This window comes from Paramormyrops kingsleyae, chromosome 9 (assembly GCF_048594095.1).
Source record: "Paramormyrops kingsleyae isolate MSU_618 chromosome 9, PKINGS_0.4, whole genome shotgun sequence".
In the NCBI taxonomy this organism is placed as follows: domain Eukaryota; kingdom Metazoa; phylum Chordata; class Actinopteri; order Osteoglossiformes; family Mormyridae; genus Paramormyrops; species Paramormyrops kingsleyae.
Genome location: NC_132805.1, coordinates 22,028,083 through 22,100,171, shown reverse-complemented (window position 1 = coordinate 22,100,171; position 72,089 = coordinate 22,028,083). Strand labels below are relative to the sequence as shown.

Genomic DNA, 72,089 nt, shown 5'->3' with positions numbered 1-72,089 from the left:
CTCGTGCAAATTGTAGCCTCTTTTTCCTATTTGTAGTGGAGATGAGTGGTACCCGGTGGGGTCTTCTGCTGTTGTGGCCCATCCGCCTCAAGGTTGTGCGTGTTGTGGCTTCACAAATGCTTTGCTGCATACCTCGGTTGTAACGAGTTGTTATTTCAGTCAAAGTTGCTCTTCTATCAGCTTGAATCAGTCGGCCCATTCTCCTCTGACCTCTAGCATCAACAAGGCATTTTCACCTACAGGACTGCCACATACTGGATGTTTTTCCCTTTGCACACCATTCTTGAGAAGGGTCCAGCTGCAGACGCCTGTAGAGTGGAGCTCCACCGGAAATACGTCACCTCCACAGGAAATACGTGATTTTAAGGGGCGTAAAGTGGAGCTCTACAGGAAACATGTGACATGGAATTATTTTTACATGCCTGTGTTGACCAGCGGGGCCTCCGGGTTAATGCTGTCTGTTATGAGAAAGAGTAAATTACTGGCACATGAGTGTGTTGATTGATTTTTTTTTAAATTTCATTCTGTTTGTTGTTGCTGTCTAAATAAATTTAGCAGTTGATTGAATATAATTGTTACATGTTGATCATCATTTATACAACACATACAGGGCTGCATATAACTGGTACGCAAGTACACATTCACCTTTAAAAGCGATACGTGCGGCAATCGATTGCTGTGACAGTGTAAATGCGTACGTATTTTATGTGCATTTGCGCTGATATGACAAGAAAATACCGTGCATTTCAACCTATATACCGCAAATGAAGTACGAATTAGCATATACAGATTAAAATGCACAATAATTTCTTGTCATATCAGTGCAAATGCACATAAAATACGTACGCATTTGCGCTGTTCCAGCAATCGTATATAGTATATGTTTATAAAAGTTAAGGCAAGACCAATATATATATTAGTAATGCGTATGGAAAGTAACATAATAACAATTGCGTATGTATGGCATGTTTATAACTGCTCATCTTATGACCAATATATATATTCCACAAACTAGATCAGACCATATATATATATATATTATTTCTCTAGCGTATAAATGAGAATTTTTTTGAGAATTTTTTAACTGAAATTCCGCTGTAACACACAGTTTGGTCACGTGTTTCCTGTGGAGCTCCACTTTACGCCCCTTAAAATCACGTATTTCCTGTGGAGGTGACGTATTTCCGGTGGAGCTCCACTCTACAGGCGTCTGCAGCTGGACACTCTTGCCATTCTTTGTAAACCCTAGAAATGGTTGTGCGTGAAAATCCCAGTAACTGAGCAGATTGTGAAATACTCAGACCGGCCCGTCTGGCACCAACAACCATGCCACACTCAAAATTGCTTAAATCACCTTTCTTTCCCATTCTGACATTCAGTTTGGAGTTCAGGGGATTGTCTTGACCAGGACCACACCCCTAAATGCATTGAAGCAACTGCCATGTGATTGGTTGATTAGATAATTGCATTAATGAGAAATTGAACAGGTGTTCCTAATAATCCTTTAGGTGAGTGTATACACACACACACACACACACACACACACAGCGGGGAAAATAAGTATTGGACGCGTCAACATTTTTCTCAGTAAATATATTTCTAAAGGATCTATTGACATGAAATTTACACCAGAAGTCGGTAACAACCCAAGTAATCCACACATACAAAGAAATCAAAACAAATAAGTACATAAATTAAGTTATGTGAAATAAAGTGAAATGATACAGGGAATAAGTATTGAACGCATGAAGAACAGGAGGTGCAAAAAGGCACGGAAAGCCAAGAAACCAGCTGAAATCTGTCAGTATTTAGAAAGAAATCCTGCCCCCTATTAGTGCAAATTAATATCAGCTGGTTTAGTCTTAATTGATGGCTTATAAAAAGGTTTCTCATTACCAAGGTGTCACACAAGAAGCATTTCACGATGCATAAAAGCAAAGAGCTCAGTCAAGATCTTCGCAACCTGATTGCTGCAAAACATACCAATGGCATCGGTCACAGAAGTATTTCTAAACTTCTGAATGTTCCAGTGAGCACCGTTGGGGCCATAATCCGGAAGTGGAAAGAACATCAATTTACCATTAACCGGCTACGACCAGGTGCTCCTCGCAAGATTTCTGACAGAGGAGTCAAAAGAATAATCAGAAGAGCCAAGGACCACTCGCAGAGAGCTTCAGAAAGACCTGGAATTTGCAGGTGCAGTTGTTTCAAAGAAAACAATAAGTAATGCACTCACCTGCCATGGCCTCTATGCACGCTCACCGTGCAAGACTCCACTGCTGAAGAAAAAGCATATTGAAGCTTGTTTAAAGTTTGCCGCACAACATCTGGACGAACCAACGAAATGCTGGGAGAATATAGTCCGGTCAGATGAGACAAAATTAAACTCTTTGTATGTTATAGCACACACCATGTTTGAAGGAGAAATGTCACTGCACATCACCCCAAAAACACCATCCCAACAGTGAAGTTTGGGGGTGGGAACATCATGGTGTGGGGCTGTTTTTCAGCATATGGTACAAGTAGACTTCATTTAATTGAAGGAAAGATGAATGGAGAAATGTAGCGAGACATTCAGGGTCCCGAAGATGAAACAAGGGTGGACATTTCAGCAAGGCAATGATCCCAAACACGCAGCCAAGGAAGCTCTCAATCGGTTTCAGAGAAAGAAAATAAAGCTGCTAGAATGGCCCAGTCAATCACAAGACTGGAATCCAGTTGAAAATCTATGGAAAGAACTAAATATCAGAGTTCATAGGAGAGGCCCTATAAACATCAAGATCTGAAGACAGTTTGTGTGGAAGAATAGGCCAAAATCACACCTAAGCAATGCATGCGACTAGTTTCTCTATACAGGAGGCATCTTAAAGCTGTCATTACCAACAAAGGCTTTTCTACTAAGTATTAAATAAATTTAAGTAGGCGTGTTCAATACTTATTCCCTGTGTCATTTCACTTTATTTCACATAACTTAATCTATCTATGTACTTATTTGTTTTGATTTCTTTGTATGTGTGGATTACTTGAGTTGCTACCGACATCTGGGGGCTGTTCCACGAAGCGAGCTAACCTCAAAATCCAGGCTTATTTCAACAATCCCGGCTTAATTTTTCCAAATTCGGTTCCACGAATGAGGCTAACCTGAAGCTCAGCTTAGTTACTATGTCAACATATGCTCTTGGACAAGCCTGCTCCGTGGCAGGTTAGCTGTGAAGCTTAGCTTAGCTTGATGAATATGATTGGACAAGCCATGTGATGTCACAGCACGACATTCTGCGGGCTGGGATTATTCTGCTGCTGTTCTCTCCCTCTTTCGCACACATCAACCCTCCAATATAAAATTATTACAGATTACATGAAGGCGATTCCAATTACTCAGAAAGTATAAAATGACAAGGAGTGCATTGAAGGCTTTTACATGAATAACCATGGCGTGCCCATTTATTCATAATCCAGTTGATGAGGGAGCGAGGCTCATTCGTAGAGCTTTAAGGCAACAGGTTCCACAATTACTCCGGCCCATGATAGATCCGTTGCATTTTCCGGATGATTATTTATACGAGCGCTATAGATTTAGTAGACACAGTATTGCATATTTGTGTCAGTTATTGGAACCTTACATTTCTAAAAACACACGTCGCTCTAAAGCCCTTACGGTTGCACAGTCTTTGTGTATCACTTTGCGTTATTTTGCCAGTGGTTCATTTCTGTACAGTGTGGGGGATGCTGAACATTTAAGCAAAGCTACAGTGTGCCGTGAAATCAGGAAGGTTTACGTTGCATTAAAGTCCTTTTTAAATATATTCATTACCTTTCCTGGCCACCAAGGAATTCTTGCCATTAAGGAAACTTTCTTTGGAATTAATGGTGCTTAATCTTTAAACATCTACTCATTTACAACACATAAATCATTACCTGATAAGTAACTGAATTTAATTTGTCAGGCTTTCCTAACGTCATTGGAGCCATTGACTGTACACACGTGAGGATAAAGGCTCCAGCAGGTCCAACAGAGCCTGATTACATAAACCGCAAATCATATCACAGTATTAATGTACAGGTAAGTACTGATAATACCTGACATTTATATATGAGAGGTGAAAGTATAGTCGTCCAACATTAGCAATGTATGTCATTACCATTTCCTAAAATGTTTCAGATGGTATGCACTGCTGAACATCTAATTTCAAACATTGTGGCAAAATGGCCAGGATCAGTACATGATGCCAGAATTTTTCGAGAGTCTTCACTGGCTCAAAGCCTCAGACAAGGCAAGTCAACTAAAATTCACAAATATACTATAGTTTATTATACTACAGTCTAATGTGTCTACTTTCTATTATAGGAATTTTTCCTGGTGTGCTGCTTGGTGACAGAGGATACCCATGTCTACCGTTTCTTCTCACACCATATACAGATCCTGCAACACAAGCAGAGAGACATTTCAACCATGCCCATTGTAAGACAAGGGCATGCATTGAAATGACATTTGGACAGTTAAAATCCAGGTTTAACTGCCTGCGGCATCTCAGAGTTACACCAGACAGAGCGTGTGACATTGTAGTAGCCTGTGCAGTTTTGCATAATGTGGCAATACTGCAGCAGGAGCGTATGCCAATATTGATGCAGGATGAGCAATGGGAAGAGGGCCTAGCAGTGGAAGACCACATGGATGGTAGAGCTGTGAGAGATGTGTACGCAAACACATATTTTGGTTGATTCTGTTGCAAATTTCATTTATTTTTTCCCCCAACAAAAAACAATTAGAGAAATTTCTTCATTTTTATTTAATATTTCATATCCTGTTGAGGGAAAGGGGAAGCATTTACAACAGTGAACACTAAATGTAGACAATAAAGTGATGTTAACCACTTACATCTCTCTCCAATTTTTTAATTTCAAGCTTCAGTTTTTTTATTTTCAGTTGTCTATATTCGAGGTCTGCTTTTCGGACTTCTATTTCCTGGATCAAATACCTCTTGTAAATAGCACGGATATCTGTCTCATTAGAAGGAAAAAATAATTCATTCATTCATTCTTATTAATTACATTAAACAGTTTATTACTTACCTTCTTCCTTAGACGGTCTTTGAGTACATGTGGGCTGTGCTGATGAGGGCTGAGAGCATTGGCCACCTGGGTCTTCAGACTCCTGTACACAGCAAATACTGCATGGGTTTATAAGGAAGAGACAAATGTTATTCGCTGCAAAATAGTTTCAAGTTCATACGGCTAGCATTCCTGAGCAAACAGAAACAGTTTCCTCATCCTCCTGTGTCATGGATGGCCCCGTGATCTGCAAAAAGGGAACATTTGTTGTTTATATTTACCATGGCCACAATGCAATCAAATTCAACTTTTGTCACATACAAAGTACAACATGCAGTGGTATGCTTATTGCTGTACAATGCCTGACTACAAGTATTAACAGTACAAGTAAAGCTATTTCCATTAGAAGCGGGACATAACTTACAGAATTAACTTAAGTGAACAAAAACCACAATACATGACAGAATTAGCAGCAGATAAAGGCATTTGATTGGAACATTAAATATAAAACCCACAGTTATTGCAGTGTATTAAAGCATATGATTAAATACAATACTCACAACAGATTCTAATGACTGTTGTTATCAGGATCCAAGAGGGTCAAGACACCATCCACTACTGTAATGCATTAGAATATTTGTTTAAGACATTTAACAGAAAGCAAGGCAGAGGGGAGAAACAGAGTAAAAACCTACCATACCTTTAACATACGATTGCACATTACTAGAAGGAACAACATCTGAGGATGTTCCTCCCTCAATCCCCTCAATAATAGGCCGTGCACGGTTCTGTGCAAGGGCCATCACCTCGGCTAGGGTACAGGCTGTTGGTGGTGGGCCCCCACCAGTTGCAGCAGCCACAGCTCTCTTTTTGGTGGCTAAATTATACAATGCAAAAGTGGCCTTTAAAAACGTAGTTCTAATTAGATTTACTTTTTACCATTCTGAAGAATATTTTTGTATTTAATCTTCACTTGCTGCCAGGACCTTTTCGTTCCACTCATGTTGCTCCTGAAACCAAGTATTATTAATAGTGCTGTCAAATGATAAAATTTTTTAATCAGATTAATCACAGGGTTGCTGTGGATTAATTTTGATTAATCACGATTAAATATCATTCATTTTTAATCTATATTAATTACATTTCATACTGCATGAGCAAACAGACTCAAGAAAAAAGGGAATATTCGCGCATTCCATTTGCCTCGGGATCCGATTTTCAGATTCCGATATTACCTCACATCTGCTAAAAACTCGGGAAAACCCGAGTTGGATGCGTTCCATTTGCCACAGAAGTAGCAATAAAATGGACCCATATGAAAAATCTAGATTTTTTGCTTAGCCGGACAACTTGTCGGATTTAACATACCTCAGTTTAAATGGCCTTTATCTTTGTTCACTTACAATTAGCCCGAACTACCGTAAATCCGACAAATAATCAGACTAATCATGAAATCCAATTCTAGCCCGGTTAATTGGTAGCCATTGTTAGCAATATCACTTGATAACACATTACACGCGGTGCTTTACGTATAAAACTCCATAGCAACAAGTTCACAGATAAGATGAACGGTATAGTGTGTGCGACCGATTTAATGAGCCACAAATGAGAAGTAGTGCTTAAACGGTATAAAACTACAACTTTCCCTTCTGTTGATAAAAAATGGCACAGCCATCTTGAATTCTGAACTCGGGATCCTCTTTGCTGCTCCGAGAATTCTCGGATCTCTGAGAAACGGGAGCATGCACGTCGTTACTTCCGGCTTCAAAAACACGGAATCCGACTCGGAATACAAGTTCCGAGGGCAAATGGAACGCACCAAAACTGCCCGAAATGGGTTAAAGACATTTCAGGGATTTTGAGTCATTCTGCGCTGCAGATGGGTTAATTGCGTTAAAGATTTTAATCAGATTAATCATAATGATGGATTAATCCGCGTTAACCCGTTAATTTTGACAGCCCTAATTATTAATAATTACAATTATATATCACTTTTTATCCAAGATGGACCCATATAATTAACATGCTGTCCTGTTTATCAATGTGTTAAAATAACCTTAAAGTACCTTACAACTGGTAACAAAATGCATATGTAAAAGGAAATTTTAATGACTATACATTTTGAAGGCTTGACACTGTTCTAATTTAGTTGTTAAATAGTTTGACATCCTTAACACAAAGATTACTTAAATCATATTCTTACGCATTTAACCTGTCAGCTATTTTCTGCCATGCAGCCTCACGAGCTTTGATAATACAGCTCGTGTTCCCCTTTCTAGTTATTATATCTTTGTAGTCCTCATAGGCTTGTAATAATAATTCTTGCTCTGCCTGGGAAAAAAACGCAGCTCTTTCCTTAGTTTCCATTCTTACTTATCCAGCATCGATTAACAAGGCTGCCTTTTATATCGCGTGGACGCGCACAAGCCTCGCTTATCAAGCTTGGCTTGAATTAGCGGAGATTAAATACACCTGAATTTTGTTAGTGGAACTCAATGAGCCTGAAGTGAACTGTTAGGCTAACTCAAGCGAGGCTATTACAAATAATCCTCGATTTTATAAGCTCGCTCTGTGGAACAGCCCCCTGGTGTAAATTCCATGTCAATAGATCCTCTAGAACAGTGGTTCCCAACCTTTTTTAACTCACGGCCCACACAGCCAAAACACATATGTTTCAGCGGCCCACTGCAAAAGAATTTAAACGATCCCGCTTTTTGTGTCGGGTTAACTAAGTACTCGGAAGCAAGGCTGTTAATTGTCTTTATTGAATAAACTGGTAATGTATTGAATAAACAGAAAATATACATAACGGATCAGCAAGCCCCCACAGGCTCGGGTTGACATTTCGAAAACGGGAAAACGAAATCCAGGCAGAGGTCGGCAGCGGGTAGAACGTCAGCGAGCCGAAGAGCCGTCAGAGGGAACAGGCAGAGCTGGGTTGAAACGAGCAGTCAAAACCGGCAGAGAAATGGAGCACTGGACAAAGCAAGACTTGAGTCAGACTCGAGTGACAAGCGCAAATCGAGAGCAGGCAAAAAAAAATCTTCGTTTAGGTTTATTTTGAGGCTTTTCAGTGTCAGGCTTACTTGTTGCTGAAGAAACGTCTGTATTTTTTCTTTTCAGCGATCCTGTTGTCAACCATTTATCCATTTTTAAATCTGCTTCAGCATGTATGAATCAAAACTATTTTAGATAGTCTAAGTTGGCGGGTTGTTATTAAACCAATCAGCGAGCTCGAATAGTGAACGCATAGTAACAGTTTATTATTTAATTTCTCATTATTTAATTATATATCAAATTATGATTTATTTGATTTTGACTAGACATTTTTTATTATATTAACAATATTACAATTTCTATTAATAATAATTGGCGGCCCCACTGCAATACCGTCGCGGCCCACTAGGGGGCCGCGGCCCACAGGTTGAAAACCACTGCTCTAGAAATATATTTACTGAGAATAATGTTGACGCGTTCAATACTTATTTTCCCTCCTGTGTGTGTGTGTGTGTCTATATATATATATATACCATACCATATATATATATATACCATGGAACACCATACTAATACGGTGCTTGACCCCCTTTCACCTTCTGAACTGCTTTAATTCTACGTGGCATTGATTCAACAAGGTGCTAAAAGCATTCTTTAGAAATGTTGGCCCATATTGATAGGATAGCATCTTGCAGTTGATGGAGATTTGTGGGATGCACATCCAGGGCACGAAGCTCCCGTTCCACCACATCCCAAAGATGCTCTATTGGGTAGAGATCTGGTGACTGTGGGGGCCATTTTAGTACAGTGAACTCATTGTCATGTTCAAGAAACCAATTTGAAATGATTCGAGCTTTGTGACATGGTGCATTATCCTGCTGGAAGTAGCCATCAGATTCGCCAAATTCTGACTCTACCATTTGAATGTCTCAACAGAAATCGAGACTCATCAGACCAAGAAACATTTTTCCAGTCTTCAACTGTCCAATTTTGGTGAGCTCGTGCAAATTGTAGCCTCTTTTTCCTATTTGTAGTGGAGATGAGTGGTACCCGGTGGGGTCTTCTGCTGTTGTAGCCCATCCACCTCAAGGTTGTGCGTGTTGTGGCTTCACAAATGCTTTGCTGCATACCTCGGTTGTAACGAGTGGTTATTTCAGTCAAAGTTGCTCTTCTATCAGCTTGAATCAGTCGGCCCATTCTCCTCTGACCTCTAGCATCAACAAGGCATTTTCGCCCACAGGACTGCATACTGGATGTTTTTCCCTTTGCACACCATTCTTTGTAAACCCTAGAAATGGTTGTGCGTGATAATCCCAGTAACTGAGCAGATTGTGAAATACTCAGACCGGCCCGTCTGGCACCAACAACCATGCCACGCTCAAAATTGCTTAAATCACCTTTCTTTCCCATTCTGACATTCAGTTTGGAGTTCAGGAGATTGTCTTGACCAGGACCACACCCCTAAATGCATTGAAGCAACTGCCATGTGATTGGTTGATTAGATAATTGCATTAATGAGAAATTGAACAGATGTTCCTAATAATCCTTTAGGTGAGTGTGTATATATATATAATCAAAGTCCCGTTTCCCTCGCCCGGACTAGGGTCACCGGGGCCCCACCCTGGAGCCAGGCCTGGGGGAGGGGCCCGATGGCGAGCGCCTGGTGGCCGGGCCTTGGCCCGTGGGGCCCGGCCGGGCACAGCCCGAAAGAGGCACGCGGGACTGTCCCCAGGTGGGCCCACCACCCGCAAGGGGAATGTCAGGGGTTCGGTGCATTGTGGATTGGGTGGCGGCCAAGGGAGGCCCTGGCGGTCCGATCCCCGGCTGACAAAACTGGCTTTCGGGACATGGAATGTCACCTCTCTGGTGGGGAAGGAGCCTGAGCTTGTGCGTGAGGTTGAGAGGTTTCGACTAGATATAGTTGGGCTCACCTCAACACATAGCTTGGGTTCTGGAACCAATCTCCTGGAGAGGGGCTGGACGCTCTTTTACTCTGGAGTTGCGGCGGGTGAGCGACGCCGGGCTGGGGTAGGGCTATTGGTGGCCCCACAGCTCGGTGCATTAACATCGGAGTTTACCCCGGTGAACGAGAGGGCTGTTTCCCTGCGCCTTCGGGTCGGGGATAGGTCTCTGACTGTCATCTGCGCTTATGCGCCGAATGTCAGTTCGGAGTACCCGGCCTTCTTGGATTCCCTTAGCGGTATGCTATTTGGTGTGCCGCGGGGGGATTCCATCGTTTTGCTGGGGGACTTCAACGCTCACGTGGGCAATGACAGTGTGACCTGGAAGGGGGTGATTGGGAGGAACGGCCTCCCTGATCTGAATCCGAGTGGTGTTCAGTTATTGGACTTCTGTGCAATGCATGGTTTGTCCATAACGAACACCATGTTCGAGCATAAGGGTGTCCATAAGTGGACATGGTACGAACATGCCCGGGGCTACAGGTCGATGATCGATTTTATAATCGTATCAACTGATCTGCGGCCCTCTGTCTTGGACACTCGGGTAAAGAGAGGGGCAGAGCTGTCAACTGATCACCACCTGGTGATGAGTTGGCTCAGGTGGTGGGGGAGGAAGCCGGTCAGACCTGGTAGGCCCAAGCGTATAGTGAGGGTCTGCTGGGAACGTCTGGCAGAGGCTCCTGTTCGCTGGAGCTTTAACTCGTGCCTCCGGCAGAATTCCAACTGCATGCCGGGGGAGGTAGGGGACATTGAGTCCGAATGGACACTGTTCCGGACCTCCATTGTGGAAGCGGCCGTACGGAGCTGTGGCTGCAGGGTGGTCGGTGCCTGTCGTGGCGGTAACCCCCGTACCCGATGGTGGACACCAGAGGTGAGGGAGGCCGTGAAGCTGAAGAAGGAGGCTTACCGGGAATTATTAGCCCGGGGGTCTCTGGAGGCAGCTGACGGGTACCGGCGGGCCAGGCGGAACGCGGCTCGGGCGGTCACAGAAGCAAAAACCCGGGCGTGGGAGGAGTTCGGTGAGGCCATGGAAAGTGACTTTCGGTCGGCCTCAAAAAGATTCTGGCAAACCATACGGAGTATCAGGAGGGGGAAGCAGCTCCTGGTTCCTACTATTTATAGTGGGGGGGGGGGGCTGTTGACCTCATCTGGGGACATCATCCGGAGGTGGAAGGAATACTTTGAGGACCTCCTCAACCCTGCCTCCGATACATCTACGCATACTGCCTTTGAGACATCTGAGGGCGTAGAGCCCGAGGGTGCTGGGGGGGGCTTGCCCATCACTGAGGCTGAGGTGGCCGCGGCGGTTAAACAACTCCGTGGTGGCCGGGCCCCGGGGGTGGACGAGATCCGCCCGGAGTACCTGAAGGCTCTAGATGTTGTGGGGCTGTCGTGGCTGACACGCCTTCTCAACAGTGCGTGGAGGTCAGGGACAGTGCCGCTGGATTGGCAGACCGGGGTGGTGGTCCCCTTATTTAAGAAAGGGGACCGGAGGGTGTGTTCCAACTATAGGGGGATCACACTTCTCAGCCTCCCTGGGAAGGTCTATTCCAGGGTACTGGAGAGGAGGGTGAGATCGATAGTCGAATCTCGGATTCAGGAGGAACAATGCGGTTTTCGTCCTGGTCGTGGAACACTGGACCAGCTTTATACCCTTGCAGGGGTACTGGAGGGGGCCTGGGAGTTTGCCTATCCAGTCTACATGTGTTTTGTGGATTTGGAAAAGGCTTACGACCGGGTTCCCCGAGGTGCTCTGTGGGGGGTGCTTCGCGAGTATGGGGTCCGGGGTCCACTGTTGTGGGCGATCCGGTCCCTGTACGAACGGAGCAGAAGCTTGGTCCGCATTGCCGGCAATAAGTCGGACGTGTTCCGGGTGCGTGTTGGGCTCCGCCAGGGCTGCCCTTTGTCATCGGTCCTGTTTATCATATTTATGGACAGGATTTCTAGGCGCAGCCAAGGCGTTGAGGGTGTCCAGTTTGGTGACCTCAGGATTGCCTCGCTGCTTTTTGCAGACGATGTCGTCCTGTTGGCTTCATCTGCTGGGGATCTCCAGCAGGCACTGGGGCGGTTCGCAGCCGAGTGCGAAGCGGCAGGGATGAGGATTAGCACCTCCAAGTCCGAGACCATGGTTCTCAGCCGGAAACGGGTGGTTTGCCCTCTTCGGGTTGGGGAAGACGTACTGCCTCAAGTGGAGGAGTTTAAGTATCTCGGGGTCTTGTTCACGAGTGAGGGTAGGTGGGATCGGGAGTTGGATAGATGGATCGGAGCGGCGTCTGCAGTTCTGCAGGCGCTTAACCGGTCCGTCGTGGCTAAGAAAGAACTGAGCCAAAAAGCCAAACTCTCGATCTATTGGTCCATCTTTGTCCCTACCCTCACCTATGGTCATGAGCTATGGGTAATGACCGAAAGAACGAGATCGCGAATACAAGCGGCCGAAATGAGGTTTCTCCGCAGGGTGTCTGGGTTCTCCCTTAGGGATACGGTGAGAAGTTCGGATATCCGGGAGGGCCTCGGAGTAGAACCGCTGCTTCTTCACGTCGAAAGGAGCCAGTTGAGGTGGTTTGGACATCTGGTGCGGATGCCTCCTGGGCGGCTACCCGGAGAGGTTTTCCGTGCCTGTCCTACAGGGAGGAGGCCCCGAGGCAGGCCCAGGACTCGCTGGAGGGATTATATCTCTCAGCTGGCCTGGGAACGCCTCGGTGTCCCCCCCGAGGAGCTGGTGGGGTTAGCTGGGGAGAGGGAGGCCTGGGTGCCTCTACTGAAGCTGCTACCCCCGCGACCCGAACCCCGGACAAGCGGAAGATGATGGATGGATGGATATATATATATATGTAACCCTGCTTCTCTCCCTCAACATACACTGCTGCGGCTAGAGGACTCTGCGTTGTGTTAGGATTATCTGGAAACTCACAGGGGTGCAGCCGGAAGGAGGGAGGCGACGGTCACAGAATGAGATGAGAGAAGAAGAGACTCGAAGACTCGGTACAATGGCAGCGGGACCATTTATTGACTCCACAACCGAAGGCTAGATACATCCAACTCAGACCTGTAGGGTCGGTATATCCAACTGGGTTAACATTTTAAAGACACAAATAAAAGTACAACACCACAAAATACAGGTTAACCCATCTCAATATAACATCTCCATGTCCTAGCATCGCATTAGCAGGCATTTTCTAACTCGTTTTCTAACCAAAAATATAAGTGTACGAAACACAAAAACAGGAAAATAGTCCATTACCAATTCTCTAATACTTTCAGTAACGTATAGCTTAGGAAAGCCAACCCAAAAGTACCAACATTTTAGAGAAATTTACATTTTAACTCCCAACGCAAATACGTGGCTTACCTGTAGGGTCGGTATATCCAACTGGGAAAAAAAAACAGGTTGCACTTGGTAACCCGTGCCGACCCTACGGAATCACAGAGGGACCAAAAAACGCCAGAAAATCACAAACCTGGAACATAGTGTGGTGCAATAGTGCCACCTCCTGGCATAACACATCTGCTGCCTTACACCCACCCCCACTTTAGTTGATGGCGTCCCAGCCAGCTAACTTACTCCACCCTGGGTACAGCATATTGTGGGCGATTTAAACCAATAAACATGTGGTGAATGACTGTGGCGTGTTAAGTGTGTGTTGACTTGCTTCTAACCAGGTGTATGCACTGTGGCCCTATATGTGCCCAGCTGCCCTCCTGGCTTTGACCTCTTGCCACAACTTCCTTCCTCTTTCTATCTTCCGCTGGTCACTTTCCAGTTCCATGCTTCGGGTCCATATGACAGCCTTGCGGGAGTGCTGGCTCCTTCTCGGGTGTCTCCTCGGAGTGAAAGTGGGTACACCACTTTCTTCCGCCCCTGTGTCGGTCCGCTCTCCACTGGGGTGTTCCTCTCCATTCACCTTTCCAGTCATAACCCCATCTTCCATTTCCTCCATACCATCATCTTCTGTCCCTTCCTTAGCATCCAGCTCCATGCCCATCTCACACAATTTGACATCCGACTGGCCCTCTTCCATGCTCCTTTGGTGGTCTCTCTCCACAGGAAGAAACATGCACTGGGTCAGGAGGTTCCGGTGAATCACCCTCTCTGATCCTCCCTCCTCCGGTCGCACTACATACACAGGTATGTTGGGCTGCTTTTTCGTAACTATATATGGCCGTGGGCCCCAACGGTCTCCAAGCTTCTGTGTTCCCTCCACATGACAAACTCTGACCAAGACTCTATCCCCAGCGCTAAAATCTTCACTCTTGGCTTTCTGGTTGTAATACCGTTTTTGCTGCTCTTTAGCATGCCGAGATGTTTGATTAACCAGGGCATATGCATGCATCAAAGAATCATGTAGGGTCTGAACGTACTCACTGTATTCGCAAGGCTGACTAACAGCAGAGGACCCGAAGACCAGATCGACTGGGAGCCTCGGGTGTCTACCAATCATCAGGTAGTACGGGCTGTAACCTGTGGAGTCATGCCGAGAGCAATTGTATGCATGCGTCAAGGCATCTACATGTTCATGCCATTGCGGCTTCAAGTGTGGTTCTAAAGCTCCCAGCATATTCATAAGGGTGCGGTTGAACCTCTCCGTGCTACTGTTGCCCTGGGGGTGGTAAGGCGTCGTGTGAGTTTTAGTAATGCCTGTACACTTCCACAACTTCTTTACAATGGCACTTTCAAAATTGTGCCCCTGGTCTGCATGCAATTTCACCGGAAAACCAAAGCGACAGAAGAAATTCTTCCAGAGCACCCTGGCCACTGTGCCTGCCTTTTGGTCCCTGGTGGGGTAGGCCTGTGTGTATCGAGAAAAGTGGTCCGTGATTATAAGCACATTCTCAATACCACCTTTAGACTTCTCCAGTGTCAAAAAGTCCATACAGACCATCTCCATGGGGGCACTGGTGTGAATACTGACTAAAGGAGCCCTGACGGTGGCTGTGGGAGTTTTCCTCAGGCAACACCGCTCACACTTTTCACACCAGGCTTTGATCTCTTGAAACATCCTTGGCCAATAGAATCTCTCTCGAATCGTCTGCAACGTCCTCTCAAATCCTAGATGCCCAGCATCGTCATGCAGAGCGGTTTTGACCGCTTGATGTAGCCTCTCCGGCAGTAGTAGCTGCTCCACCTCTCCTCTGTGGCAGTCCCGGACACAACGGTACATGACACCGTTTATGACACGTGTGTTATGCTAGTTATCTGGGAGCCAGAGTCAATAAGGGCCCTGCACTGCATGCCATTGACCTCAACTTCTCCTTCATTCCTGGGTCCGACTAAGTGGGTTTCCACTTTTCCAGCGCTAGTCGGTCTTGTTGGTGGGTGAGATCCTTGTTGCATGCCCGTGGTTTCCCCAGCTGCCACGGGCCTTAGTAGTTTAACGGCTGAGCTGCTTGAGGTGGCTGCCCCTCCCCAGGGACATTGCGTTGGGGAGCTCCAGTCGAACTCAGAGGTGGCAGCACTGCTTCGGGCGGTGTGGCCCGGCTTCCCACACCGATAACAGAGGAAGTTTGTGCCCTGGACTCCCTTCCCATGCGACGGCTGGACTGCTGGTAGGGGGGTGGGGGGCAGCGAGGCTATTCTCTTCTCAAGGTTGGACAACTGGGCCATTTGATGCTCCTGAGCAAGAGCTAACCTTTTTACCATCTCTGTCAGCTCAGACAATTCAGAGGGACGGTTTGCTTTCTCAGGTCTCGCACTTCCACCTCCTTCTGACATGACATGCACCTGAGTAACCGTCTTCTTCAGTTTGTTTTGGGGTTTAAACTTTTTGGTTTCTCTGGCCAGGTTACGGAGCTCCGTCTGCAACTCCCGAAAACTCAGCAACCTGGGTGCCATGGGTGCTATTCTGATGTACACCTCATCGGTTACTTATGCATGACAATGGTCCATCACATGCTGCCTGACAGACAGAGCAGTACTTGATGAAACTGAGCTTCGCAAATTGCCATTTGATGGAGCAGCCAGAATCTTCACCCAAACTGAATCCCATTAAGAGCAAATGAAGCATCATCAAGCAACAAATTAATGGTTTCAGACACAAGTTTTCTGCAAATGATAAACTGTGGGGTACAATTTAAACATCAGCAAGAACCATTCCATGCGCAGAAATTTAGAATCTAAGTCAATGGACCATAGACTCATTTTGGTCATGAGTAAATTCTCTCTTTAGCTTGGGATACTGCAATACAGGAATCAATATAACAGCTTCATTATCCATCCATCCATCATCCATCCATACATCCATCCATTTTATGTAACCACTTATCCTATTCAGGGTTGTGGGGGGTCCAGAGTCTATCCCAGAGGCTACGGGTGAAAGGCAGGGAACAACCCAGGATGGGGCACCAACCCATTGCAGGACACACCTTAGTTGTCCATTGTACATAAATGTTACCTCCCTCCTGACATGTGAAACTCCTGTGTTTCTGTGACAAGGATTGCATAATAGCACGGCACAGTGGAAGAAGTACATATTTTGTAAATCATGAATATTTCTCCAAATATTGCATAACATCCGGTATGATTTTGACCACTTATTTGTACATAATGAAAAGTTGGTGCCATTGTTTGAGATATCAGTAATTCATTTTTTGAGCGTGATCGGGTAATGGGCCTGTCGTCGAGGCAGAGCGGGGGTACCTCCCTCGAAGTCCCTGAGCCTGGCTGTCTTGCTGTGTGGACTGGGGTGGTGTATGGGTCAGCATAGGGTGAATACATGGAGGGCGAGGGGAGATACCGTTGCAATGGTGGCAGTACATCACTGGGTACAGGCACAGCTGGAGGTTGGAGACTGAATGTCGCCGTGGGCGAGGGCTGCAACTGAAATGCATCTGTAGGATTCTGTGTCATGGTGTTATGTAGGATATGTGAAAAGCAGCTGAAATCTCGGCGTAAGAATGTAATGTGTGTTTTTGGAGTGTATGCAAATTGGTGTTTCCTTACCAAATATAATGTGTGTGATTTTTTTTTTTTTTCGGTTTAAAGTGTGTGTGCTTCAATGCTATCAGTGTAACTTCATATATTTCTTTTGGACAGTAATCTAATACAAAGGCTTATCAACTAAAACATTTTAACAGTACCCACCTCAGTGTTCAGCTCAATATTGCACTAAAGATCAATTAGCTAAATACAAAACAGTTTTAAACAACACAAAACCTTCACAGTATCAGAATACTTCTTAACCATCACTCACCTGCACTTTAAATCACAGTAGAATTTTCACATGAAAACAGCACAGCAATTCAGATTCACAACAGTCTTTAAAGGATATAGGCCAGGGGTCTCCAACTCCGGTCCTAGAGAGCTACCGTCCAGTAGGTTTTCTATCCTACCCGGCTTCTGATGAGCCACACCTGTTCTCAGGTAAATACCAGGAACAGGTGTGGCTCATCAGAAGCCAAGTGGGACAGAAAACCTACTGGATAGTAGCTCTCCAGGACCGGAGTTGGAGACCCCTGATATAGGCTAATGGCCACGAAGCTGACGGGCCTCCCAAAATAGCGGATTGAGCAGGAATCGTCAGTTCGCTCCAGTGAGCCATTTGCAGTTCAATAACCATGTACCAGCCTGGTCGTACAGTCTCTCTTCAGTCACAAAGCACCACCATCCGGGTCACGGCACCAAAGTTGTAACCCTGCTTCTCTCCCTCAACATACACCGCTGCGGCTAGAGGACTCTGCGTTGTGTTAGGATTATCTGGAAACTCGCAGGAGTGCAGCCGGAAGGAGGGAGGCGACGTTCACAGAATGAGATGAGAGAAGAAGAGACTCGAAGACTCGGTACAATGGCAGCGGGACCATTTATTGACTCCACAACCGAAGGCTAGATACATCCAACTCAGACCTGTAGGGTCGGTATATCCAACTGGGTTAACATTTTAAAGACACAAATAAAAGTACAACACCACAAAATACAGGTTAACCCATCTCAATATAACATCTCCATGTCCTAGCATCGCATTAGCAGGCATTTTCTAACTCGTTTTCTAACCAAAAATATTGTGTACGAAACACAAAAACAGGAAAATAGTCCATTACCAATTCTCTAATACTTTCAGTAACGCATAGCTTAGGAAAGCCAACCCAAATGTACCAACATTTTAGAGAAATTTACATTTTAACTCCCAACGCAAATACGTGGCTTACCTGTAGGGTCGGTATATCCAACTGGGAAAAAAAAACAGTTTGCACTTGGCAACCTGTGCCGACCCTATGGAGTCACAGAGGGACCAAAAAACACCAGAAAATCACAAACCTGGAAAATAGTGTGGTGCAATAGTGCCACCTCCTGGCATAACACATCTGCTGCCTTACATATATATATAACTACTATGGTGTGTGTCATAATGTTTATATTTATTATTGATGTTACACTATACTACGGGGTAATACAATAGAAAACATTGAAAAAAATTATGAAATTACATGCATTTGTTAGGAAATGGCACCATCGCTTAGTGCAGCAGAGATACAGCGCTGGTACAGGGCAAAGCGTGATGCAGACCCAGAAAGGAGAGCCAGGTACCTGCAGAAAGAAAGAGAAATGCCAGCGGGATGTGGACACAGGGAAAAAAATAAGAATTGCAGACCTTACTGAGCGAGATAAGCGTGTCCAGAGAAAAAAGTGGATACTCGCAATAATCTTGATACATCAACAGGCCCTTCACCTACAGAATATTCAAGGTTTGAATTCCTGTTCATTATTTGTTAGAGTAGGTTCAATTATCTCATTCATAGAACATGGGAATATGATTGCATATTAACTATGTGTCTTCATTGTTTCTGTTTTAGGCAAAGAAAGTTAGGTCAACGTCAGGAAAGAAGAAATAAAAAAGGCTGGAAAGAGAAATTGAAAAGCTTACGGCTCTCCTGGCAAAAGAAAAAACAAAAATGGCAAAATACAGAAAGAGGTGGCAACGAAGTCAGGCAAAGACCCATCCCCAATCCCCTAGGGCAAAACTTGATGGGATGCTTGAACGTTCTGTCCTTCTGAGCGTACACAGGAAACTACAGCTGCATGCTGCAATTGTGGAAGAAATACGAAATAAATGCCAAAACACAAAAAAAGAGAGAGAAAAACAGATGCTTGCCAGAGTCACAATGGGCAACATCATTAACACTAGAAAGACTGACTGGGTCAATTGACCCAAATCAAACAAAATCACTGCTATTTCTCATTGAAGTTCTTGCTACAAAAATCTGAAAAAATCTGACTTTTATTTTTTTTATCATTCTTGAACAGAACATGGTAACACAAATGAAGTTGCTGGTGAAATTAGTATTTTACAGCAGTATATACCTAGAAAGACTGACTGGGTCAATTGACGTAATGTCATGCAAATGAATTAGATAACCAAGTCATAATAACAATAACATAATAGTCATAACACCATCACCGACAGGGCAACTTGAGAGAAGAGTCAGCTGTCAAGTCACGGTCGCTTGTAAACGCAACAAAACTGTCACTACCTGTGACACGTGCAAGCGTCCTGTTTGCGGCAAATGCTTGGCCAAAACGAAAGCTAACTGAAGCTAACTTTTTTCAGATTTTTGTAGCAAGAACTTCAATGAGAAATAGCAGTGATTTTGTTTGATTTGGGTCAATTGACCCAGTCAGTCTTTCTAGTGTTAAAAAGTATAAATTACAGACACTTGCACAGAAGACTTTTGGATTTTCACAGAAGAGAACAAAGGTGCAGGGTTGCATCACATCATTTTACTGGAAAGCAAGGAATATTAGGGCATCTACAAGGGAGAAATTGGTAGCCTTCTTCTTGAAAGATGATGTCAGCCGGCTGACTACTGGAAAGAAACAGTCACTAGAAAGAAGCAGAAGAGGCTGTTATTTGACACTTTCAAAAACCTCTACAGAAAGTTTCTATCTGAAAATGCAGACCAGGTGTCGTTTTCATTGTTCTGCAGGTCAAGGCCATTTTGGGCCGTAAGACCCACTGAGAGTGATAGAAAGACATGTCTATGCAAAATCCATGAAAACATTGAGTTCATGACCAGCACCCTCTTCAAATGTGGGCTTTTATCAACCAAAAACCTTGAAGAGTTGGCTGATGCGACAGTGTGCAAGTCTGACTCAAAAGCAGAGGTGGGTAGTAACGAATTACATTTACTTCGTTACATTTACTTGAGTAAATTTTTGGGGTAACTAGTACTTTTAGAGTATATTTAAAGATAGGTACTTTTACTTTTACTCAAGTACATTTTTAGTGAAAAAACTTTACTTTTACTTCGCTACATTTGATGGCGTTCCTCCGTTACTGACAAAATTGTAATAAATATTAGATATATAAAATAATAATTCGTTTACGTGACTTGATCTGAAGTCTCGCGAGACGTTGGAGAGGCTGCTTCGTGAGAGTCTGCTACGCATCTCCCGATTAAGTTCAGCGCGCGTGTAGAAAGATGATGGCTGAAGCAGACAGAGGTGGGACAAAGTCATTGTTTGGCAAGTCACAAGTAAGTCTCAATTCATTGCCCTCAAGTCCCGAGTCAAGTCCCAAGTCAAGACAAGCAAGTCCCGAGTCAAGTCCCAAGTCAAAGGCCAACAAGTCTCAAGTCAAGTCCAAAGTCCTACGGTTTGACTTTCGAGTCTTTTCAAGTCTTTTTAAGAGAAAAATCAAATTGAATCTCGTGTGTGCTGGAGAGATTGTGATGCAAATCCGTCTAGCAGCAATGTAAAATGGTAGCACATTATTCTCAATGAAGTAGGCTACTTCATACAATATGTTTTCTTCACATAACGTTGAAGAACTTTGCACTCTACCTTGTGTCATACACTCATGTAGGGCCTAGGCTACCTCATACAAACAATCCGGCTTTCAAAATGCCGATCAGTATGAACCAGCAGGGGTTTGCAGATTATAGTGTTTGAAAGGTGACGTTGAGGAAATGTACAGTCTCATTAATATAAACATGCATCTAGTAAATTACTTAGCTGATAAGTAGGGGTGCACCGATTGCAGTTTTCTGGCCGATCAACGATCACCGATCCTTAGACAACCTTACCTGCCGATCTCGATTTTTTTTTTGCCGATCTTGTTTCTTTCATAACTAAAAGACAATTTCTTCAATGTTTCCATTTTTATTGAGTAAATTGATATGAATACTCACAAAACATGAGGTAGTGTCCTCAAATATAAATGAACATATAAATGAGCATTGCTGTTTGAACTACAAAATCATATTTTTTCTTCCAGACTTTAATTTCTCTAATTTTGTAAAAATGTATTGGGCGGGCGGGAGGGAGGCAGCCTGCACTGCACCTCTCTCGGGAATGGGAGAAAAGGCTGATTTAAAAGCATATAACTAAGATCGGTGGATCTCATGGGAATATGGTCGATTTCTGATCCCCTCAAATTAACGTGATCGAGGCCGATAGATCGGTGCGCCGATCGATCGGTGCACCCCTACTGATAAGGTAACGTTAGTTATTCGTTCAAAACTTACCTTTCTTTGTGCAACTTCAAGTGTCGAACAAAGTTGGAAGTTGTGACATCTCCGTCTGTAATCCTCGACCCGTTTTTACATATTGCAATTCGTTTTTTGTTTACCACCTTGTAATTTTTATAGCCAAACAAAACTACCTTCGGAATCATTTTGCAAACTGGCGCGTTCACGTTGTTATCACGTTGGACGCTGTCGAATCAAAATAATCTACGGTACTTTGATTGGATGTCGTGCCGAATGCGCGCGCGCTCTCTGTCACACACACGCGCACAGACACATAAACAGAGATAGAGCGGTCCGTGTCAACATACTTTTTTATCTTTGGGCTTTTTATGGGAAGTAGCAAGTCTTTACAAGTCAATAGGCGCAAGTCCAAGTGAAAGTCACAAGTTATTTATGTTAAAGTCCAAGTCGAGTTGCAAGTCTTTTTATATTTTGTCAAGTCGAGTCTAAAGTCATCAAATTCATGACTCGAGTCTGACTCGAGTCCAAGTCACATGACTCGAGTCCACACCTCTGGAAGCAGAGGATGACGTGTGTGAGCTATCGGGGGCAGATCACCCGTGGCCTCAAATCAACTCTATTTTTTCACTTCAAGATGTGAGAAAGAACAGTTTCATAATGCGATGCAGGCTGTGTGCACCAAAAAAAAGCGACATCGCTGCGTACAAAAATTCCAGCTCCAACCTGAAAAAACGTACTGGTAAGTGTCAATATGATGCCTATTTGAACCCTATTAATGGTAATTTGGTAACTATGGGCACTTTGACCTTATAGTACCATATTTCACACACTGTCCGAATGTTTTTCCTCATATGCGCGCTTGTGCAAGCAATGACAAATATCTTGTGAACCTTACAAACAACACACGTTCGTAAAAAACGTTCATTCTAAACGTCTGCATGTTTTCATATCCATTTTCCAAAAATCTAAATAAATTGAAGTGCATACTGTGACGTTATACACAAATTCGTACACTTCACTAAAGGTTTTATTTGTGACACTTCACCTAACGTTAAGTGCAGAACGTCATTGCATTTTAATTTATTCCTATCTAATGAATGCATGTACTTAAAATGTAAGAATAAAGTAAATAAATGTTTTTAAAGGAGACTGCTTTTAAAAGGAAGAGTTGCTTAGCCCAGCATATTATTCATTCACACCATTAATCACAAAACATATACATAATAATTCATATATATATATATATATATATATATATATATATATATATATATATATATTCAAATTTACTTATACTTATAGTCATATATTATTTTTACTTACTGCTATTCGTCCAAAGTGCCCATAGATACATAATTACCAATTTATTGATGATTCAAGTTTTAATGTATAATAAAACCAAATGTAACCTAATCTGCATATATATATATATATATATATATATATATATATATATATATATATATATATATATATATATATATATGCATATGAACCTAATTCAAAAAAGAATCCAAAGATCATTAGTGCCTTTTCCAGCCCTGCAACGAAGGTAACACAGGCAGTGATTGACAAGCTGCTGATCAGTTTTGTCTGTGAAGGAAGCCAGCCATTTTCTATTATAGAACTACCGTCATTTAGGAAAATTATAGAAACCTTGCAACCTCAGTGTACAGTCATGACAAGAAAAACACTGCGTCTCAAAGTGCAGGATACATTTGAAAACATGAAGAGTGCACTTATCCAAAAATTAAACCATGCTGATTACGTTGCTACAACTGCAGAATGCTGGTCAGCCAGGCAGCGCAGTTACTTGGGGGTCACCTGCCACTGGATAGACAGTACATCTTTAGAGAGATGTTCAGCAGCTTTGGCTTGCAGACGGATGACAGGATCACACACATTCGATGTAATTGCTGCTGCTTTAGAGGAAATACACGAAGAGTACAAAATCAGAGGAAAGATTACTAGGACAACTACAGATAGTGGCTCAAACTTCCTGAAGGCCTTTCGAATATATGGGGAGGAGAAAGAAGATGATGCTCAGGATGCACAGGAGGAGGGAGACTACATACTTGAGGATGAATCTGACGAAAGTGAATCGGAGGTGGAGTACCAAGACCTTTTTGGTATTTTAGACGAGGACTGTGGCCTGGACTACCAACTTCCCAGACATCAAAAATGTGCCTGCCATTTACTTAATCTTGTTGCTACTGTTGATGCTTCAGCAGCAGAAGCTGGAAGTGATACGTATAAGAGACTATCATGGTCAGCTTTTGCTAAATGCAGTGCACTTTGGAACAAAATCAGCAGGTCAACCTTGGCTTTTGAAACTGACAGAAAAACATCTGGGTGTGTTTGAAATTTTATTGCAAATGACAGTTTATGTGATGTTAATGTGCCCATCACAGGACTGAGATAGGATACTTTACTTCAGCCTATGTTTTATATAAACAAAACAAAGAGACTTTCAAGGTGAGGTGTGTGGAAGCTTTCCAAATAGTTTGAAATTCAAGGTTTTCGCTTCATATCAATCAGATCAGAAGTAACTAGTAACTAGCTACTTGAGTAGTTTTTCCATCGGATACTTTTTTACTCTTACTCAAGTAACTATTGGGATTGTTACTTTTACTCTTACTTGAGTAAATATTTCCATAAGTACTTTTACTTTTACTTGAGTACAGATTTTGGTTACTCTACCCACCTCTGCTCAAAAGCTTGCACATATGAAGAATGTGACACTTGTAGAACCACAACTGTCCCTACACTCAGGCCTGCCTCCAACAACATGACTACGTTCTTCCAGTGGGCCACGGATACCTTCACCTCAGATGAGGAAAAAAAGTCCATCAAAATGGTCAAAAAAGAATTCTCTAAGACAGAAGATGAAGTTGTTCAGGAATTCCAAGAACGCATGGTGAAGTTCCGAACCCACCTCTTTAACATTCGCTGGCAATACAGAGCCACAAATGTTTAATTCATGTGGATTTCACTGAGAACTATGTATGCAAATATGCAAATGAGGTTCAATCTGTGCATTTTGGGGGGTCACATCAACAAGCGACCCTACACACAGGTGTATTATACACAGCAACACAGAGGCCTCCCCTTCCCTTCTGCTCCATATCACCGTCCCGAAGGTATGACCCACCAGCAATCTGGGCACACCTAGAACCAGTCTTGGATATGATTAGAGTAAGATTTCCTCAGGGCAGCCGCCTCCACTTCTCCAGTGATGGGCCTGCTACCCAGTACTGGCAGAAGGGAAACTTTTTCCTTCTTTCATCTGAACCATTCAGAAGAGGTTATGATGTGACCTGGAATTTTTTTGAGGCCAATCATGGCAAAGGGGGCCCTGACGGTGTTGGGGGCACCCTTAAACGTTCAGCCGACAGGCTTGTTTGCATGGGAGAGGACATTCCTAATGCAGAGATGCTCTTCCTCAAGCTCAAGCAGCAGGAATCACTTGTGGAGGTGTTCTTTGTAAGTGAGGACAGTGTGGAAGCGACAGTGAATGAAATGCTACAGGTAAGGGCATTCAAGTTTTTAGGCTTTAACTGTTCAAATGCATATATGACATTTAATACTTACCTGAAATCTTCTAAAAGTAATACGGTTAACAGTACTCACCTTTGAAAATAGCAAATGAACATAATTGGCAACCCACATTACAGTGCCCTTGTTACAGTGAGCCTAGCTTATGAAATACAGTCTAACAAACTGCAAAAGTGTAATACCATGTACATTAAATACATGGTATTACACTTTTGTACAGTGGGCTTAATTGGCAACACTTAATATTACTTTGCCCTTGTTATAGTGAATCTACACCATGGGATACAGTGTAACAAACTGTGTGTAAAATTTTGTACAATTTTGTACAATTTGTTACACTGTAATCCATGGCATAGATACACTGTAATAAGGGCTCTGCAATGTAAAGTGTCACACCGACCAATCAGCAATCAAGAACAGCATGATGCTTGTTTACCAGAAAAAAACAACATGTAACAGTATCAATACTCAGTTGGGAAAATGAAAAAAAGAAAACAATTTTACACTTACCAGAGTAGTTTTGTTGTAGACATATAACCAAAATCAGAAGTCAAGAGCAGCATGAGAAATACTTACCTGAAATCATATTTTAAGGTACATGCTTTTCAGATGACGGAGTAGTGTTCCAGAGTCATACTGAAGTATACTCACTATCAGATGTCTTTGTCATTTGTCTTTTTACATAGGTACCCCCATTGACTGCGGTGAGGTGAACAATCAGAATCCATCAGGTGATTAGTAGATGTAAAGGTAAAATCCACTACAGGGACATCATCTGTTTTTGCCAAAGAGAGCTAGGAGTAATGGACTGCCCTTGCTTTGATTTAAAAGAGGCTGTTTCCTGTTTGCTGTTTCCTGTGTGCTGTTTCCTGCGTGAGCGAGACTGGTTGCTACCGCGTGAACTTTTAAACTATAACTATAACCCAAATAATACTTAGAGTTATAATTAAGCAATCGGATAAATCTTGGCAAGCTTAATAGTCTCCTGATAATCTTCCAAATCCACGACAGATTAATCGCCTCCGCCCCCGGAGTTTTTCCCCGCTAAACGTAAGTATATCACTATGGCTCCTGTCGTTTGCTCCAAGTGCAGTATGTTTAGTTATTCTTCTCCCGTCATTAGCGGTACGTTTGTCTGCGATAAGTGTAAGCTAGTTGCCAGGCTGACGGAGAAGATCGCAGACTTAAGGCAGAAATATACTTGCTGTTAACTACGTACGTATATACGTACGTACAGCCGCAGTCCGTATCCTGCGTTCTTTGCGTCGGTTTTTGTGCACGTACTCAAAAATTAACGGAACCTATACGGAGATGCAATACCTGCGTAATTTATAGGGGGCAGTGTTGCGAGATCTGCGTTCAACACTCATGATGTCCACGTTTGAGGACCAGTTGGTTGAGCAAGTCCGCAATTATCGTCATTTATATGACGTGACAGAACCTCTTCACAGTGACAAAACAGCATGTAGTAATAGTTGGCAAGAAATTTCAAACATCCTAAACGTTAGCTCGGAAATTTGTTGAAACAAGTGGCGACAAGTGAGAGACCGTTATGTTCGAGCGAGGAAAAAGTTAGCCGCGAAACGAAGCGGTGATCCTGCTGACCCGGTGTTTTGCCCAGCAATCATCCGCCATCTGGACTGGATGAAGTGTTACGTCAACCACAAAGTTACAGAAACTAATTTCCCTGGAATTGACACAGTGTTTTTTTATTTATTGTTCGGAATAACGTTTAATTTTGTTGTAATGCAATGTTAAGCCTCTGAGAAAATGTAGTGTGTAAACGTCCAAAAGCCCCTGAGCAAGCCATCGGTGGTACAGTATTGATGGTACAGATTATAATTTATATAATCTGATATAAACAAGTATTAATTACCTAGCATCTGATTTTTTTGACAACCCTATCCAGATCTACTTTCAACTAGATCAGTTGTTTTATATTTGTGCTTCCAGACACCAGATGAAGATGTTGATCAACCTACAAGACCGAACACTCCTTCAGTCAGCATCTCACCATCACCACTGCCAACTGATTCTGCTTCTTCATCAAGCTTGTCAGATCTTAACCCTCCAAGAAAAGCCAAAAAGAAAAAGGGGTCCCATGAGCTTGATGCTGTTGATGCTGCTCTCCTTCAGAGGTTGTCGGAAATACAACAGGAAAAACGGGCTGCACAAAACATATATACTGCATTTGGCAACTACCTAGCATTTTTTCTTCAGCAGCTCCCAGACCATGATGCTAAGAGACTGATGAAAGAAATAAAACAGCTAATGCAGTCTTATGAATAGAAACACACTGGTGTTTAACCATTTTGTTATCTAGTCTACACACTTTGCATCTGTGTTATCCAGCATACGTTTGTGTTAGTTAATTGATTAGAAAGCATATTTTATTATATATAATGATATTTGAATAAAAGTATATGTTTAAAAAAGTATATGTCTATCAATGCTTTTTATCCATCAATGCTTTTTATTAGCAACATCATTTTTTAAATTCAGATTCTCTTTCTCACTATAATGCTTACATTAAACATGCAAAAATGTTTTACCTTGGATAATGTAACTAATTCCCCAAACATAAACCAAATTACTGCAGCTTGCCACGGTGGAGTACAGCATCTTGGAAGGGCACACTTCCTGCATCTGTGAGAAAGTAGTCCTTGAACCGGTTTCGGATGTCAGCAGCAACTCTAGTAGCTCGGTCAGCAGTGAGACGTCCCGGGTCAGTAAAGTTTGAGTCTCCTAGGACCACCTGTCTCCATTCCCCAGGGACATCCCCCTCATCTACCAAAGAGCGTGATATGTACCCTGGCCCTTCAAACTGGTCACTCACACAGAGAAAATTGTGAAGAGCAACACAGGCTTTGGTGATATGCTGAGCACTGTCAATGGAACACTCCATAGCCTTCCCAAACACCCTCCATTTTGCTGATAAAATGCCAAAGGCATTTTCAACTACACGCCTAGCTCTTGAATGGCGATAATTGTACACTTGCTGGTCTGGAGTGAGAGTCCCTAAAACAAAGAAAAAAATGTGGACAAAACTAATTTATTGAAAAAACTACTTTCAATCAGTCCATTAAAAACTTTTTGTTTTTCATGTTTTATTTATTTGTCAAATATAATTCAGTCATTGTCACATTACATAAGATCACATAAAATGTTGATAGCATAGTGAAAGAATGATGCACACTGACCAGGATAAGGCCGCATAATGTTCACTTTCAGTGGGAAAGCTTCATCGCCGACAAAGACCTGGGGGCACAGCACTTCACTCCCTGGCAATTTTGATGGTGGAGGCAGTGGCAGCTTGCCCTGAATCAGCTTGGATCCAAACTGACTTCGTGAAAAGACCCCAGCGTCACTGTCACGGCCGTAAGCTCCGATATCCACAACAGAGAAACGGTACCTTGCGTCACACACTGCCATCAAAATAAAACTAAAATAACCCTTGTAGTTGTGAAACTGGCTGCCGCTGTTTCGAGGTGCTCGTACCCTGATGTGTTTCCCATCGATTGATCCTAAACAATTGGGATAATTCCATAGAGACAAAAAATCCCCCTTAATGCTTTGCCATTTCGTTTGATCAGGGTATGCAACAAACTCGTTTTTTAACGATACCCATATTACTTGGGACACTTCACTGATAACGCGCCCAACTGTGGCTGAGCCAAGCTTGTAACTGGCCGCAAGGGCTCTATAGCTCATGCCAGTTGTGAGAAACCGAAGGGTGACAGCTAGTCGCTGAGCGCTGCCTATTGGGTCACTGTGAGTCTGATTGTGTTCAATATGAGGGCGAATTCGACGGAGCAATTCATCAAACACTTTAGGAGACATTCGGAAATATTCCCGGTGTTTTTCCTCGTCAATGTCTCTCATTGGCAAAACCAGAGAAAAGAATTCCCCGTTTTGCTGACGAGATCTATTAATTGGTCGAATGTACCATCTCCGTGATTTCTGTTTTCTTCTCTGGTGCCGTCTCAGTCTAATGAAGATTAATATTTCTTCGAGTGTAGACATGTTTGTTCGTAATAACAGATGATACAGATGTTCATTCATTTATTAGGTTTGCCGCCTCGACACTGACCCCTGGTGGTAAGGAGTACACACTACAGATTACGACGCACAGTACGGACGCAAGTATATCAGCACAAACGTTAACAACACAACTGTGTACGGATACGCATACGTAGCTCACAGCAAGTATATTTCTGCCTTTAGAGGGACGCATCCGGACGTTACGGGAGATTCAGGAGAGTGAGAGTTTTATTGACGCAGTGTTAGCGGCTCCGGATATGTCCACTATAGTGAGCCAGTCTCCCCCGGCTCCGGCAGCAGGGCCTTCGCAGCAAGGCGAGTGGGTGACGACCCGGCGGCATAGCCGTAAGTCCAAACAGGACTCACACCGGCACCATTCACCCATTCGCGTTTCCAACAGGTTCTCCCCACTCAGTGAAACACGAATCGGCGATTCTATGCTAAGAAACGTGAGAGTAGCGACTCCAGCGGCCGTAGTTAATTGTCTCCCTGGTGCCAGAGCGACCGACATCTTATCAAACTTAAAAGTGCTGGCTAAGAGTAAACGTAAGTATTCGCATATTGTTATCCACGTTGGCACAAATGATGTCCGATTGAGGCAATCGGAGATCACTAAAGCAAATTTTATAGCGGTGTGCAGCCTTGCGAAGAAGATGTCCGCGTCAGTAACATGCTCTGGCCCCATCCCTGCTAGACATGGCGACGAAATGTCTAAGTATAGACATGCACTAATGACTGCTAGGTCTATGTATCTCTCTAAACTAATAGAAAATAACAAAACCAATCCTAAATTCCTATTTGAATCTGTATCTAGGTTAACAAAGAATCGTTCAATGTTAAACTCACAAGTCCCAGAAGCTCTTGGTAGTGATGCCTTTATTGCGTTTTTTAATAATAAAATAACCACGATTAGACATACCATCACAAGCACGCCCACGGTTGCACACAACTACCAATCCTCTGCTAGCGCTAGTGTTATTAGTACTAATGATAACACCTTTGAATGTTTCACTCCTGTAGTGCAGACAGAACTCCTTCAGTTAATTTCCTCTTGCAAACCCACTACTAGCCTTGTTTACCCAATACCCACCAATCTACTTAAGGAAATTGCACCACTGATTAGCACTACATTGTTAAATTTGTTAAACTCATCTCTTAGTCTTGGATATGTTCCTAAATCTTTTAAAATGGCTGTTATTAGACCTATCTTAAAGAAACCAAATCTTGAACCTAGTGACTTAGGAAACTATAGACCCATCTCAAATCTTCCCTTCATTTCTAAAATTCTAGAGAAAGTTGTTGCTCACCAGCTGTCTTCCTTTCTCCAAGATAATAATGCTAACGAGCTATATCAGTCTGGTTTCAGACCCAATCATAGCACAGAAACGGCCTTAGTCAAAGTGATAAACGACTTGCTTATGGCTTCCGACCGTGGCTGTATATCGCTATTATTCTTACTGGATCTAACTGCAGCATTCGATTCTGTAGACCATAATATTCTTTTGGACCAGTTGGAAACATTGATTGGCATTAAAGGGACAGCACTACTGTGGTTTCGTTCGTATTTAACTGATCGTTACCAGTTTGTCCATGTAAACAATGAGTCATCCATAGCCACTAAAGTAAGATATGGTGTCCCGCAGGGATCAGTGTTGGGCCCACTACTGTTCAATCTATATATGCTACCGCTTGGTAACATAATTAGAAATTACAGTGTTAATTTTCATTGTTATGCTGATGATACACAATTGTATCTATCTGTCAAACCTAGTGACGCATCCCAGCTCTGTTCTTTAGCCGACTGTCTGCTAGACATCCGTTGTTTGATGGCAAGGAGTTTCCTCATGTTAAATACTGAAAAAACTGAGGTTCTTTTAATCGGTCCTAAGGAGGCCCGCAATAAGTTTGTAAACCCCAACCCTAGCGGCCTCCCTACTCAATTTAAAACAGTGGTCAGAAATCTTGGTGTCCTGGTAGACTCTGACCTCTGCTTCAGTGCTCACATAAATAGCATTACCAGTACGGCATTTTACCATCTACGGAACATAGCCAAGCTTCAGAAGTTGCTTTCCTTTCAAGATGCAGAAAAACTAATACATGCCTTTATAACTTCTAGATTGGACTACTGCAATGCCCTCCTTTCGGGTTGTCCATCTGGATCCCTACATAAACTTCAGTTAGTACAAAATGCAGCTGCCAGAGTTCTCACAAAAACTAAAAAATTTGATCACATTAGCCCTATCCTGTCTTCCCTGCACTGGCTACCGGTCAAGTTTAGGATTGATTACAAATTATTGCTATTGACCTACAAAACTCTGAATGGGCTTGCACCACAATATCTCAATGATCTTCTGGTCCCTTACAACCCTTCTCGCCTGCTTCGTTCACAAGGAGCAGGATATCTATTAGTTCCTAAAGTAGACAGGGCTACGGCAGGCTGCAGAGCATTCTCCTACAGAGCTCCGCAGCCTTGGAATGGTCTCCCGGCGGATGTACGGGATTCAGGCACACTCTCGCTTTTCAAGTCTAGATTAAAAACGCACTTGTATAGCTTAGCGTATAGGAAACCTAGTTCTGGTTCCAGCTAGTTCCTCACTCCCAGTCAGACTAACAGTATGAGGTGATGAGCTGGGTGGGGATCGGTGTCATTGGCTTTGGATAAACTGAGGCGTCAGTGCTGTCACTCTAGCTCTACACTAGAGTGCTGATGTTCAGGGAGTCCCCATGCCTGTGTTCCTGCCTGTCTCTCCCTCTTTCTCATGCTGCTATATCCAGATCTGCCGGAGCCTAGACGAATATTGCACTCGATCAGTTTGCTTGCACTGCCTCTGGTTTCCTCAACTGTGACTAATACACAATTTTTTCTTACTTCCTCCCTCACCCCTTCTGGGGTGTGCTCCCTGGAGCACAATGTCGTTGAAGAATTTATGCCTCTGCTGCCTACAAGACAATTACCTCCACCACTGGCAACTACCCTCCAACCTGCCTGCCCTTGGCTCAACACGATGCCTCGCCATCCTTCCCTGTGGCTGTGCCTCTATTAATCCTGCCATCGTGCATCAAGCACCACGTGCCTGCACCGGTCGGCCGTGCATTGAGACATATATTTCAACCCCTGTATTAGCTTAGTCATTTCATCTTGTTTGTTTGACTCATCTGCCGGCCCCTGGAGGATGGGCTCCCCCTTTGGGTCTGGTTCCTCCCAAGGTTTCTTCCTCTTAGGGAGTTTTTCCTTGCCACCGTTGCCTTTGGCTTACTCAATGGGGGGTCCTTATGAGGCAGAAATGTAAAGCGCATTGAGACAATGTAATGTTGTGATAATGCGCTATATAAATAAAATTGAATTGAATTGAATAGAGGAGCCAGTTAGCAAGTCGTTTGCAAAAGTGAACCAAAAATGTAATTTTTCCTGAATATTTCTTGTGACCTTTCAGGACATTTTTGGTTCACTTTTGCAAACAACTTGCTAACTGGCTCCTATACTTTACAGTGACTAAGTTAAAGCTAACGGCATGGATTGATTCCTAAAAGCTTTTTTCCACTTGTTCAACTTGAAGAGACTGTGAGTGACTTAATTTCATAAAAAGGTGGCGTATTCCTTGAATGATGTCAATGGCCGTTGTTCATGTTTGATGTTGTGTTACATTCTTGTAATTTATAACTGCTTGCATGTTATATGTTTTTCGTTACTGATTTTTTGTTTCTTGTTTCTGATGTACTTTTTAATGAACAAATATATAACAAGCAAAGATGAACCGTAGATGTTTACTTAGATTTTAAAATCGGAAACACTGATTTTCCACCCTGTTATAGTCTGTTCCATCCTATTATGTTCCATTCAACCCTGTTAGGAAAAATGTTTTTTAAAAATAATTGAACAGAATCTTGTGAAGTCTTGTGAAAATTGTTGTGCCATGTTGAGAAGTCAGGAACATTAAATGCACAAATATGTATATGTTTTAAAACTGCAAGTATTTTTCATGCTGTCTGAAAAAATATTATAATAATATATATAATAATTATATATTAATTGTTTTTTGTATAACACAGACCTAGTAATTGTAATTAAATTACCTGTTACAGTTTCAAGAATAAAACATTATATTAACAAAAAGGACAAAAAAAAATATTGACATGTTTAAGTATTTCTGGCGATGTTTAAGAAAACTACATGTAATTACTATTTTATCTATCCCTGAGCTTGACCATAATGGATTTGTTATAGTTAAACATGTCGGTATTGAAACAAATTATAAAAAATATAAAACATAAGTTTTTTTTTTCAAAAGTTATTAAGCTAAAATGTTGCCGCAAAAAAAGAATCACCCTAATACTATAAACCACGCTTTTCCAAGGAGTCTCTTTTCCTGAACGCGATCTAGCGGTACCGTAATGTTATGTATATTTCTGCATCACAAATTTCAAGCGCGGATGATTTGACCATGTTTTGGCAAAGTGCGAATAGCTTGACCGCAGTGATGATATCGCCTTAGCACAGTTGTAATATGACACTTAAATCCTTTTTGCAAAGGAGATATTCATCGTGTTATAACTGTCTCACTCTGCCCTGCCCATCAGTGGGGCCTCAAGCAATAAACGGAAGCATTGGTCAAGGAAGTAGGAAGGAAATTATAATTACCTGCTCTATAAATTTCACTTTACGGTTAATATTCTTTGTTCCCACAGACAAATACTGGGCTTCTTCATATCTTTTGCATTTTTAACTGTTACTCAGTCTTTTAATGTAAATTGTTTAGTTTTTTTGGGGGGATGTTTTGTGGTTCGATTCCGTGGCATCTTTCGATTGACCAGCCCAGCAACAAGCGTATGCTCAGTTGTACTGTTTTATTTAATTTAGAATTATTGGTGTATAATTAAGGTTATTTTAATTATATTCTTTAATTAGTATATATTCTTGGTCACAGAAAAACATAAAAAAATGAAAAAAATCAGTGTTTCTGTCACGTTCGGACGGTAGGCGAGCCGTGGAAGTAGGCGAGAGCAGCCAGGAAGTCAGGTAACGGGGTTTATTAAGGGAGGGACGGACAGGCACGGACATCTAAAGACAATACAATGACGGATCTGGGGAAACTAACTGAGACACGGACTAAATACAAAAGACTAGCCAGACATAACAGGACACAGGTGATCACAACCAGGGATGAACACGAGGTAACGAGGTGGGCGTGGCACACATTAGGATCGAACGGAGCGGGGTGTGACAGTTTCTGAGGTTTGAACAAATTATTTGTATTTACAATTTATAAATGGGAAAAATTGATTCAGGTCACAAACTGAGTACTTGAACAAATTAAGTTTATGACCTGAGGAACACACATACAGTACCTTACATTGATTTTCAGATATCTAAGTAGAATTTAGCATTTTTCATAACATATTATACAGTCATGTGAAAAAGAAGGCGCACCCAGTTTCTATTCTATGGTTTTAGTTATCAGGACCCGCAACCCGAACCCCGGACAAGCGGCAGATGATGGATGGATGGATGGATAGTTATCAGGACATAATAAAAAAATCATCTGGTCCTTACCAGGTTCTACAATTGTTTAAGTCTAACCTCAGGTGTAAAACAACACAACAACACACAACAGGGGGCTGTTCACCAAAGCAGGATTTCATGCTTAGCCGGATAACTTGTCAGATTTATGGTAGTGTCATGACGCGTAAGCGCCCGGCGCGCAGACAAATAGGCAGGAAGCCAGGGATCAGGAACACGGGGTTTAATCGCAGCACAAAGCACGCAACAATACAACATCAATGACCGGACTGGGGATACTAACACAGACGTGGACTAAATACACAAGACAAGTCAAAATCAAATAGGAAACAGGTGATAACAATTAGGAAATAACATGAGGTAACGAGGTGGGCGTGGCACACACGAGGATCGTACGGAGCTGGGCGTAACAGAACCCCCCCCCCCAAAGGCGAGCACACCGGGCGCGCCCCAGGGGAGGCGACGGACGAGATGAGACCGGGGGGGCGCCTCGGCGGGCATCGTAGTCTGGGCTAAATGTAGGGGAATGAAAATAAAGTCCATTTAGCCCAGACTACCTTAAATCCAAGAAGTTATCTGGCTATCTGGGAACGATTCTTTTCTTTTTCATCCATTCTGTTGTTGCTGTTGTGCTTGGGTTTACTGACCTGTTGCATGACCCAATTCTGGCCAAGCTTTAGACAGATGGCCTCACATTTGACTCTAAAATACTTTGGTATATACTGTAGAGGAGTTCATGTGCAACTTGGTGGTTGGAAGGTACCCAGGTCCTGTGGCTACAAAACAAGCACAAATCATCACCCCTCCACCACCATGCTTAACAGTTCGTATGAAGGTGTTTGTGCTGATACGCTGTGCTTGGTTTTTGCCAAATGTACTGTAGCGCTGTGCATTATGGCCAGACATCTCAACTTTGTCTCATCTGTGCAAAGGACGTTATTCCAGAAGTCTTGTGGTTTGTTCAGATGCAGTTTTGTAAACCTAAGTTGTGCTGCCATGTTATTTTTAGAGAGAGAAGGTTTTCTCCTAGCAACCCTACCAAACAAGCCATACTTGTTCAGTTGTTTTCTAATTGTGATGTAATGAACTTTATTTAACATGCTGAGGCCTGTCGAGTCTGAGATATTGCTCATGGGTTTTTTGCTATTTGTCTGAGCATTGCACTGACTTTGGGGTGAATTTGCTGGGACATCCACTCCTGGGAATACTAACAACTATCTTGAATGTTTTCCATTTGTAAATAGTCACTGTATATCTCACTGTAGAATGACGGACTTAATATTGTTTGGAAATGGCCTGATAACCCTTCCGAGATTGATGGGCAGTAACAATTGTGTCTCCAAGACCATTGCTGATATCTTTCCTCCTTGGCATTGTGTTAACACACACCTGAATGCTTCTGTCCAGCAAATTGCTAAAATTTCTGGTTTTATAGTGGTGGTCACACTTGCTGATGATCTAGTCAATTGCATTTGATTAGCAGCACCTGGCTGCTACTTACCCTCTTAATTCCCATGGAAGCAGTACGGGGTACTTCACACACTGCTTCTGCATTTTGGGAGTGTTTGCAGCCGCACATGCTGTACAGTTTTTAGTTAAGACATTTTATAGCATGTGCAGCTGCGAACACTCCCGTAAGGAAGCTGGAAGTAATTTAAGCCATGAAAAAAGTCGCTACAAATAATAAGATAAACGAATCGGAAGCCGTAGATAAGTAGCTAACTTAAGTCGCATATGACTTTGCCATTAGTTTGGGCGACAAGGTTGACCATGGCTAAGAAACACGAAGACAACAGAATCTGTTAATGCACTGAGAAAGCGCAGCAGTGATCCGTAGCTCCGCCCACCACCCTGCTCCGATTAACATGTATTTGCATGTAGTGAAATGTCAAATTGGAAAATGAAAAGACAAAAAGGGTTTTTATTTTTTTTTACATTTTTCACATCTGACTCATACATGAGTGGAAAATTAAAATGCAAATGGTGCTATTTCATTTTAATTTTAATTTTTGCAAGATTTTTGTGCACGGACTTTGGAAACTAAATGGCAAAGTGGAGACTGTATTTTCTTTTTATCATTTTCATTTTATTTTTTGCAGAAAATACCTCCCATAGTAATATGTCATGTGTTATTTCATCTGAGGTTGTACTTATCTAATTTTAAGACCTGCTAAGGACAAGATGATTTTTTACATACATTTTACATTATCACACAAAACCTTAAAATTGAAAGAAGGTATACTTTTTCTCCCTGACTGTATGTTTATTGTTGTATAATGTTTGTCCTGGCCTCGCTGAGCACTGTACTCCTTGCCAATAACCCAGCTATTCAGATAGTTAAACACTCTCCCATTTATCCGTCAAGAAGCACTCGATTTAGCTCTTTAGCCGGTTTTAATGAGATACGTGTAAAACTGAAAAGACATAAGATACAAAATTACCGCGTAGCAGGTTCTAAAATGATCTCAACACAAAATAGTACCATTGGACATCAAATTACACATTCAAATCAAGAAAAGAATAACGCTACTTACAGACGATGCCATTCTGCGCTTAGCTCAAAGGACAGACAATGAAAAAGGCTGCTGCCTAACTGAGCACAGGACCTGACTACCCACTTTTCTAGAAAAAATACTATGCGTTATTAACTCTCGCCACTAGATGGCCTCATTGAACAACAATTAACCCTATAACTACTTCTCAGTTTTCTAGTGCTTTTAAAAACTCCTTGTTGTATAACTGTGTTGGTTGTGATCTCAATGTTGAAGAGTTTATTGTCCAGTTTGATTCTACTTGTACCGATATATTGGACTCTGTTGCTCCGCTTAAGAAAAAACGTCTGAAAGTTCAATCAGAACCTTGGTTGAATGAGACTACCCACTCTCTCAGACGTGCAAGTAGAGTTGCCGAGAGAAAGTGGAAAAAGGATAAACTGGAAATCTCATTTGAAATGATGGAGGAAGCATTACGTAAATATCAAAGAGCGGTTAAAACTGCTAAATCCAAGTTCTTCTCAGATCTTGTAGCCAATAACAGCCATCGGCCTCAGGTTCTTTTTAATGTTTTTAATTCTCTTGTTAATCCCCGTGAATCTGATTGTATTGTGCCGTCTGTAATATTATGCGAAAACTTTCTGAAATATTTTGTGGACAAAATTGCTGGTTTTAATTTTTCGCCCTACAGTATATGGTTATCAGTGATTCATCAGATTTTTCCTCATGCCCATCAGCTGCCTTCCAGCAGTTTGAGTCGGTTACGCTTTCTTGTCTTTCTGACATAGTTAAGCAGCTACGTCCTGCATACTGCCCCCTTGATAGTATACCTGCTCATTTAGTTAAAGATGTTTTTGATACTGTTGGGCCAAGCATTGTATCTTTGGTGAATACATCTCTCAGTTCAGGGTGTGTACCAGCTGTTTTCAAACATGCCATTGTGCAACCACTTCTAAAAAAGAAAAACTTGGATTCATCAATTTTGTCTAATTTTAGACCTATATCTAAACTCTCCTTTCTTTCGAAAGTTTTGGAGAGACTTGTTTTCAACCAACTTAAATAATTTTTGGATGAATTTAGTATTTTTGAAAAATTTCAGTCTGGTTTTAAGCCTAGACATAGTACGGAAACTGCTCTTTTGAGAGTTTTTAATGACCTTCTGTTAGCTGTGGACTCTGGTAAGTCGGTTGTCTTAGTCCTTTTAGATTTGACTGCGGCCTTCGATACGGTCAACCACTCGATTCTTTTATCTAGACTAGAACAGTGTGTTGGTATTCAAGGCATAGCTCTCAAATGGTTTCAGTCGTATTTGACAGAAGTTTTTCTGTTCACCTTGGCGAATTTTTCTCATCTACTGCCCCTCTTTCTTGTGGTGTTCCTCAGGGGTCAATATTGGGTCCGATGTTGTTTTCTTTGTATTTATTGCCCTTGGGGAATATTTTTAGAAAACATAATATCCCCTTTCATTGTTATGCGGATGATGTCCAAATTTATTTGCCTGTTAAAACAAATGACAACACTTCTTTTCTGTCATTATTTAATTGCTTAAGAGATTTAAAGAGATGGCTGAATCAGAATTTTCTTTGTCTAAATGAGAACAAGACTGAGATCATTGTGTTTGGTCGTCCTGGGGATTTAAGTGGTTGTGTAGATGGACTTGGTAATTTAGGTTGGTATGTTCGTCCTTTTATTAGGAATCTTGGTGTGATTTTTGACAGTGATCTTAAATTTGAAAAACAGATTAGTTCTGTTGTAAAAGCCAGTTTCTTTCAACTAAGACTGCTTGCTAAAGTCAAGCCTTACCTGCCAAGTAAGGCATTTGAAAGTGTGATTCATGCTTTTATAACAACTAGACTAGACTACTGTAACTCTTTATATGTTGGTTTAGATGTGTCATGTATTCAACGTTTATAGTTAGTCCAGAATGCAGCAGCTCGTCTTTTAACTAGGACTAAAAAGTACGAGCATATTACCCCAGTCTTAGCTTCACTTCACTGGCTTCCTGTCCGTTATAGGATTGTTTTTAAGGTTCTATTGTTTGTTTATAAGATTTTAAATAGGTTGGCACCTGCTTATTTATCAGAGCTTTTACATGTTCATACTCCAGCTAGAGCACTGAGGTCATCCAATCAGGTGCTCCTTGATGTTCCAAGAGCAAGGTTAAAAAATAAAGGTGACCGAGCTTTTTCAGTGGTGGCACCTAATTTGTGGAATAGTTTACCTGTACACATAAGAACTGCTCAGACTGTTGGAACATTTAAGTCACTGCTTAAGACCCATCTGTATTCTTTAGCTTTTATTTCGAGTTGAGTTGAGATATCGTGACTTATAATAATTGTTTTTAGCTAGTCTATGTGTGAGTGTCAGATATTGTTAAGCACTTTGGTCAACCACGGTTGTTGTTAAATGTGCTATATAAATAAAATTGAACTGAACTGAACTGAACTGAACTTTTAAAACAAATTGATTCCATTACACTCCCTGCCTGGCGTCTTTAAAAGATGCCACAATACTAATCATCTGATGTCGACATCTTCAGCTCATTACAGGCACCAATAAAATTCATCCCTCTATCAGACCTTAATTGTTTGGCAGGTGCACGAATTGAAAAGAATCACCAGAGGGCATTAATAAAGCTAGAGGCGCTCATTGTTTCCACAACTTCTATGTGAATGGCCCGAGTGGACATACATGTGCCCACCTCTTGTTGTTTACCTGGCCTCCTCGTGTGCGTCTTATCACAACTTCCCAGGGACCAAAGACATCAAGGCCCACATACGAGAAGGGTGGATCCATTTTGAGCCTTTCTTCAGGCAGATCAGACATGAGCTGGTGTTCACATAATCCACAAAGCTTCCTGCAGTGAACACACTTGTGAATGATGCTGCTTATGAGTCGTTTTCCTCCAACTAACCACAAGCCACTGGCATGTATGGCTCCTTCAGTTAGATGCCTGCCTTGGTGTTTGACTTTCTGATGATGATAGCGCACTAGCAGAGTTGCTATGTGATGTTTGTTGGGGATTATAACAGGGTTTGTTTCGTTTTTGTGTAACAGCGAATAACACAGCCGACCTCCCACCCTCAGAATGTCTTCATCATCCAGAAATGGATTGAGCCGGAGAATAGGGCTGTTCTTTAGCAAACTTTCACCTTTTTTAATTGCAGTCACTTCTTGTTGGTAACATTCTTGTTTTACTGCATGAATCAAACACTCCGCTTTGTCCATCTCTGAAAGTGAAACATCATTGCAGTAATGCCAGCCAATGCAACTGTCACTGCCTTTGTTGGCGAAACTTCGAGCGATATGAATGAGTCTGGCGACTGCTTTCAGAAGAGATATCCAACTGGAAAAGCTTTCGAAATGACTTGCAAGCGACTTTGATGTTGCAATTTCTGGGGCTACACCGGTGGTGTTCACTCTGATCTCTGTGTCATTGTCTGGATTAACAAGCATGTAGTGCTCGTCTGAACTGTTCTTAGTCATGTCTGGTTCGGTGAGGAATTTTGGTCCGGTAAGCCAAAGTGTGTTAATCAGCTCGTCTGCTGCAACTGATCTTGAGCCACAGTCTGCTGGGTTGTGCTCGGTGGGAACAAATCCCCATTGGTCGGGTCGGGATGCTTGTCTGATTCGCTGCACTCTGTTACTTACGAACACATAAAACCGTCTTCTCTCATTGTAAATGTAGCCCAAGACTACTTTGCTATCTGTGAAATATCTGACTACATCCAGCTTCAGGTCAATTTCATGAATGATGGTTTCACCTATTTCCACCGCCAGAACAGCTGCACAGAGCTCTAATCTTGGAACAGTTACCTCAGGTTGAGGGGCGAGTTTTGCTTTACCTAAAACAAACCCTACTTCGCAATGTCCATCATCATGGGTAACCCGCAAGTATGCGATAGCTGAGATTGCTTGAACTGACGCATCAGAGAAAACACAGAGCTCTCTTGCCTTAGCTTGTATAACTGGAAATGAGGCATATGTTCGTGAGATATGCAGATCTTTGAGTACTGAAAGTGATTCCTGCCATCTTTTCCATTCTTTGTACTTGGGTTGAGGCAGAGGGGCATCCCACTCAACATTTTCAGATGTGATGTCTCTTAGTATCATTCTTCCTTTGATTGTGATTGGCACTAGGAAACCCAAGGGGTCAAACAAACTGTTCACCGTGGACAGCACGCCACATCTGGTGAATGGTTTCGGAGTCTCAGGAACCTTGAACATGAAGGTATCAGCCATAATGTTTCAGATAACGCCAAGACTGCATTGCACAGGGAGGTCATCTGTAAACAGGTCCAAGTCTTTGATGTCTTTGGCTCTGTCCTCAACTGGGAAATGATTGATAACCTCCACACTATTTGATGCAATTTTATGTAATCGTAGGTTGGAGGTAGCTAACATCTCTTGAAGCTGCTCGACTGTTTTAGTAGCCTCGGTTTCAGATGTGAATGACAGCAGGGCATCATCCATGTAAAAATGTCTATCCACTAGCTGGGTGGTTTTGCTGCCGTAGAGTGGCTCCATCTCCCTTGCTGCTCTCCTAAGCCCATATATGGCGATTGCAGGGGATGGACTGTTTCCGAATATGTGGACCCTCATGCAGTATTCGACCACCTCGTTCTCTGGATTGCTGTCACGATACCACAGAAAACGGAGCAAGTCTCTGCAGTCTTCTTGAACCACAAAGCAGTGGAACATCTGCTCTATGTTGGCCAGCACACCAATGGGTCCTGTCCTGAATCTCAACAGGACTCCCAGAAGGCTGTTGTTAAGGTCTGGGCCCTGCAGCAGAATGTCGTTAAGGGAGACACCGTCATATTGAGCAGATGAATCAAACACTACACGTATTTGGCTTGGTTTCTGCGGGTGATAAACTCCAAATATGGGTAAATACCATCATCGCTCTTTCCCTTCTTCGAGTGGCGGTGCAAACTCAGCATGCTGATTTTCCAGCAACCTTCGCATGAACTCAAAAAAGTGTTTTTTCATCTTAGGTTTCTTTTGGAAATTCCGCTCCAGTGAGACAAAACGCTTAATGACACATTCTCTGTTGTCTGGAAGCTTGCGACGGGGATGTCTGAATGGTAATGGCGCGACCCAACTATTTGAATCATCTTGAGAGAAGCTTTTCTCCATTATTTCCAGGAAGAGCTTGTCTTCAAGAGAGGGCGCTGTCTGATGATCGTAGATTGTTCTTGAGAAGGTTTATGAAGTATCAGCCTTGTCTCCGTAGTAGTCTCTTATTTTCATCTTGTTCTCACACTCTGAAAATGTGGATGGTCGTCCGTTGTCAAATATGCATGTTTTCATGCTACTTACTGTCGGAGGGCTGTGCATGCCGTTGATGCATACATCGCCAACAATTACCCAACCAAGGTCGAGTTTTTGCGCAAATGGTTCATTGTTCAGCCCATTTATCTGTTTACGCACCTTGTGCACTCGGAGCAAATCTCTTCCAATGAGTATGAGAATCTCAGCATTGGGGTCGAGAGGAGGGATTTCTGATGCTATTCCCTTCAAATGCGCTTGGTAGTAGGCTGCTTCCGGTGTTGGAATCTCCAATCTATTGTTGGGGAGATTGTCGCATTCAATCAACGTTGGTAGCTGCAAACAGATGTTCTTGTCCAGAGATTCTATGACATAACCATGAGCTCTCCTCCCGTAGGCCTGAGTAGCACCCATACAGATTTTGATGTTGTATGAGGCTTCGGTCCCATGGATGTCAAACATATCAAAAAACTTACTTCTGGCCAGAGAGAGGTTGCTCTGGTAATCTAAAACTACATACATCCTCTTACTTTTGTTGTTTTGGCCAGAGGGATAAACGTTAACCAGATTAATCTTGGAGCATGATTTACCGCTACTGCTTACGCCACAGACTTTAGTGCAACTTGAGGAGATTTCTTCATTCGTTCCTTCCGTACCCCTAGCTGTATCCAGATATGCCAATCCACTCAACTTGCCATCTTGTTTCGCTATGTCTAGCTCTTGAAGAAGGTCCGCTAGTTCATGAAGCTTGCGGCTGTCTTTGGACTGGATTTTAGGGAAGGCTTCAACTCTGGAAAAGAGGGCATTCTCCATAGCCTCAGGAGAGCCGTACATTTTGTCAAGTCTTGACCATATTGCCTTTAGTCCAATGCTGGGCTGGTTTGCATTGACCTCTCTGATTCTCACTGCATGCTCACCCGACTCTTTACCAAGCCATTTCACCATCAGATCAATCTCTTCACTGGCTGACAGTACAAGTGGATTTATGACATTGATGAATGAGGCTCGCCATGCTTCGTAATGTTCTGGAGTATCATCAAATTTGGTTAAACCAGTGGTCATAATTTGGTTACGTGCCAAAAACCTTGCCAGATCAAGAGTGTTATTCTCTGGCCTTGTAGGATTTGTTTGTAAAGCTACTTGCTTCAGAGGTATGGTTTGTTGAATGTTTGGATAGTTACTGTTGTTTGTGACTTCCTTTTTAACAGAATTGGAGCTGACGATAGGAGTTTGTTGAACATAAACCCTTGTTCTATCTGGTATTTGTTTGGGAAGAAGAGCAAACTCATCTGACGAGAAGTGACATAAGCGCAGTGGAGAAACAGATTTATCACTCTTAGGGACATGCTGACTGAAGTTAGATGACTGCTGCTTTACATAGTCTTCCGTCCTTTTCAGTGTTTGCATGGCCAGAGGTTCGAGATCTGCAGGCTCCCGGTAGCTTCCTGCCTCTATGTCAGCTGCTGCTGCCTCTAGTACAGCTGCTTCTGCATTAGCTGCTTTCACTTCCTTTTGCAGATTGAGTGCACGTAATGAAGCTTCAAGTTTTGTTTTGTTCAATCTGAATGCTAGTCTCTTCATCCAAAAACTCTAATTTAACTTTAGCAGCCTCCGCTTTAGCTCTAGCTTTAGCTGCAGCTAGGCTAGCTGTGGAACTCGCAGAGGAGCGTGAGATTTTTGAGCGAGCAGAGTGGACAGTACGTACTGAACGTGTTTCAAACATGTCTTTATCCTGCAGACACGGCTCCGTGTCACCTGCCTTTTGTGCTTTATCTTCACTTTCCATGGTTCACGCGTTGTCTTTTCCTTGTATCTTCTGCATGGAACGTCTTTTTACTGTCTTGGCCTCGCTGAGCACTGTACTCCTTGCCAATAACCCAGCTATTCAGGTAGTTAAACACTCTCCCATTTATCCATCAAGAAGCACTCGATTTAGCTCTTTAGCCGGTTTTAATGAGATACGTGTAAAACTGAAAAGACATAAGATACAAAATTACCGCGTAGCAGGTTCTAAAATTATCTTAGCACAAAATAGTACCATTGGACATCAAATTACACATTCAAATCAAGAAAAGAATAATGCTACTTACAGACGATGCTGTTCTGCGCTTAGCTCAAAGGACAGACAATGAAAAAGGCTGCTCCCTAACTGAGCACAGGACCCACTTTTCTAGAAAAAATACTATGCATTATTAACTCTCGCCACTAGATGGCCTCATTGAACAACTTTTAAAACGAATTGATTCCATTACAAAGTTAGTGTTTACTTTTTTGACAAAAATTGTAGACCCTACATATTTTTGTTTAACACTACTAAAACATGAATTTGTCACTTTCTGATATAAGCTGTTACGTTCGACGTGCAGACGAACGGGGCAGTAGGCGAGAGAGCCGCGAATACTGTAACACAGGGTTTTATTCATGGCGAACATCAAACATTACAATGACTGATCTGGGAAACAGAGGAAGACGCGGACTAATATACACCAGACTAGCCAGAAATAACAGGACACAGGTGATCACAATCAGGAATTAACACGAGGTAACGAGGGGTGTGTGGCACACACGAGGATCGGACGAGCTGGGCGTAACAGAAGTCTATGATCATATTATATTTTTTTTGCCCAGGGCTCAAAGCTCTATGTTTCAAAAATCATGTAATATTATCATTAAATTATTTCCTCTATTGTCAAATAATGTTCAATTAAACCTGTTTCTCACCATCAGAAAAGCATTTTTTGGATGTTCCAAATGAACAAGCCTCATCGAAAGAGTTAGCGACATGGATTCTACCCTGTACCATCTCCAGGATAAAGGAACTTTTGCTATACATTGCATTTTGTCTGTTTATGACATGTACACAACATGGCTGAAATATAGCACAAATAATAAGAGAAATAGAATACTACAATCTACAGAATCATGAAGTATGTCATTTTTTACTTTGCTGAATTTCAGCTGGAATTATTTTTAAATGAAAACAGCTTTATTTGATTAGCTACAATGTGTGCTTTTTATTTTGTTTGTACCAGTGGCAGGTAAAAACAATTAGACCACAATTCAAGCAAGATTTGTTTTAATGAAAGAAAAATTTCAAATGTTTTAAATGTGTCCCTTCAAAATGTACAAATTTATTCCACAAATGTGACTAAGAAATTCATGGACATTTTATATTAAATATTGATAAATAATACACTCCAACTAGAAACTTACCTTTTAAAAAAATGCTCATTATTGTGGGATGTTATAATTATAGTTACAGAGATACATATAGTCATTGATAATATGTATCTAAGTTTGATGATATGATGGGACATGTAATCCTGCCTTCTTTATGTTTTAAAAAAAATTAAGTATTTTTATTTCTAAGTCAACTAAAAATTATTTTCTCATGAACTTTACTAACATGACATAAATGGTGAAACACTGAACTGTCATGGTGCAACATCTATACAGTGGCCCCAAAAGTATTTGGACACTTAAAAAAAAATTTGAGTTGCCTTACAAAATGTCAAACAAAATTGCATTTATGTTGAAGACCTGTGCACTTTTCAAGCAAAACATTTTACAAAAAGATTGAATATTACTGGTGTTTCTCATCTGTTTTTCTTGATTATACCTATAATTAGCTTGTCCAATTTGTTGGTGGTCTTCCTTAGTCTGCTACTGTTCTGTCTGTCCAGATTCACAAGTCCTTCGTCTTTAAGTTCTTTAACAATATAGGCAACTTTTTGTTGGAAGCTTTTTGTTGATGTGTCATACAGAGTTTTCTCAGAACTAATTTCACTCCTCTTAACTATTTTTAGAATTCCTTTCAAGGGACTGCTCCAAGATAATCTGTAGTGGGCATGTTATCTTTAAGGACACGCAAATGTTCTTCCCACAGGTGTAGTTCATCACCACATTATCCATGAACATGTTTGACTAAACCAGACAACCAGAATAGATTTGTGTCTGTCACGGGAGATCAGGAAGAGAGACAGAGATCCAGGAATGCGGGGAAAACAGGAGTTTAATGGGAGGACCCTGAAGTGTACACAGGTTAAAGACAAAGCGAGCTCCACGGGATATAATGGAACTTCACTCCCGGCGCTCGGCTCGCAAGCGAGGGACTGGGGCGATGCCCTCGACTGGGGAGAGCGACAGTTCAGCTGATGAGAGGCATGCAGTACTCGTAGTCGTGTTCCGGGAATAGAGGTCGATGCCAAGAAGATCAGTCCGACGAGGAACACACAGGGAGGGGCGAACAGGAGGATCCAGGCTTGGAGGTACAGGTAGGTCAGGTACGGGATCTGGACTAAGGAAGGAAGGTGAGAAGTTAAGGAACGAACACAAGGCTGACGGGCAAGGTAAGGGTAATCGGGCAGATGGAGGACAGGAGAGTTGCTCAGCAATACTTCGCGAGGGTTGTTTGGCTTTGCTCCCCTTTTAAGGGAGACTAATTGTCCGTAGATGTAGCGCACCTGTCCTGCCCCGCCTCCGTGGGCGTGACAGTGTCCAAATACTTTTTTGTCTTAATTTTGAACAGCATGCCTATTGTTATATAATTTATAATATCTTTGTGTGAAAAGTGCTTAAAGCATCTATTGTTAACAAATGCAGTTTTTTTGTTACATGTTATGATGATATTTTTAAGCATGGCTTATGGGTTCAAATGTTTTTTGGGGCCACTATGTACTGAAAGACACAAGATTATATTTTCAGACACTCAAAACATTTATATTTTGGATAACAGTTATTTCATGTTTTTTCTGTTTAGGGAAATTGCTCATTCATGATTTGTAATAGATATATATCAGACTTTTCAAAAAATCTTTGAAGGAAACTTATTTTTCTATCTTTATTAATTGTACCTAAAATATTTTCATTAATTTGAAATATCTGGTCTCCTGTACAGTATACAACTAAGTGGTGTACTACAGAAGGATTTTGTAATTCTTACATATTGAATAGTTTTGATCAATACTCTGTTCATATATCATTAAACTAGTGTTACGAGCCCCAGTCTAGGGTTGGGGCGTAACAGAGTGGAAGGGAAAGGGGAAGTGGAATAAGGGAAACACAGGGTGCGGTGCACAAGGGAACACACGTGGACAAAGGGGTATATTTTTATATTTGTCTGGTTTTTATTTACACGCGACAGACACAGAACAAATAAACCCGGTGCAGAAGGACTTGAGTGATTATGGCCAAAATAAAAAACAAAAACCCAGCTACCAAACACAACCCAAATCTAACTTAACTACGTGCAAAAGAAATCAAAGAACAAAGTACTACTCCTCACTCCCTATCCAAAACAACAGCATACACAGAACTCGTAAACAAAAATGGCAACCACTCCTTACGCACCTAATAAACACACAGAACATATGGTCCGTTCGATTATTTCACTCTGAGTCGGAACTCAGATGAAAACGTCACGAAACATCACGAAAAACGCAACTTCCCGTCGGAAACACGCCTCTTATGACGTTGATGTCGGACAGAATTTTCTTGTCCGAGTTTCCCCTGTGACGTAATTTCAAAATGGCGGCTTACACACTCAACAGTAATCCTATTTTATAAATCTTTAAAAATGTTTATTTTGTTAAATGTATTAATAGTTATAAATTTAATTGCACGTGTTCGATTTAGACAATACCATATCATGACCGTAAACAGTATCCTAGCATGCAATATCAGATTTTTACCAAACTTGTTAGTGTCTTTGGTTTGTCTGTAGTTTGCCTCTCGAAAAAAGAATATCGCTATGAATGTACTAAAATATTTTATAAAGCTTTTAATGTGGTTTGACTAGTTTGTGTTTCTTGTTTGTCTCTCGTAAAAAATAATTTCACTCCAAATCTGCTAAAATATAAAGCAACAACATACAGCAGTGTGTTCATGGAGGCAGCCATGTTTGTTCCGAGATGTGGTAGCTCGAACGGGAGATTGTCGGACGTGATGTTACTCAACTCGGAATTTCCGAGTTCCGAAAGAAAAATTAACGAACCAATACACAGGGCAAAAGCGTCAGAATCCGAGGGGCGTGCGAAGATGCAAAACAAAAAGCAAACAAATCAAGGCAAAGGTACACATAGGGGCAAACCAAATAATCATAAACCAATAAACCGAAACTGTCATACACAATAAAGCAAATCAAAAAAGTCAAACCAACAATAACCAGAAAAGCTCCAGAGGTTGGTAACCAGTGGTGTTTTCACTCCAGGCAGACGGAAGTGACCGGGTCTTGCTGCGAGATGTGGGCAGAGTCCGGACGGGGAGGCGGAGCAAGGGCCGAACAACGTGGATCTTGCTGTGGGTGGAGCTGGACATGCAGTGGCGCGTAACACCCGCCCCCCACAAGTGTGAACCTCACAGGTTTCACAATCAAATATAATTGCAATCATTATATAAACACTTCCCCACAACAAATTTACAAAAGTTACGTATGTGAGAGTGCTTCAGCCACAAGGTTACTGGGTCCCTTCTTGTAAGCTAAAGGCAAACAATTCATCCCGAGGTGCAGATTATCAAGTTCAGGCAAGTACCCACGCAAAAGCACAATATCCCCAGCAGAGTGGAACTGAATAGGAGCGGACGAAGAAGCAGTGACAGAACGAACAACGTAAGGATTTAACAAGCTCACGTGACCAATACGGGTTTTCCCTTTTCGGTTTGACATTTCTAATACATAATCGGTGAGACTGGCTTTGTTCTGTACTCTGCAGGGACCTGAAAACCGTGCTTGGAGAGGTGAGCCAGGCAAGGGCAAGAGGACCAACACATGATCTCTCTCCTGGAGAGTTTGATCCCTTGCTTTATCACAGCGAGCTTTCCTCACCTCCCGTGACAAACCTAACGAGTGCCTGGCAACGAGATGGCCTGCTACCTCTGTCTTCTCTACAGCCAAGTCAAAACATTCTTTCAGGGATGGGTCAGCTCCCTGAGTGCAGATTAACTCTCCCCGCGTGCACATACTGTTAGTGGCTAAAACTTGAGGGGAAACTTGTTTTTCGAGCACAGGTTCTATGCTAGGGCACGGGGGCAAAACGGAGACCACAGGATCACCCATGAAGGTATCAGCCAGATCAATATCCGCGAACGAGTGAAGACACAGGTGGGAAATACAGCAGGGTAGTCATGTGCTAAAGCATCAGAGAAGTACGCTGGTTCTGAGGCAACCTCAGGTAATGGAACCACCTTCCCTCCTGTGATATCATTTTCATGAAAGTTATTCCCAAAACAGGGAGATGAGTTCGAATAGCTACTTTAACAAAACCCGAGAAATCTTCTGTTCTTAAATAAACCTGGTGAAGAGGCACTCTCACAATTCCCAATTCAATACCTTGCACAAGAACATCACAACAAGAATAGGTCGAGTCGGTAAAAGGTAATACATTATCAAGCATGAAGGACTGAGCAGCCCCAGTGTCACGCAAAATGGTTACAGGGCACTTTACATCAGAGTCATTAAGCGAAACAAAACCAGTAAACACAAACGGTTGGAAGGCAGGATCGACGCTGTGGGTTGGCGGCGAGACATCTACAATACAATCGGCAACATGTACCTTTTTATCAGCCAAGTGAGCATTCTTGCACCGAAGCGCAGGGCAAACAGATATGAGGTGACCAACTTCATGACAATAGAAACATTCTCATTTCTACCGGCGGGGTTGTTGGAGCAGCCTTCTCAGGAGGCAGCACCGATCTAGGATAGGGCTTGCGGGGCAAAGGAGTAGGGGCAAATACAGTTCTATGGGTCAACACAAACTCATCAGCGAGGGTAGCAGTTTCCGCAAGAGACGTAACCTTCTGTTCGTTTAGATGTATAACCACACGGTCAGGTACACAGCTTTAAACTCCTCAAGCAAAAGCAGCTCCTTGAGCTGATCAAAATCAGTCACACCACTAGCGGTGCACCACTTATCAAAGAGGAGAGACTTCTTCCGAGCGAATTCCACGTGGGTTTCAGAGGCAGATTTACAAAGCTTCCGGAAGTTTTGCCAGTAAGCTTCAAGCACTAACTCGTATGCCCTCAAGACAGTAGCTTTTACAACATCATAATCAAGGCTCTGTTCCAAACCAAGAGCCGAACAAACCTCTTGAGCTTTCCCCACGATTTTGCACTACAGCAAAAGCGACCAATGGTGCATGGGGCAATTCAGAGTGGTCGCGATGTGCTCAAAGATGGGGAAATATGCATCTACTTCATTTTCTCTAAATATGGGCACAAGTCCAATATTACAACTCACATCAAATCCGACATTCTCTCTCTCAGGGAACCGGGTTGGAACTGTCGGAGACTGAGTGCAAGGATGCGGTGGAGCGAGCAGCTCCAAGGGGCAAGCATACCTTACAAGGCTGAGGAATAGGCTATGGCTGGCTCTCCCTCACCTTTTGCAGGGCAGCATCCCGATCTGCCCTGCATTTCCAAAGCCCTTATCTGCAAGAGTTGGGCCTGGCAATCCTTCCTCTCAATCTCCAACTTGAGTTCCCTAAGCCTAATTGTAAGGAGGATGTCCTCCTTAGGCGAGCCAGGATCCCTGGGATCCATGCGTGGCTCGGACACTGGGCTTTTGCCGTTGTAGGCGACCGGTTTGGGCAAGGTGCAACACCCGAGAGATCACCAGGCTCCAGCAGGATTCCCTGCGTGACCAAATCGTCCTGCAGGACCTGCTTAATCTCCCATTTTGAGGCACCGACAGGGATTACCACATTAAAGAAACCTGCGATGGCCACCAGGTCTTCCTGCAATTATGAAACTGCTCCTGTGTGGGGCACAGGGTAAATTCAAGCAGGTCGAACGTCGCCATGCTAATCCCAATTACACAGACTTTACCCACCACAGTTAATCCGCCAAAAAAAGACACAGGGACTGAGTGACACAGACAAAACAGAGGAACGATGCCACCAATATTTAACAGTTCTATCCTGGACAAGCCCCCAATTTCTGTTACAAGCCCCAGTCTAAGGTTGGGGCATAACAGAGTGGAAGGGAAAGGGGAAGTAGAATAAGGGAAACACACGGTGTGGTGCACAAGGGAGTAAGGGGTATATTTATATATTTTTCTGTTTTTTTTATTTACATGCGACAGACACAGAATGACTATAGCCAAAATAATAAACAAAAACCCAGCTACCGAACGCAACCCAAATCTAACTTAACTACGTGCAAGAGAAATCAAAGAACAAAAACAAGTACTGCTCCTCACTCCCTATCTAAAACAACAGCATACACAAAACTCGTAAACAAAAATGGCAACCACTGCGTACGTACCTAACAAACACACAGAACATACACAGGGCAAAGCATCAGAATCCAAGGGGTGCGCGAAGACGTAAACCAAAAACGGGGCGAGAGATTGAAACCAGAAAGCAAACAAATCAAGGCAAAGGTACAGATAAGGACAAAGCAAATAATCATAAACTAATAAACCGAAACCATAATACACAATAAAGCAAATCAAAAAAAGCAAACCAACAATAACTAATAAATGAGCAGAGCTCCTGAGGTTGGTAACCAGTGGCTTTTATCACTCCAGGCAGATGGAAGTGACAGGGTCTTGCTGCGAGACATGGGCGGAGTCCAGATGGGGAGGCGGAACAAAGGTCGAACAGAGTAAACCTGGCCGTGGGTGGAGCTGGACATGCAGTGGCACGTAACACAAGATTAAGACTGCATGTAAAAGTATATACAGTGGTACCTCAGTTCTCGAACTCATTAGAACTCGAATTTCTTAAAAGTCGAACTAATCAGTTTGAAAAAAATTTACCTAGAGCTCGATCTGAATCTCAGAAGTCAAACCGTGAACGCCGACCTAAGATAACATGTCCGCGTGGGGAAATGAATCTAGGGCTGCAACAACTAATCGATTTAATCGATTAAAATCGATTATTAAAATAGTTGCCAGCTAATTTAATAATCGATTAGTTGGGTCTACGTTATTATACACATAAGTACAGTGGCTACCTCCTAATTTGGGAGCAGTAAGCTAACTAAAGCCGCAGTGGCAGTATAAAGTACCGTTAAGCTGGATGCCAACCGCCATAAAAGAAAAAGGTGATGAGAACCAGTAGCGTGCCTTGAGTAGCTTACGTGATGAATTCTGGGAGAACTGAAAAAAACATTTAAAAAATGGTGGAGGCGGACACAACAGAGTCTTGTTTTAATTCTGCCAGAATTTGACGATAGGTCGGAGAGACACTGATGTATTATGTGACGTTGTGGAGTTTTTGGATTATTTTATGCAGTTATTCAGATTACTTAATGCAAATTCTTCATTCAGTAGTCTAGTGGAGGGTAAATGCACATTTACACAGCTTTTAAATTTACAAAACAGCGTTTACTGACCTTTTTTGAGATCACTGATGTTAAGGATATAAATAGTTACCCACCGTTTTTACTGCTGTACATACAGTTTACCCACCTTAAATTTCTTGTTACCACTACACCACTGCTTCATTTCTTCATGATAGAAATTTATAGTAATATCAAATGTTGTAGTAAGACCAGTTTTTGAAGGTCTCGATCTTGTCTTTGAATCAGCCGTATTTGTACTCGCTCTAGTCATGGACTCCGGATTTTATTTTTGAGACCACAACTCTGAGAATATTCTTATCATTGAGCCGTTTACTGTCGGATTAGATAACTAATAACTTCAAGTGCAACCAATGGCGTTACTGCCGGCCGTGTTACCCGCCCAGTCCCTTCACACACAAACGTGTTTAAATGAACGCAGGGGAAGTCGTGGTTGTTAACACAATCAGCTATTATGTGGCTACAAATGTGGCTACATATACCACAATGTATTTACCCTACCATTCTATTAGGGGGACGCCCCAAGTTAATTTTATTTAATTTTATTTTATATATAGCGCAAGATCACAACAGAAGTCATTTAAGGCTACCTTTCCTATAGAACAGGTTTATATCTTGTCCTTTTATTAAACAAACTAAATAGCCTTATTTATCTTATGTACAGTTCATCACTGTATTCTGCTGAAACAACTGGACACGTTTTAAAACTAAATTTGCCGCCTGCCGTTCATGGGTTTTTCGTTACCAATCGTCTTATTTCCGTCGCTCAGTCATTATAAGTCTATGGCATTTCACTAGAGTGCAAGCCGGCGCATTTTTAGCGTAAAATGCGGAAAAGGCTTTTTCTCCGCAATAAATGTTTACTTTGTTTGTCCGTAATAAATGCAGACACACTCGCTTGCGTGCTCTCTCCCCCTGTCACATATGTACGTGTATCAACATTAAATAACACTAGACAATTATTTAATAACATTCTTAGCAGTAGCAGCAGTAGTCTGTGTTTTTACATTAAAAACTGGAGTAGTGAATACATTATCTAAAGCACCATGCTGGTTGCACTTCATAAAACAAGATTTTGTGTATTTCATTACATTGATTCAGCTGCTACAATATTTTTTTTAATGCACTGTTAATGTAGCATACATTTGTTTTTTATGTGAGTTGCTGGAAACAACCTTTGTACAAAGACAGACTGGGTTATTAAAAATTGCTGGAAATCAAATTGATTCCCCCCCCCCCCCCGATTAATCGATTAATCGGAAAAGTAATCGACAGATTAATCAATTATCAAAATAATCATTAGTTGCAGCCCTAAATGAGTCACGCAGCACGTCTCTCAGCGGAAACAAAGGGTAAAGCTTCAGTTTCAGCCTCGGCATTCACTGTGACAGCACCGAGCATGTTTAGACTAACTGAATACATATATTTAGACAGTAAAAGTACATTTAGACAATGATAGACAGTAACAGTAATTATTATTATATAATAAAATATATTTTAAAATAAAGATTTCTTATTAATTATTTTAACATTAATAATAAACCATTAATACGTTTAATTATAATAATATTGTTATGCCGGGACAGAACGGCGACAAAGGCGCAGACGTCAGGGTATTGGGGAATACAGGGTTTAATTACAAGTAAGGCAGGCAAAACGCAGACGGATAATACGATGACTGGACTGTGGAAACAAACTGAAACGCGGACGAAATGCAGAGGGCTAATGAAAACAACCTGAAACAGCTGATCACATGGGGATTCCACACGGAGTTAACGAGGGGCCGTGGCACACGGAAGGAGCGGATGATCGGGGCAGGACACATTGTTTGGATACATTTATTTTCTTACTTTAGAAATTACTGTTTTGATAAATGTGCTTAGATGTGTTTAGTACAGTATATGCTCTTCTTGTTTTATCCGGTTCATTTTGTGTTTAAATGCTAAAAAAAACATATTTAGGTGTAATTTTTTGGGGCAAGGAACCAATTAATTGGTTTTCCATTATTTCTTATGGGGAAAATTCGATCACAACTCGAATTTTTTAGGATTCGATCCGGAGTTCTGAACGGATTAAATTCGAGTTCTGAGGTACCACTGTACATTCTAATTAATTTCTATGTAGATGCATTATATTAAACTAACTGCACACTGGTTTATTCTTTGTTTCCACGGTAACTGTGATTCCAGGATATTCTTTCAGAAGAGCTGAATATTGATCATGTCACAACCTGAAGAGAGCACAGAGGTCAAGAGTTTAATGTGGTTGATATCGTTGTTAGGGTACTTCAGATCCACTTGATGTGGTTTTCATACACAAAACAAGATAAGGAGAACATGCAAACTGCATGCACACACAGAGCAGAGGCAGGATTCCAGCACCCAATCCTGGAGGTGTGAGTCTACAGGGCTACACTCTGAGCCACCACAATAAAATAAAACCACTGTTTCATAAATGAAAAAACTGCAGTATAAAACTGTAAAACTCCCATGGAGTGTATAGTAAGATTTTATCCACTAAATGGAATTCAACATCAAGCTCACATCATAGTCTTGAGCCTTGAAGAGCCATTAGACATTTACTGGACTGACATGATTCTTCAAAATGGATAGAATCTCTGTCACAAAGTTTTAAGCTTTGTAAGTTTGATATGAAAGACTTAGCCTTTGAATTTAGCATACAGAAAACATAAGACATATTTATCAAACTTCAAAAGCTGTCAATAATACTGATTATAAAAACTTACTGAATCTTAAAAATCTGGAAAAAAGTAAAAAAAAAATCTCTACAGAATATTGTGATATCAATATCATAAGTAACAAATAAATGCTTTTGCACAATACTCTGCTTACCAGCAAGAAGCTACTCCAAATTAATCCCATCACAATTGTCCTTGAGGTCTGCTTGTCTGTGTGGAAAATAATTACATTTTAACATTATCTTTCTGTTCCTTTTATGAGTTTACTTTAATTATGATTATATACTATATAACATCCATTCATCCGTTGTCCAAAGGATAAAGCATATGGTTGTGGGGAGTCGTGACAGCAGAGTGCACCGCGTAGACCAGGGGTGGAGGGCCAGTGTGGGTGCAGGTTTTTGAGATAGCCTCTCATTCAGTCAACAATAAAAATGTGGTTCTCAACTCCAGTCCTGGGGACCCTCTGTTATTGGCTGATTGAGAGGCCATCCCAAAAACCTGCACTCACACCGGCCCTCCATGGAACAGGTTCCCCATCCCTGGTGTAGAGGAAAATCGCCTACAGGGTATAGATTCACCACATGGGATACTCACGTACACAAGTCTATCACAGGGGACACACCCATACACAAGTCCCTCAATAGGGTAAATGCACACATACATCTGTCCATCACAGGGGGGACACACATTTATTATCTTGTAGCTTGATTCAATGGTAAGAAATTAATCGTTTTTGTGGTATTTCATAAACAGTCATATCATTTAGTCAAAAGAAGTTCGTGACAGCCATAATTTTTCTTCTTTGGATGCTCACAATCACCACTTGTCCCTTCCATGAAAATAATCTGCAGTATACTCTGTGTACTGTGCAGACTGTCCTGCCAAAACTGCAGATAACTTTAGCATTCGTGCATTTATAGATGTCCTGACTGAGGACCGGATTGACTGTTTGTCTGTTATGAATACTCAGCTATTTCTGATGTGACCATAAGGCCTGTCTCCAGTTTAGTGCATTGGGGCCAGTGTCTCTTATATTACAGCTGAACTAGGTCCATTTTTCAGCGAAGAACTCTCCACCTTGGTTTCTACAATGCAAATCTAATTACAGTAAAACTGGTCTAAGTTGCTGGCTTGTACTGTAACTCGTGCACAAGTCAACGCTCAAGCAAAAGTCCCGATCTTTCCTAATGATGTTTCCTTTAAAATTCCTTGTGTAAATTGCCGCTTGTAAGTTGTCAAATTCCCTTAGTCGTCACCTAAATCCCGAACAACACAAATGAATGGTTTTTCCTACCTGTAAGTCGACACCCCAATCGCTGCATTCCCGCCGCCTGCTTCACACCGCCTGCTTGTCACCATGGCAATGTAGAAAAGGGGAATCCCCACCTATCGCACTAGTCGCTCCCTGGATGCCGAGGCCGTGATGAGTAGAGGTATGGTGTTATATTTACTAGTCATCAAAATGGCGAGATAGACATAAGTCGGCGAAGTGACGACTTTATAATTCGGCAAAACGGCGAGTTATATTTACTAGTCGACAAAACGGCGAGTTATATTTACTAGTCGACAAAACGGTGAGATAGACATAAGTCGCCAAAGTGTCGACTTAGGTGTATCTCGTCAATTCTCTAAGTCGTCACTTTTAAGCTGGTCCCGCGAGTGTCGACTTAGACCGGTTTTACTGTATGTATAAGTCTCAGCTACTTGAGGTATTAAAGAGGAGATTCATTTTGATGGAAAACTGCTCAAAGAAAATGTCAGATATTTCTCATCCCTTACCAGTTCTCTAAAAAGGGGATATATGCTATAATAGACTAGACTTTCTAAACTGTTGGTCAGAAACTTGCATCAAAAAGCATACCCTTTATTAACAACAGGAATGATTTTTTTCTGGAAAGGCCCAGTTATTGAAAGACTGATTTTACCTGAAAAGCTGGGGGCTTGCCATCATCTATAATCTTAGTATATAGACTCTCAATGTTTGACTAATGCTTCTTTCAGACTTAACTATTAATTTATATAAAATCATAATATTATGTGATTTTACACAATCAAGTATCTCATAGAGACAACATAACGCAGTAATGTTTTTGAACATCAGGGAAAAACTAGAGAATTCAGAGAAATCGGCGCCAGCACAAGGAAAACCTGAAAACTCACGACACTCATGACAATAATATATCTCATATCTTATAAAATACAAAAGTGACTTAAGTAGCATAGCTCTGTAGTACTAGGCCAAAATTACACTTTCAAATCACTCTGACAGTACTGGGACATTTATATTCCAACTTATAGAAGTAGGCAGAATACCTCTGGCTCCTTCCCAGATCACTATAATATACTGTATGACTGAGTCATTTTAGTCCCATTTTTTAAATGGGTTTTTATTGTAAGACTTATTTCAACTTTGTTTTTTTTCTTTTTGGTTTCTACTAAGTTCAGATTTATTAGTTTTTGACCAGTTTCACTTCAGGTCATATTTTTACTGAGCTTCGTATTGTAGCTTTAATTTAGCTTCACTGTGATCCTTAGGTCGCTGGTTCGAATCCGGCTTGAAGGAGGGTTAACCTTTAAGGGGCAGCATGTGGCTCAGTGGGCTAAGCCGTGCGCATGTAATCACAAGGTTGCCAGTTCAAGCCCAGCCTCAGCACGTCTGCGGGTCCTTGAGCAAGACCCTCAACCCCCAGCTCCCTGGGTGCCGCTACAGGTGGCTGCCCTTCGCAGACAGCTTGCTCTACAAAGAGCAAGTTGAGGGAGGTGTAAAAAGAATTTCCCCACGGGGATTAATAAAAGTGTCTATTATTATTATTTTAAAAGCTCCTAGCAGATTTCACATGGGGGGTGGTTGGTGTTGGAGATCGATTGCTTGGTTTGGATTACATCATATTTTGCTCTGGGTGACTATTGAGTACCCCTGTCATACAGCAAACCCATAAAAATATATATTTTTCAAACTCAATTCACAATTGTGTTGTTGCAGTGTTCATCTATTCAAGGAGGAGACTTAACTCTAGCAGCGGCGGGCAGTATACCCCAGTATGGGGTTACTGATAGATACTCTTTACAGATAGGTGTATATTAACTCTTATGGATGCCGATGATGAAACTTGATGAGCTTACCGACCTTACAACGTTTTTTTATTCTGTGGAAAACTAAAGATCAATCTGTCAGCCAGATTTAAAATTTAACTTATTAATTATACATGTGGCAGGGTGGTATTTGTAATCTCTTCTAAATCTCTTGTCCTACATTAAGAAAAATGCCTGATCGTCCAATGCAATCATCTCCACTGTTTTTGTAGTAACGACTTTAACTCTGGTTGTGCAAACTTTGAATATTGATGAAGTTTAAATATCGGCCAAGACTGACACATGGGTCTGATACTGATTTTTTAACTGATATGTTGTGCATCTCTAAGCTTTTGCCATTTGCAGTGGTATCTCCTATCTCTCATCTAATCTCTTGACCTGAAACATGTTTGAATCTATGGAGGGCATGTAATTTTGTCTATTTGAGATGCTTATCGTAGGCTATGTTTACCACCAATTATTTTGAGGAGGGACATCTGGTAGCCTATAAGCAGGCTTTTAAACTCAGAAATAGAAATTAAAAACATTTTTAGTATTTGTTAACAGTAATAACCTTGGTATGGTAAAAAAACATGGTAGCGGAGGTACCACACAGCAGGGGAAAGAGTATGACAGAAATTTAGACTGATGGGCTTACTGCTTTTTCAAGGCCTTCAAAGCCTGCCGAGCCTCATAAGCTTCTCTTTCAGCAGAAACCTTTCTGTAGCAGTAGATTAGGACTACAATCAGCCAAAGCTGCAGGCCGACAATCAGCACATACATCATGATCTCTCCGATCACTGCAGTCTTCTCCCTCTTAGCTATAGGCAGAAAAAAAGACTTTGAATAAAGTTAATTACATTCTAACAAGAGTTAAAATTGCAATGCATGTATCGTCTTTTGCTAACAGTGCTACAGCAAAAAGATAGAAATGCAAGTAAATGAAAGATTGATAGAAAAAAAGAGTAAAAATTTAGATAGACAGAAAGGGAAGTCTTACCTTTTGGCAATACAGTAAATTCTATGTATTTGGTAATTCTGAAAGATTCGTCACCCACTGGGAGGTGGAGAATGCGGTCAAAGGTGCAGCGATAAGTACCAGTGTCATTGAAGGTGACATTGTGGAGGTATAGACTGGCAACCAGAGTATCACTTGTCTTCACAGGGGCAAACCATTCAAGGCGATACTTAAAGTGGTCACTGGTGATGGTGGCGGTGGGAAAATCATAATGCAATATCTGAAAACAGAAGAACATCAAACCCCGTGCACAAGTTAATAAAACAAAGCATCTGGAACAATGGTTTAGTTCAATAATGGATAAATAAAACATTGACATCGATATTGTTTTCCTCTTTTATTCCTAAACTGCTACACATCAGAAATAACACTAACGTGAATTTTTAAAATATACAGCAGACAGATAGTGATCATGTTTATGAACACTTTCCTTTTTGAATTATTTTTAATTTCATAGTTTTATTATGACTACTGATCAAGGTTTTATATGTTGATAAAAGGGATTATATTGGGTCATATTGGGTGGGCGTCATAGGAAATTGACTTAGAAATCATGACCCTAACAATTTTTACAATAAACCGGCGTCCTTATCAAGATAAATATATGAATTATTCATTCACACAGAAACTCACATTCATATAAATCTTTGAAAGTGCTCTTTAAACTGTTCTCTGGGTTTGACAGGCAAACGGCTGCAGATCACACGGACTATACAGGCCTCATCTATTAAAATATTTGTTTTAAAACAAATTTTACACTTGGAAAAGAAAATATTTTTCCTTGAATATCAGTTCATCCAATCTTCAGTTTCAAATTATATATATACAGTGGGACCTCGGTTCTCAAACTCACTAGAACTCGAATTTCTTGAAAGTCGAACAAACCAGTTTGACCTAGAACTCGATCTGAATATCAGAAGTCGAACCGTGAACGCTGACCTAATATAAATTGTACGCGCCAGGAAATGAGTCATACTACAATGCAATTCTTACTTGAATGCCTTCTTCACAGACTGGAATATTAACCAAATAAAGCAGCGCAACATTACAGTAACTAACAATAAATAAACCACTAACTTACGTGTTCTATTACAGCATTTATGTCATTTATTTAAACTTTATTTTACCAGGAAAATTAACTGAAAACCAGTTCTCACTGCTTTACGTGATATTTGGGAGAAATAGCAGATTATGCATCGGAACTGCATGGGATACAAACGTCTTGCCTGTAACTAAACTCTTCAGCCAATAATAATAAAAATCAATCCTTTTTTGTCCCTCATGGGGAAATTCTTTTTACGCCTCCCTCAACTTGCTCTTTGTGGAGCATGCTGTCCATGAAGGGCAGCCACCTGTAGTGGCGCCCAGGGAGCTGGGGGTTAAGGGCCTTGCTGAAAGACCCACAGACATGCTGAGGCTGGGTTTGAACTGGCGACCTTGTGATTACAAGCACACAGGCTTAGCCCACTGAGCCACACGCTGCCCCCAATAAGGGCAAAGGTGTGTCATCACGGAGGTGGTTCCAGTTTGTGCAGCCAGGTGAGAGGTCGCAATGCATCTAACCGGAATGCATTGCGTCAGGATCAGAATGCATTGCTTTAAGCCAGCGCTGTAAGCAAGTCGAACGCACCCAATGACCGGACTGGGGAAACAAACTGAAACGCGGACTTCATACAGAGGACTAATGACAACAACCTGAAACAGCTGATCACATGGTGATCCCACACGAGGTTAACGAGGGGGCGTGGCACATGGAAGGAGCGGACGATCGGGGCAGGACAGGGGTAATGTTGGGATAAGATCATAGCTGTCAAGTCTCCCGTTTTGGCCGGGAAACTACCGTATTTTACCCCTCTTTCCCGCCGTCCTCCCATATTATTATTTTCCCGTAAATCGCCCGTATTATAATATCATTAAAAAAAATTCCTCTGCCACTCCAAACTGAACTGCCAGTAGCCTCGAGAAAACTGCCACCTGCATTAACCAGGTCATAAATGCGGAGGTTAAAATGGCAATGCTGTGTGCCAAAAACAACGTTACTTTCACCTTCTGTGACGACTTCAGCAAGGATACAAAGTCTGCAACAAATCTGTATAATAAGTCATTAGTGAATGCCAGAGTACCACATTAGTGAACATGAGAAATGACAAGTGGTTATTTTAGATTTATTGTACACCTGTCTTAAAATGTAAGGGATACTGGAGCTTGGTTGGGGTGGTGGGATGGCTCGCGGTGGGTGCCGGAAAATTTCCCTTATTTTCAAATCCAAAACTTGACAGGTATGGATAAGATCTTTATCGTTTGGAAGCCATTAAGAAAAAAATGCTCTTCTTGTTTTATCCTGTTCATTTTGTGTTTAAATGCTAAAAAAAAAGAACATATTTAGGTGTAATTTTGGGGGGCCGGGAACCAATTAATTGGTTTTCCATTATTTCTTATGGGGAAAATTCGATCACAACTCGAACTTTTTAGGATTCGATCCGGAGTTCTGAACGGATTAAATTCGAGTTCTGAAGTACCACTGTAAATAGTTTTATGTAAATGATGCTCATTGCAAAGCATACAATAGACACAATGGGACTAGTGCTTCCCATTAACAGATTTTTACCTTTCAAGCCGAAGCAGGGAATGAGACATTTGTATAAACTGAAAGACTGGTGTGATTGTATCAAGGTCTTAAACCAAAATCCTAACAAGAAACATCTTTCAAGAAACATATTTCTTAATAAGAAAATAAATTGTGCATGACAGTTTTTATAAATCTTTACAGCAACTTGGAAAAAATGTCTTAACATAAAGATCATCATATAATTCTTCAAGCCAATACCAATCAAGGAATTATTTATAATATGAACAGAACTAAATATGTATTTTGGTAAGATATTTTAATTATGCAATATTTTCAAAGAAAAAATGTTATAGGTTAGCATCTTTACATCATAGTCATGCTAGCAGAAAGGATTTCTATGTCCTATGATTATTTCTTAAGAATGTTTAAACCATTTATTGTTATATTATCGATACAGTACACAGCATAAGCACATATTTATTGGTATTTTGTACATTGTTTACATATTACATGTTTTATCTTTTTTTGTTTGCATAGTTCAGGGAGTTGGTAATCACAGCAATAAAGAACTGAACTAAATTGAACTGAACTAAAACTGAATTGAACAAATACATCTAGTAGTAGACATATACTCACATGGCCATATTCTTCCTCTCCCAGAGGCCTGAAATACCAGTCCACAGTGGTCGTGGCTTCAACCTCTTCCCTTCGCTTACAAGATATACATCCCAGAAGAAAGGTTTGTCCAACTGGCGCCTCTGTCATGGAGTCCACCTCAGCACAGCCTCCCTGGCATTCTGGTACTAAGGCACATAAAGAGAATAAAGTTCTTAGTCTAAATATGCATATGAGAAAGAATAGGAATTAACATAATTAAAATGAAACTTACCGTAAAAGATATGCAGCAAGAAGCAGAGAAAGGGTAACATTTTGGAAATCATTTTGGAAATCAAGTTAATGTTTCCATTCAGTCGGTATGAAAAATCATAACGAATGTCTAAATGTACTTATTTTATGTACAGGACACTGACTACATCAATTTACCGTCTTTGTCAACTATACAGAACGGAGGAAAAACAATTCAAAAGTGAACTAACATGGGACAACTAAAGTCGTGTACACCCCTCATATGAGGCTGTATTTCAAAAGTTAAATTTAGCCCGTGTGAACGGTGGATGTAATACCTTTTTAGAAGGCAGGCCAAGATAAAAACTGAGAGGTCGAATGTTGCAACAACATGATACTAGCTGCAGAACACGATATGCTTATGAGAAACCACTTAATTTTATGCAGTGCATTTTAAGACGCGCGCGCACACACACAGGTTTGTAATTACAGTGGTACCTCGGTTCTCGAACTTAATCCATTCCGGACTCCGGATCGAATCCTAAAAAGTTCGAGTTCTGATCGAATTTTTCCCATAAGAAATAATGGAAAACCAATTAATTGGTTCCCGGCCCCCCAAAATTACACCTAAATATGTTCTTTTTTTTTTTTAGCATTTAAACACAAAATGAACAGGATAAAACAAGAGCATTTTTTTCTTAATGGTTCCAAACCGATAAAGATCTTATCCATACCTGTCAAGTTTTGGATTTGAAAATAAGGGAAATTTTCCGGCACCCACCGCGAGCCATCCCACCACCCCAACCAAGCTCCAGTATCCCTTACATTTTAAGACAGGTGTACAAGAAATCTAAAATAACCACTTGTCGTTCGCATTTTATTTTCATTACACATTTTCTTTTTATTTCTCATGTTCACTCATGTGGTACTCTGGCATTCACTAATGACTTATTATACAGATTTGTTGCAGACTTTGTATCCTTGTTGAAGTCGTCACAGAAGGTGAAAGTAACGTTGTTTTTGGCACACAGCATTGCCATTTTAACCTCCGCATTTATGACCTGGTTAATGTCAGTTCTCGCAAGGCTACTGGCAGTGCAGTTTGGAGAGGCAGAGGAATTTTTTTTAAATGATAATTATAATACGGAATTTTTTTTTTAGCATTTAAACACAAAATGAACAGGATAAAACAAGAAGAACATTTTTTTCTTAATGGCTTCCAAAACGATAAAGATCTTATCCCAACATTACCCCTGTCCTGCCCCGATCGTCCGCTCCTTCCGTGTGCCACGCCCCCTCTTTAACCTCGTGTGGGATCCCCATGTGATCAGCTGTTTCTGGTTGTTGTCATTAGTCCTCTGTATTAAGTCCGCGTTTCAGTTTGTTTCCCCAGTCCGGTCATTGGGTGCGTTCAACTTGCTTACAGCGCTGGCTTAAAGCAATGCATTCTGATCCTGACGCAATGCATTCCGGTTAGATGCATTGCGACCTCTCACCCAGCTGCACAAGCTGGAACCGCCTCCGTGACGACACACCTTTGCCCTTATTGGCTGAAGAGTTTAGTTACACGCGTGTCGTTTGTATCCCAGGCAGTTCCGATGCATAATCTGCTGTTTCTCCCGAATATCACATAAAGCAGTGAGAACTGGTTTTCAGTTAATTTTCCTGGTAAAATAAAGTTTAAATAAATTACATAAATGCTGTAATAGTATACATAAGTTAGTGGTTTATTTATTGTTAGTTACTGTAATGTTGCGCTGCTTTATTTGGTTAATCGTCCAGTCTGTGAAGAAGGCATTCAAGTAAGAATTGCATTGTAGTATGACTCATTTCCTGGCGCGTACAATTTATATTAGGTCAGCGTTCACGGTTCGACTTCTGATATTCAGATCGAGTTCTAGGTCAAACTGGTTTGTTCGACTTTCAAGAAATTCGAGTTCTAGTAAGTTCGAGAACCGAGGTACCACTGTATCTTTGTGGGGACATTCATTTCAATAGGGAAAACTCTAATCACAGCATGACAACGTTAACCCCTACCCAGCCATAACCTTTACCAAAAGTAACCAAACAAAATACGAGACTTTTGGCATTTTTACTTTTTTGATTGCATTCACAGGTCTTTGTGGGGACCCGAGAAATGGTCCACACAATGTCAAAAAACAGGATTTTATTACATCGTGGGGGACATTTGGTCCTCAGAAAGTAATATGAACCTAAACCACACACACACAGGTATGCTCTTAAGCGTAAATACATTAGGCTACATCCTAAATGTATCCGTCAGGTCATTGTACAGGGATCGTTTGCATAAAATTATGAAATACAGAAAACAACGTACCAAGTAAGGATTGTGGCGTCACCTTTCTGGTTTTGAGGAGGTTTTATTGAACATGTGGCCCAATAGTTAAAAAATGTTGGGTGAATGTTAGAATTTAATTGAGCACGTAGGAGATTTAACCCTAGAAATTACAAGTAAATGCTAAATAAACTAAACTTTATTAACGTCTGTGTTATTGTCCTGAAATGCAATATACACTCACCTAAAGGATTATTAGGAACACCATACTAATACGGTGCTTGACCCCCTTTTGCCTTCAGAACTGCCTTAATTCTACGTGGCATTGATTCAACAAGGTGCTGAAAGCATTCTTTAGAAATGTTGGCCCATATTGATAGGATAGCATCTTGCAGTTGATGGAGATTTGTGGGATGCGCATGCAGGGCACGAAGCTCCCGTTCCACCACATCCCAAAGATGCTCTATTGGGTTGAGATCTGGTGACTCTGGGGGCCATTTTAGTACAGTGAACTCATTGTCATGTTCAAGAAACCAATTTGAAATGATTCGAGCTTTGTGACATGGTGCATTATCCTGCTGGAAGTAGCCATCAGAGGATGGGTACATGGTGGTCATAAAAGGATGGACATGGTCAGAAACAATGCTCAGGTAGGCCATGGCATTTAAACGATGCCCAATTGACACTAAGGGGCCTAAAGTGTGCCAAGAAAACATCCCCCACACCATTACATCACCACCACCAGCCTGCACAGTGGTAACAAGGCATGATGGATCCATGTTCTCATTCTGTTTACGCCAAATTCTGACTCTACCATTTGAATGTCTCAACAGAAATCGAGACTCATCAGACCAGCCAACATTTTTCCAGTCTTCAACTGTCCAATTTTGGTGAGCTCGTGCAAATTGTAGCCTCTTTTTCCTATTTGTAGTGGAGATGAGTGGTACCCGGTGGGGTCTTCTGCTGTTGTAGCCCATCTGCCTCAAGGTTGTGCATGTTATGGCTTCACAAATGCTTTGCTGCATATCTCGGTTGTAACGAGTGGTTATTTCAGTCAAAGTTGCTCTTCTATCAGCTTGAATCAGTCGGCCCATTCTCCTCTGACCTCTAGCATCAACAAGGCATTTTCGCCCACAGGACTGCCGCATACTGGATGTTTTTCCCTTTGCACACCATTCTTTGTAAACCCTAGAAATGGTTGTGCGTGAAAATCCCAGTAATTGAGCAGCCCGTCTGGCACCAACAACCATGCCATGCTCAAAATTGCTTAAATCACCTTTCTTTCCCATTCTGACATTCAGTTTGGAGTTCAGGAGATTGTCTTGACCAGGACCACACCCCTAAATGCATTGAAGCAACTGCCATGTAATTGGTTGATTAGATAATTGCATTAATGAGAAATTGAACAGGTGTTCCTAATAATCCTTTAGGTGAGTGTATGTTGTATAGTGTTTAATGTTGCGTTGTGTATAGTGTGTACGTGCACTCCACGTGTTGTTGAACAGTCGTGTCGGCCAGCACGGTGGGTAGAGTGTGTCGGGAGTGTGGGTGTGGTTTTAGTTATTAAGGGTTCAAAGCACGTAGTGCTATGGAACCTTATTGTTTTTGTTAAGATTTTTTTCTTTTATTATTTTTCTTCCCTAAAACTGAATGTACAGCCTAAACCGTAAGACCTACTGTATAGGCTTACCAAATTTGGCACGAAGATGTCAATTCCTACCCACTACTCAGGCCCCCTGACCCGTCCCAGTCAGTCAGATGCGTTTCGGTCGATATCTCCTGACCCATTGGTCCTACAGTCGTAATTTTTTCCCCCAGATACAGACAGGCTTGCCCTACCAACTTGCCATTTGGACTATGAAATTCCGCCCACTTAGATTTTTTGCTAATTTTCATAAGTCCTAGCTTGTCCTACCAAATCAGACAAATGAGGTGTCAAAAGAATCAGAACACTGCGCTGATCAATAAATATATATAAAAAATCAGACATTTCTCTATCCTATGGCCAGTAGCCATGCCCAAATTTGGCCCGTTTTGGTCTGACTGCTATAACTTGGCTGTGCTTTGGCCTACCTTGACCAAATTTGAAATCCTACGTCCTTACACCATTCTGGGGACACGGTCCAAGGCGGGCCGCATTTTATCAATAGGGGGCCCTACAACTAAAAACTGCCAATATCTCCTGACTGCCTTGGCTATGTACTAGGACCCAGCCTGAGGTCAGACACGTACAATGGTCCTAGTCCTAAAAGAGTGTCCGCCATCAGCCAATCAATATCAAGCATCCATTTGACAAGCTTAAAAATGACCAATCAAAACCAAATTTCAATGGTACATTTGTCCTCTGACCTTCAGCCCACCCTGTAAAGGACACCTCATTCGGCCAGATTTGCATTGCTGCCTATTTCTTCAGAACTGTCAAGCCTACAGTTGAAATTTATTGCCAGTCCAATTCACTATTTTGTAACAAATCCAACAACATATGGTTCTCCATCTTTGCGTTTTTGCATGATTTATATTTGTCTGAAAACAGGTTTTTTCGTTAACCTCCTAGGATTTTCACCCAACCTACATAAATCTGGTGTCATTCAAATCAGGAGACAGTCCTTTTAAAGATTTATGGAAAAAAACAAACTTTCGGTAAGGTATGGCCACCAGCCACACCCTGACTGTACTGGTGCCACGCCCATTTCAATCAGACAGCTATATCTCAGGCATGCTTCAGCCAATCATTACCAAATTTCTCTCACTAATGTAGGTCAGAACCACAGACAGACCCTCCAAATTTCGTGTCGATCGGTCAAACAGGAGCGCTAAGGCCACTGTTTATATATGTCTAAGACCCACCTAGGCTAATTTAGCTAAAATGAGTTACCAGATCAGGTAGGAAGGTGTCTACCTATCTCACCCGTCTTACCCAAAGCAGCGTGTGGCCAGTGGGCTAAGCCTGTTTGAACCCAGCTTCAGTGGGTACTTGAGCTAGGCGTCCCAACAGGTGGCTGCCCTTCGTGTACAGTGTACTCTCCGTAAAGCAAGTTGAGGGAGACGTAAAGGCATTTTCCCCACGAGGATCAATGAAGCTTATATTATTATTAAACCAGACATTCAGACAGGCTCAGGCACTCCACCGGAGGGTTCTACATTCTGTCTGACATCTACTGACCTGTTACGCCTACACTAAAAGCATCTCCATCCTAATTTCTACCTACTACTCAGACCATCTCAACCAAACAAGTCCTGCTCTGTTCTACATCTACTATCACGTTAGAATTACACTCAGTCTCCATCCTGTTATGGGACTATAGTTCTGTCTGACTTTCTACTACCCTGGCTGCTGGTGACAGTCCTCCAGTTCTCCGCCGTTATTCCTCTATTACTTGTCCTACTTGTCCTACCTGTCCAATCATCCTAAGCTTTGGACCCTTCTGTCACTGCCTGCAGTTACTGTACTAGTTGTATTTGTTTCTTTTAAGGACTACAATAAAAGAGCGCCTCCACTTAATTAAAGTTGCCTCATGTTGTTTCTGCCCCCCCGATGCCTAGGTCTGCCAAGCCCTATGTAGAATTTTCACTTACTTTCATTGCTTGCCATTTGAAAGAACGCTGTGAAAGGTTTTTGGTTTGCCTTTTTCTGTATTGCATACCGATTTGGTCCGTGTGGCCAAAACTGCATCCTGCACGATTTAGGCAGCTCAGTTTTCAAGTAGTTTATGACCCAAAACACGTAACGACGGTGTCACTACAGGATCTAAGACAACCGTTGTAAGATTGTACTATATTACTTGGCAATATTACGGGTTACATTACCGCTTTGCACACAATCCCAGCTTGTGTGACCGCCAGCAATTCAAACCGATGATAGTAATGGTAATTAGGAAAGCACCTAGTCCTAATCCCCGTTGAGGCTAAAGTACAATTCACCTAACAAAGACTGATCAGCCAGGCTGCCACAAGGTAGGATAATCAAGGAATCACGCAAGTCGTTTATCATCATAGTCTCGCTCCTGACCTTTCATATTGTGGCTCCTGTCTGGCTGTGGTCAAACATGGTTTGTTGTCCTAAACCCTGTAAAAAAGCTGGTATCATACACACTTTTGGAGAAGAAAGTTGAGAATGCTGTGCATAACAACATCTACTGCACCAGAAAACATCACCTGGAAATAAACTCCTTCCTCCTAAAGAGAGCGCCTCTGGTCTAGTTCATGGCTTAAGGCTGAAACAACGGAGTACCGTGTATGCAAGTCTCGCATTCGCCAGCGTTGAACGCCAAATACAAAATTAACGTAAAACTAACTAAAAGTAGCCTAGCTAAAACAGAAAAATGCAGCCAAATACAAAAACGTATGTCTAGTTCCTATGAGGGGCTTTTCCAGTGTCGCTACAAACAGTTAATCAGCCATTTTATGATCATTTATTCAAATACACGAGATAGACCTTAACTTTCTATAACTGGTAAGGTTGTAGGTTTAGCAGATGGTCTAAAGTCCTTCATTATTGAATAATGTAATACTTTAATAGTTTAACACGGTTGACTCTGATTGAAAGCTCATGCTCGACTCAGATCCAAGGTTGACATACAAACAAAATGAAAATATGTATAATTTGTTTTCTCTAAAAAAAATCGAAAGTAAAAACAAAAAATACATTTTCAAATATTCACTTTTTACTTTTTTCGAGTAGTCCAAATGGCAAGTTGTGCTCAAATCAAAAATGGAAAAAAAACTGATAACAAGCACCCACAGTCAATTTATTGGCGAAAACCATTTTAGTTAAATCATGATCACATTTTATTAATTCGTTCCCACAATGTATTGATTCAGGGTCCAAATATCCCCCCGCCATCTGTGTCCCTGCTTATCATATTACATGAATGCAAATAGGAAGTTCTTCGGTATGTACATTATAATGTACATCAAAACGTCTCAATACCAGAACAGACTTAAAGGGAATAGGACTTATATATTTTTCTTATGGCAAGGTCCTCAACACACCCATGTGGAGAGGTATTCTGGCTGTCAAAGCTTTGCTCTGCAGCAGGTGAGCCTATACCTATTCAGTGCTGAACGAACTCGGGCTGTAGATCACAAGGAACTCAACTGAAGTGGTTAAGCAGCAATCAGGTGCTGAGTACAACCGAACCAGGTAAAAGAGAAACCCACAGAACTAAGCCAGGTCAGGCGATCAACAAACAGGATCCAAGGCAAAGCAAAATCTGAGACCCAGCTAGAACCAAATCGCAGAAGCAAATAAAACCGGACAACAGAGATCAAAACAGATTCAAAATCCCAGACTGACCAAGAGAACAGCCCATCAAGCAGGGTAAAATAAACCTCAAGACAGAGAAATTCATTGATTGTACATGTGGGTCGTTATACATCAGGATTATCTGGAGGTGGGTGTAACCTTGAGGAATAACCCTGCCTATGGCAGGTAATTGCAGGGTTGCCAACTCTCATGCTCGCACAAGAAATCTTATGACATCTATATTATTCCATTATAAACCTAAAATTAACTACAACAAAGCATTGGGGTAGTTTGCAAACCGTACAGACTATTTACAAAGTAACGAAACTGTTACAAACATGTACAGTAAATGTGTATGCAGACTTGTCTCAAATTGAAAATCTCTCTGTAATTGGTTTTCGGATCACATGTGAAACAAATGAAGTGTTACACAATGATTTATAATAATTCTCCAGGGTGAATTAAAAAAGAAAACAGAAAACCCTTAATGCTGTTATTGGGAAAACCAAAAGTTATTTCTTTTTGAAAAGGAGAAATCAAGCAGTGTATCAATCCAGATCCCAATGCTGGAGTGGTTAATTTGGGGGGATTCCTCATGGACTGCCCAGGAAACACAAACTATTTATGCTTATGTTACAGCTCACTCAGTGGTTCTCATGTGTGTCATATGCTTGATCTGGTCAACCCACCCCCACTGGCCTGGGGTGTGACATTCCTGTACTGAAATTCAGCCCCACTCCAGGCCTGCCAAAGCACGTCCCAGGAAAACAGGGCACACACAACTTTAATCTGTAAAAATGCTTTTTTTATGAAAGATTTCATGGAAATAATTATCCAATTTTACAGTTATCCAACTGTGTAGTTGATGAGCTGTTAGCTAAGGCCCTGAATTAGAGATGGAAGGAAAACTATGAAACATGAACCTTAAAACATGCCACTCAGTAAAATAATATATAATTAATATAATGCATATAAATGAATATAATCAAGATATAACCATGGAATAGCTGATAGACAAGTAACATGTAGAATAGAACAGAATAGAATAGAATAGAATATCCTTTATTGTCATTACACAACATACAATGAAATTAAAATAGTGCTACTCCCAGTCAGTGCAAACTCAACATCCATAGTGACAACACACAATAAATTTAAAATGTCTTAAAATTAAATCAAATATAGCAGCTTAATGCGGGCATGTGGGTACAAAAGATATAAATCTATTAATAGCAGCTTGAGGTCTGGAAGGTGGAAGGGAGCAGGAGGGAACCACACAGGGGCCAAGGGAACGGGACGAGGGAGAGATGGAGGGGACATGGAGGGAGCAGGAGGGAACACCGGCTGAGGCAGGCAGGAGGGGCAAGCCGGAGCAGGCAGAAGGGAAGCCGGAGCCAGCGAAGGCGCCGTCCGACGACCCGCCGAAGTAGGGGGGCCCGGAGGCGGCCGACACGGAGCCGGAGGAGAGGCCGAGGACTAGGCGAGTCGACCACCGGAGTCGGGGAGCCAGGGCCTGGACCTCGGGCGTGGGCGGAGCCAGGGCCTGGACCTCGGGCGTGGGCGGAGCCAGGGCCTGGACCTCGGGAGGCGTAGCAGCCACAGGCGCAGGACCTGGAGCCACGGCAGTCAGGAGTTCAGGCGGTGCAGCTGCGGGCATAGCCTGAGTGGGGACGTCGGGCACCAGAGCAAGAGCTGTGGGTGTGGGGACCTCGGGCGCCAGAGCAGGAGCAGCTGCAGGCG

General features: G+C 41.9%; 1 protein-coding gene across 3 annotated transcripts; it reads right to left on the bottom strand.

Moving 5' to 3' along the window:
• Window positions 1-47,404: 47,404 nt before the first annotated feature.
• LOC111842583 (sodium channel regulatory subunit beta-1) lies at window positions 47,405-63,121 on the bottom strand. 3 transcript variants are annotated; one of them, XM_072716549.1, is made up of 7 exons: window positions 62,852-63,121; window positions 62,599-62,765; window positions 59,376-59,613; window positions 59,034-59,196; window positions 56,598-56,708; window positions 55,455-55,510; window positions 47,405-54,832 (listed from the first exon to the last, which is right to left on the bottom strand). In XM_072716549.1, the coding sequence occupies exons 1-5, from the start codon at window positions 62,901-62,903 to the stop codon at window positions 56,690-56,692; spliced, it is 639 nt and encodes a 212-aa protein (XP_072572650.1). In that variant the 5' UTR covers window positions 62,904-63,121; the 3' UTR covers window positions 47,405-54,832; window positions 55,455-55,510; window positions 56,598-56,689. The 3 variants fall into 3 exon arrangements, with proteins under 3 accessions (XP_072572650.1, XP_072572649.1, XP_023665087.1); XM_072716548.1 differs by having other exon boundaries at window positions 55,455-56,708; XM_023809319.2 differs by lacking the exon at window positions 56,598-56,708 and having other exon boundaries at window positions 62,852-63,118.
• Window positions 63,122-72,089: the final 8,968 nt, after the last annotated feature.

Coding starts and splice junctions, on each gene's coding strand:
- LOC111842583 (XM_023809319.2), bottom strand. CDS start 62,903: ATGATTTCCAAAATGTTACCCTTTCTCTGCTTCTTGCTGCATATCTTT. Junction 62,766..62,851: donor CTTGCTGCATATCTTTTACG/GTAAGTTTCATT, acceptor TATGTGCCTTAG/TACCAGAATGCCAGGGAGGC. Junction 55,511..59,033: donor TTGAAGGCCTTGAAAAAGCA/GTAAGCCCATCA, acceptor TTTTCCACACAG/ACAAGCAGACCTCAAGGACA.